Source organism: Prinia subflava, chromosome 28 (genome assembly GCF_021018805.1).
Source record: "Prinia subflava isolate CZ2003 ecotype Zambia chromosome 28, Cam_Psub_1.2, whole genome shotgun sequence".
In the NCBI taxonomy this organism is placed as follows: Eukaryota; Metazoa; Chordata; class Aves; order Passeriformes; family Cisticolidae; genus Prinia; species Prinia subflava.
The window spans coordinates 2,123,065-2,195,153 of NC_086274.1; the positions used below are offsets into that span (position 1 = coordinate 2,123,065).

Sequence of the window (72,089 nt, forward strand, 5' to 3'; positions counted from 1 at the left end):
TCAAAGACTGTCTAGTCCCTTGCATGCCACTACCCCGCTGTAGGGTTGTGCATATGCAGCTACCTCTAATAGGTTGCTACATTATCCTCTCCGGGCTTTGCCATTTCAATGATATTATTATTGTCAAGCTGTGGGTGTGCACAGTCTCCCCCTTGGACAGACTCTGTGGTATCGCTATCAGCAAAATCTAATTGGCTAGCAGCATTCTGTTATCTCTGTGAAGTAGCTGTCACAAAGGTGACACCAGAGTGTCAACACGACTGATTGGATGGCATTGTGAAAAGTAGTTACCTGGCATAGAGTCTGCTTTAGCAGGAGATAAACTAAATTGCAGAAGATCATCTTCTTTGTACACACACATCACAGAGATAGGAAGAAGGGACTCACTCAGTCACTCTAATATCAAAATTGCCACAGAGGAAGAGAGCAAAGCCCAGAGTGTCTCTAGGCAGCCAGGAGCTAGGCTATATACCCGCACTGAAGAGATCCCTTGTCATCCTTTTGCATCAGCCACAGAACTTGTAGAAACTGTGGGATTATTAAGAAGAGGGTAGGTCGTGGTAGGGTTATAATAAGTAGGTGGAAAACCAAGCATTGTCATGACAGAAACTGTGCTAAAAACTACCATCAACCAAATCCTTCATTGATTTGTTGGCCCAGAAAATACCATATTAGACCGGGAGGAAAAAATCGCGATGATATACACGCAAGGGGAGCAAAGTAGCAATGGCACAATTGTATTGGATGGGTTCAGGTTGCCATTATATGGTCTACAACAGAAAATGAAGCTTTTCCTAAAAATACAGAGTTATTGTGAGAGCCTTTTAGATGAGATAGATGTATGACTGTCCAGTCTCATGATATACTCTGTAGAGCAAGGATATTTACTGAAGTATCACTGGGCTTAAGCTAGGCAAAATAGTTTCAAAAGGCACAAAGTCAGGGATCAGTTAAGCAAAGCAGAGCTCACATTGGCTTTCCCTTGTGGACTAATTCTAGCGTATAGTTCTCTCTGGCTGCTCCAATCAAATAGATAATCTGAGAATATTTAGATATTGCTATTCAAGTTGACAGCTTTGAATGAGCAGGCACATAAAGAAAACTTCAGCTGAAGCTGTGGTTGTCGGTGCATTTAGGAGTATGATATGCAGTTCTGTTGTTATTGAGAAAGGGTGCAAGGGTACATCAAACAACTTGAATGGGAACAAAAAATAGCCTCTCTTGGACAAATGCAATCCTCAGTGACTCTTCTCTAAACCAAGAGGAGCTGACAGTGAGGTGCAAAGTGAGAAATGCATAAGAGGTACACAAGAACACTTCCCAGGGACTGTAGTTACAGTTCATCATGTTGCTTTCGCCATAGTCAGTCAACATCACTTGTTAGGATTGAGAAAACACTCTCCAACCTCTTAATCCTTAAATTCTAATTATCAGCACCTATTGAAAACAGTTTCATTGCCAGTGCTGCCCTGCCTACAAAAGAATGACAATGGTAACATGTTTTCATCATAGTTCATGCTATCTAAAAGTGCATTTATGATTTGTGAATCAAAGGACTAGGAAAAAAAGTAGTCACTTAAATAAAGCCTGCTCTCTCTTGTCAATCCAGGCACCAGCCACTTCAAAGTGGCTGAATATGGATCTGAATCCTGCTGTGGAGTAATATGAAGATATGAAGCAGGTGAAGGAGAAGAGCAACTTCTGATCTACCACTGTAAGAGATAGCAGACCCCAGGCAAGGCAATTCTTTGGCTGCATCTCCCATTTGGAAAGTAAATTCTGGGGGAGAAGCAAAGTTTAAGTTTTTTTTTTTTTTAATAGTATCCAGAGATCTTGCAGTTTCCCATTCTGAATCCTCCCTTATCACCCCTGCAAAAAAAACAATGAAGGTCTTCTGTAATAGAGAGATCCTACACCTCTGGGTGAGTCACGACATTCAAGGCAGAACAGTGAATTTCCTTTCACATCTCAGTTTTTAATTGTGCCTACATTTCTCAATAAGCATCTTTGTTTTTCTGAAATTCAGCATGACTAGATCATTTGTCATCAGAAAATGCTTCTGAGGGAAAATTATATGGCACTTGGAAAACATTGTCTAGCAATGGAGATCTTATGAAAGTAAAAAATATTTTAAAAGATTTTCTAGTTTCTTCAACACCAGGTTAAAGGTTTCTCCATTAAGAAGAAAACATTTTGAGTCTATATTTGTAAAGTCTATATTTGCTTTATTCATTGTTTTTCCTTCAGAAAGATCTATATGCAGGATTCATTCCTGAAAGGACAGCAAGGCCCTTTTCTACATTAGGAAAGGTGCTCTCTATTGATGTAATTGCATTGATGCCAACTTCTTTAACATAGGCAGTGCTTCAGCTGGCCTTGAAAAACACTTGAAAAAACACTGAATCTCTACAACGGGGTAAATTTTCTGGAGGTCATGTGGAGTATGAAACCTCAAAAAACGTGAACTTTTATGCTAGTTTTACAATATAGCAGGAATGTTAACTCACCTTATATTTTCTTGTGCATGTCAGATGATATTCCAGGACTACAGACAGAGGTGGAGAATCTGCTGTGTCATGCCTGGGTGACAGCTTCCTCCACATGGAGGGCAGTGGGAAAGGAAGAAGTGGGGAATTGATGGTGGTTTCTCCAAGTTCCCCATCAATGTCAGATTCAAACCATTTGATGTCATTAGAAGTGAAGCAGTCTATTGTTATTTTTCTCCTGTTTATATTGCCCCTGCAAGCAGACAGAATAAAGGAAGCGAAATTAAAGCTCTGGAGGGCTTCTCTTCCCTCCTGTTTTTTTGTGCTTCTGTCATTCTATTTGACTGTTTTTCTTCTTCTTGACTGCTCAGGAACTGTCACCTTGTATAGCATCCAGGGGGTCTCTAGCAATTCAGTGACAAAAAATAATATAGTGGGGGGAAAAGTCACACAAAAGGCAGATGAAAGAAGTGGTGAAGCCAACATTAAAAAAAATCAACAAAAAAACCAGCAACAAGAGGGAAGCAACAGGTCTGGGATGGTTGCAGTTCTTACTGTGCTCTGGAAATATCAGTAATGAAGAAGTAGAGGCAATAAATTGCTTTGAAACCCTCTATGACCCTTTCCATAGTCTCTGCCACTCTGGAGATGAACTGTGTGCATTGGAAGTTTCTTTCTCTATCCTCCCTACCCCATCCTCTTCCTTTTTCCTGTGATTTAACAGATACAGTAACCTTTGTGCTTTTTTACTGTACACTCAGGAAATAAAATTCCAGTCAGTTAAGCCACACTGTGAGTGGCAAGGCAGCCATCAACTCAGGTGGACTGAAGAGTGCTGCAGCTTAGAAAATCCAAATCAGGCAGGTTCTACACTCCATCATGAGTTGAAGAACTGCTCCACTGTCCTTTTCCTGTCCTGGCTCCTATCCTCTCACCTAGCAGTAACCTGCAGCTACCTAAACTGATCCAAACCCAAAAACTCGGATCCCATACTTCCCCTTTTAAGGTTTAGGCAGAATGACTTAACTCCTCGGCTTGGAGAAATGCTCACAGGTCCCCCTGTGTTGGAGCCCTGGCATTACACATTAAAGGAGTTTTTGCCTTAAACAGAATATTGGCATTCACAGAGGAAAGTTCTCTGTATTTTGAAAAGGCTGATGTGTACAAGAACTTTTGGAGTGGTCAGTAAAAGTGCCCGTAATTCTGTGGCTCTATCACTAACAAAAACATTGTAAAATACAGAAATATCAGTTATAGGGCATCTCTGAATTAAAGTCCTGAGCCTTTGTAGAGGTGAGCTGGGGTGAAGACTAAAAAAATGAGGCATGGTGTTCACTGGACAAGAACTTTCAATTCACTGTGTGGCCAGTGGAAGAGCAGCTCTCATGTCTCCCCCATAAATCCTTTCAGGTCACCAGCCCATGAGCACATCAGAAGCCAGACAGGCAGGTCCCCTCATTCCTGAGGTCTGCCAGCCAGCCCCTTCTGTGTGAGAAGAAGGTGTGAACGCCCTTGCAATGATTTGTTCTGCCTTTGAGAAGCTGGTATTCCTCTCAGTCTAGATTCCCTTCAGAGAGCCATTCACTGGGTTCCTTGTGTGGGCAGAGGGCCTCCCTTTGAACCTTATACCTGCAGCATGGAGAGAGCTGAGCTCCCTGGCCTGAGAGGTGCCCGCCATATGAGAATTCCTGACTTAGTGGGCATTTTTGTGTTGGGTAGATGGAGTGCTGGTAAAGAGGGAGAGAAGTGCTGTTTCTGGGCACTTTCACCCTGGCCATAAATCTTGTTGCACAGATCAAGTCAAAGAGGTAATAAATCTCTTCAGGCTTGTAAGACACAATGCCAGATCCAGCCCTTGGAAAAAGGAAGTACAATTCCATTGACTGCCAACATTTGTTTGCATGAGACTTTATCTCATTTCTTTTCACTATCCCCAGTACCAATGGCTTGTCTGCTTTAACTCTCTCTGAAGTAAATGTTGCTCTGAAAAAAAGTGAGCAGCAGGCTAGTGATGGCCAGAAAATGCTATTTCCATACTATTTTCTCATGTTGCCAACAGTTTTCATTACACAGCACACATAACACAGCTGGAGGCAGAGCAGGCTCAGGACAAAGCCACCGTGTCTACATAGATATCCTTCTTAGTCCTTTCTGCCAACACCTCTAGGCTGCCCAGCTTGGCTTAGAGTATCCTTCAGGCATCATGAGAGTGGCCCCACCAACACACCAAATGGAATTAATGCAGCACTCCCAGACCTTGAAGCCCCTCTGGAGTTCCCCTGAAAGAACATGGATGGCCTCTTGTCACAGATGATTTGGAGAACATACACCAGAAAGCTACAGGTGGTCTATACCATCACACATCTCCCACTGTTGTTCTCTCACGTGCAAATGCTCTCCACCAAAACCCCTTTGGACAGCCCAAAGTATCCATATGTGCTCAGTAGGATGCTAATAGAGTGAAGCACATCAGATTACCTCAGTGAGGTTTATGGCTTTTACATATTCTAGGGAACCCTTCGCTCCCAGAACAGCAAGAGCCAACCAGGGAAGATACCTCAGCATAAACTCCCCGGCAGGCATGTGTGAGACTGACAAGCTTCTGAGTCAGTCAGACAATGAGTCATTGCCCTCTGGAGGGGAAAAAAACAAGACCTGTCAAAGTTGTTTTTCAAAAACAAGAGGAAATTATTCAAGTTTAACAAATAGGTAGGCATTTGGCTGGATTGGGAAAGTCCTTGTTCTTGTTCCTGTATTTGCCACCTCCCACATCCCAGGTGAGAGCTCTATCAGGCCTACACAGCCTCCTCACTTGACAACTATGGAGACAGCTAATACAAAATGTAACAGCCCCCCTCTCCCACAACTCCCCTTAGGAAAGGCTAAGAAAGGGCTTCAACTGGTGAAAACACCCCAACAAAACACCACCAAAAAAACCCTGAGAATAGTCTTGGCTTCTAGGTACAGAGCCAGAGTAAGGGCTTCTATGAGACTTCCAGCTCCCTTGGTTAAACCCTTGGCCACCATGCTGTTTGATTTTCAGGTCCAGCTGGTCTCTTTCATCAAAAATTCCCAGCTGAGACCAAAAACTCCCTCCAAAAATGTTACATCAAGAAAAAAATCCAAACCCAGAACATTCTTGTAATTTCACAAACTGAAAGCCTTGAATACAAAAGTGTCAGATCATTCCCCATTGAGCTTCTGTAAGAGATGCTCCAAGAAACAGCAGTGGTACAAATACTATAAATACCAAGTATCCAGGCTACAGGTAAGCAAGAGTTAGACATAAGAGAGTCTGACCTTGTTTCTCAATCTGCATATGCCATACTCATTCACTGTGGAAGCATTCAAACAAGCCAACAGTTGGTCCTTTTCTTTTTGCCAAATAATAAATCTTTCAGACAGCCTCGCTGGAATTATTCATACATGCAAACGGTCAGCTATTGGAATGTGTTTCCTTGCAGGTTGTTGTTGCTCTTCTTCATATTCCCTGGGTTTCAGGCACCCCCTCACAGCATCCTCTGATGAAATGGGAAAACGAAAATCATCTTTCTAACTTCACAGGGGAGCATAAAGTTTTTGTTGCACAAAAGGGAGAAGAGAACAGTTAACTGTCCTCTGGAATTATGTAGAAGTAACAGCTTTTTTCTTTTAAAGACTAGTCGTTTGGAAATCAATTATGATACAGACATCTGAGTGCCAAAAAGAAATTGCTGGGTTAATTGGAGAGTTGATAAGACCAAAAGAGTGCTGTGGACTTGGATGCGATTGGGCAATCGTGATCCAGGTAACAGGCAAGAATCAAATATTTTCATCTGCTAACACATTTGAATTGAATTTTCATGAAAAACTTCATAACAACCATCACCATTAAAACAAGACAAAGATTAAGGAGATGAGAAATCACAAGCCCAAAAAAGTTTTGAAGAGAAAAAATCTTTCTTGATCTTGAAAATCATTTGACTAAGAAACTGCTTGCTTCTGCCTGCTGTCTTTCATTGCAGGCCCCAGAATATCAAAGGGTGGCAGTCAAATTATGATGACTGGCAAGGGCCATTATTAAAGCATGACCATTAAAACAGAGGATAGGGATTAAGGCCAGCTGAGTTTACAGCTAAATTTGTAGTAAATGATGTTAGTGTAAGCATAGTCAGTGCTGACATCCAGCCAAGTTCAGTTGAAGAAGCAGAGACTCATCTATGTTTCTAAAGGCACCAGAAAACAAAAGTGAAAAGCATTGCAAAACACATACCCTCCCTTTTTTTCTTCCTTTAACTGGTTCTAACATATATTTGTCAAACTCAGGGTTTTTTTTCAAAGGAGAAATTCAATAACTTTCTCAGGCAATCTATTTTACTGCATAACTATTCTTACTGCTAGAAAGTTATTCCTAATATGGAGCAAGAGGATCTAGGTTACGATTTAAGCCCATCATTTCTCATTCTTTCCTTGGTGGATGTGGACAGCAGTCTTATCTCCGCAGAAACCGAAGGACTAACAGCAAATTCAGCTTTCTTTACTGTCTGGCATAGACCTTAATTACAAGATGATTTCAACTCTTACAGCTCATATTTGTATATACACTATGCATATTTATGGCACATGCCAAAAACGACTCCTTTGAATGGATGGTTGTGAGGATTTTGTTGAGGTAAAGAAAACAAATTGTCATTGCTGGCATTACAGCACAAGAAACATTTTTCACACATACCCTCATAAGTATTCCATTCACACACATGGATATATACAGTTTTCCCATTAAAAGCAGCATTGTTTACATACCCTGACAGTTCTGAGGGCAACCTAATGCTACCACCAGTGTGCTCAGTCCATACCTGCATGCAACCCCGCAGTGCAGACACAGGCACAGAGGATATGAATGCCCGTGGATCTGTGGTACAGACTTGCAGATGGTATAAATCAGTGTCGCTCCTGCTCGGCCTAATTCCTGTCCAAGCTGGCCATAAGGCATGGACAGACAAACACGTAGATCTCCATGTCTACCCAGCCATATGGGCTGCACACCCAGGTGGGTGTGCCGTGCATACCGTCCTGGCCTGATGGATGCTGCAGTTCAGCTGCCAGCCCGGCCACCCAAAGCACAAACTTGAGCATCATCAAGTTCCCATCCATAGGAAACACTCTCAGGCCCTGGAAGAAAGTCTGTGAGCAGCACAGAGTGGTACAGCAGGGCCCTGTTGAACCAATTAGGGTTAACACATTTCTGGTTAATGAGAGGTGCCGGTCATGATTGTAAATTAATATTTTCCAGTGGCTACCCATGCACTCAAGTGTCAGTATTGATCAAACTTACCTCTGCCCAGTTAATGCTGATGGATTCAACAGCAACATACGCCTGCTCATCTGTTACCCAATTAAGATAAGCTCTCGACTCATCCTAATAGCTGTATTTATTGTCATCAGGAATATTGATGCATCTCTGTGCTAACTGCAAGCCAACATAGACACGAGTGCATGCAAAGGACACAGCGCCGCTCGGGGAACTGTCCCAGGCTCAAACAACAGGGAGAAAGCACTTTGTAAACCTTCGTGTTCTGTTTTCAAGGGAGGCTGTGTTTTCTATGGAGAAGGGGGAAAAAAATGGTTCCTTCTCTTTTCTAGACTTACTAGACTGGATTCATGCACATCCTGCCCCACACCAGAGAATAAGCAGCACAGCAAGCTCCACAAATAAACTGCTTGGGCTTTTAAAGACTAAAGCAAATGGAAGCCTCCTGTTGCACTGGGAGTCCAGCATGTGAGAAATGCTGGGCATGTAAGGAAAATGCCTATGGGAGGAACAAAATAAGGATTAATGAGCATCTTTTTACATGGTTTTCTACATTTCTAGCCTGGCTGTCTGAATCAGAAGCTGCTGGGTAGCTAATGGGCCTTGGGTAAGGGACACAACAGCAGCTGTCTACACAAAGCAAACAAAAAAAAGATGGCATGAAAATTTAACATTTTCCTTGCGGTGCAAGGAGTTCACTCCTTAAAGGCCAATATACAGGCAACCTGAGATGCACTAGCCCATTTCTGGAAACAGACTCCTGCCTATAGCAAATGGGCTATTACCCAGAGCAAGAGATCAGGACCCATTTACTCATAAAAAGGTCATTCTAAACTAAAACAGAAGTGAGAGCTCAGAGGAGGCCAGTTCATCTCTGCAGCCAAAGTGCAGCCCTGACAATCCCAGACAAAGTAACCACCCCCTGTAGCCAGGATTGCATGCTGTGTTACACATAAGCTGAATTTTAAAAAAAGGGGGCCATGGAGTGGCTCAAAAAGTTAGAAAACTGTTTTAAAGGGTCTTTTAAAGTGCAACATATTACTGACACCTTTTCTTTGCCACGTGAGCCAAAGAAGAAAGCACCATCTCACTTATGCAGAGGCTGAGTTTGGTCCCAGGAAACTGGTTAGAATCTCAAGTCATCAGTAAAAATCTATGCGGTGATTTTCCTAAGTGGTAGCCTCAATTTGCCTTCCAATTTGACAGATGCCCCCAAGGCAACTTATGGTCCTGGAAGCACCTTATTAAGCCACAGTTAACGGCAGCTCATGCCGAGTGACAAAAGTTTGAATGGGATCTTGCAAATGGACACTTTTTACCCACCAGAGGTGGAACTTGCAAGCCTGCTGCCACAGAGTGATGGCAGAGCTCACGCTGCTGCTGCTTCTGTCCAATCTGTCCTTTAGATAAGTGAAGGACACCTCTCTCCAGGGCTCTCCACTTAGTACTTTTCATCGTTCACTAAATTAGAAAGTGAGCAATTGACAGCACAACTTATTAAATGACTCTTCTCCCTTCCTCCTACCGCCATGGCCATGTTTTAACAGCCACAGACACTTTGCTGGTGTCTTTTTAATTTGATTTAACTAAAAAAATAACACACAAAGCCATTTGGCCTTGTGCCACTCAATGTATTGCTATAGAGTAGGCATGAGTTATGGGGCAATATTTCACACCCTGTTGTGTCTTATTACTTAACTAATAACAATATTTACCCAGGGTTTTCCCCAAGCAATTCAGACAGGTTTAAAAGAAATCTTGATTAAAGAATGACAGCCAAAGTATTGGATGTTAAGTATAAATAAGAGTAATGTGAAGAGAGTGGAAGAGTTTACTGTTGCATCCTGGTACTTTGCAGTAAATCAGTATAATATGAAAGTTCCTCTTTACTGGGCTTCTCCAGTTGTCAATTCTCTTGCTGCAGCCCATGTGGAGATATGCCAGACCTCTGACTTGCACAAGTGCAGCTCCTGTAGACTGCAGCAGCAACATGCAGTAGGACCCTTTGCTTGCCAGAGGCTGAACCACTTATGCTAATCCCTTGGACTAGAGGAATAATCAGCCACCTCTCACCTCTTCTGGGGCTAGCCACCAAGAAATAAAATTATTGCAAACTCGAGTATGGCAGACTTCATCTTAGAGTTCTCTGAAACTCTCGGTAGTTTGCAACTATAAAAAGACTTTCAGCTGATGTAAAAAAGCCATCTGCAAGAGTGTTACCTGTGGAACTCACTGCTGGGGCAGACAAAGACAAGGACCAAGTAAATTACAAGGGTATTAGATGTTACCAGTAAAAGCACTCCCTTTCAGGTGAGAGAAGATATGACATTTTTACTGGTTCGCATAACTCTTTCACCAGTCAAGCAGCAACTGTCTTTTTGGTAGATTATTCCTTGTTCTCTGTGCCTTGCAATTTCTGCTGAAATAGTCGGCATTGCCCTCTGATCGAGGCAGGATACAGAGCTGTCAAAGTCCTTGTCTCACTTCCTTTGGTAATTCTCCAGCTGACTAAGAGACTTAAGCAACACATCCATTCACCTAAGGAAGGCACTGCAGATTCCTCCCAACCTAACTGCATTGAGAAAACTCATCTAATACTGTAAATACAAGGACTCCTGTCAAAAGCAGAGAAGAAAAAATACATTCAAATTTATGTCCAAGCTGCTGTTTTCCTGACTGCCTCATAGATTACCTGCCCACTGAAAAGAGGGGGGGGAGGGGGTATCCATTGCTATTTTCTACAGATTCTTATTTTTCCATGGAGATTTTCCCTTCACAAGTTTACCAAGCTCCGAAGTGATTCCTTTCTAAGAGTTGCTAAAATCACTGTGCTGGTAAAGATATATGCAAGTCAGGGCTAAGCACTCTAAATAATGTCATTTCTGTTGAATTACTTAAGCTGATGAATGGACAAAATCCTGCAGTTGTTACTCAAGCAAAACATCATTTCAAGATGCAGAAAATTTTGAATGAATAAACGCTTCGGGATTTGGTCCAAGAGTAGTAATTTTGGAGCAGGCACCTTCAGGAACATGAATCTCTTCTGGCATGACCTTGTGACAGAGGATGTTCCTATGGTCCAGTCCCACATCATACCAGCAGCAGTCTGTCAGAGGCTGCATTTCTGAGAGGACTGCACCTGAGGAGAAGTGAAAGGACAAAATATTTGCCTCTTCCATCGGGTTCTGCAGAGGCTGTCTTTTTATCCTTCGGTATTTAAGCATTCACCAGCCTTGATTTCACATTAGAAAGACGGGATATGAAACATTTGTTCCTTTCCAAGAGCTTTATACTGCAGAAGAGCTTATGGACAAGCAGCTGAGTGGTATTTGCATTTGCTGGGTCTGTATCTGAGCTCAAAAGAGATCCAGCTACGAAGGTCACAGTGGTATACAAGGACAGGGAGAGCCTGAGGTCCTGCTTGGTCACCACCAAGAGGGGAAGGAGCCCTATGAGCCGAGCAGAATCGTGTGGAGGTGGTACCTCTGAGTAACTAAGGAAGCAGGGAATGAAACACCCTACCTTACAGAGAATATCCAGTCCCAGCTAAGGGAACACTTTCTGTTTAACCTTTACACTGGCATCACTTGCACTTGCAGTCAAGTTTACCCTGTCTCTTCCTCTTCTCCTCCACTCATCTCCCTGTAAGTACACCCAGCTGCTTTCAGGTCTGTACCCCATCAGGTCCCAGCCAGTCTCTCCCAAGGCCTCTTTGCCCCTACACAAGCACATTACCTCTACTTCTCTCACAGACCAGTCTCTTCTTACAGCCCTGACAGCTCACACCAGGGAATGGTGTGAACTCATTATTAGCTCTGCCAGCTGTTTTATCACCCTGACTCTCAGTACACCAAACCAGAAAGGCCTTTGTTCTCCAGGACACCCCCCCCAACTGAATGACTGGGTGGCTTATCACCCAGAAGCAGCAGCTTTTGCCCTGGCAGCTTATTTCTATATGCCAATCCTTCTGTGCTAGCAAAAAAGAGTCTTCCCTCTCCTCCTCTGGACCCCTTCTGTTCATCTTTCATTTCTTTCCTAAGGGGGGGTAGAGAATCATACCATCCCTCTTGGCTCACTGCTTCTGCTGTGCATATTCTTCCCCCCTGCAACAGATAGAGCTTTAATGGAAAGTAGAAATGGCCTTGGGATAAGAGATCATATCCTTATGGGTTAAATTCCAGGCCAGGGGCTAAAACCACTGCCAAAAAGGATAAATGTGGCAGGCAGTACTAGATTCTGTTAGGAAAATAGGGATTATACTTTAAAAAAAACAAAAATGCAATATGATTGAAGCCCCTCAAACCACTGTACTTATGCTTAATGGGTCCAAAGCTTTAGTGGGCGTAATTTAAATGGGTCCAGGACTTATCCAGTTGAGTCAAGACAGACACACTAGTCTCAGCTCAAGCAAATGATGCTCTTTAGAATTATGGGACAGGCCTCAACAAACAGAATGGCAGGGAAAGAAATGATGCCTTAAACTACAGGTCCCATAAACCCTTGTAGTGCCTCAAGCTGTTACTATGAAAATTGTATTTTCACCTTTTATTCCAACACAGAATAGGCAGAGATATATCTAAGACAGGGAAAGGCAATTCCCATTTTCTCTTAGCCTGAGGATTCAGACCTTGAATGAAGACTGCAAGGGCCATGTGTCGCATTTGTGTGTCATGTTTTTTAAAAAGAGTACAGGACTAAATATTGGAAGCTCTAACTCATGAGTGAACTTCCACGTCTGTTGACAGACACGTGTCCAGGCTTCTCCATTTCTCTCTGCAGCTGGATGTCTTTTTCCAAACTTACTCTTTCCCAGTTCATACCAACTTCATCATCTGCTATGAGTAGGGAAGAAAACTTATCACCCTCTGGAGAAGGTGGAGAAAAAAAGGGGACACGGGGGAGAAAAAAAAAGGAGGAAGAACTTCTAGGTAAGAACCCTAGAAGAAAGACAGATTCTTAATAACAGGGGATCATTTTACAAAACACTGCTCTCCTCTGAAGGCCCAGTGCATAAGCTGCACTGGGAAAAAGGTTCCTGCTGAGGTAGTGGAGGCTCCTGAAACACCCAGGACCCAGGGGAAGAGAAATGGGAGGCTAGCAACTAGTTCTGTGTAGAGTAACATGACTCCCTTAATAACACTCTTTTACATCCTCCTACTTCCCTCCACCCATTCACATAGCCTTCTGCTTCTTCATGGAAAATCTATTTCAGCATAATTTCACAAACCCTTAAATTCTGTAGCATTTGTGCTACCCTAACTCAGTTCTAACTCCACTTTCCTGACTTTGGTCACCTGGGCAGCAAGACCATTATACCCATGAGTCCTTTGACACAACAAACCCCACTTTCTTACCATGTTTCCTCCCTGCCCTCTGTAGCAGCCATTCTGTAGATCTGCAGCAGCCTAGGACTGCATCTCCCAGACATCAGGACACCCTTGTGTTATGCTGCTGCCCAGTCCCCTGTGGAAGAAGAGTCTTCAACACCCAGCCCCTATCTGTATCACCTTTTTTAAGACATGACTTTGAGTGTCCTGCAAGTATGGGCTTCCAGGGCCAGTGAGGATGATGTCCACCCTGGCACAAAGATTTGTCTAGTGAGAAAAAAAAACCATGTCAGGTCCTGGAAGTGGTGGTGTGCTAGAAACACTCTAGGAAGGAGCATTGGTGGGCACAGTCCCCCTGTAACCCTGAGACCAAAACAGGTGCCAGATTCTGCAAGTAAATATGAAACTTCCCATTTTTAGAGCTACACACATTATTCCTGATATACCAGAGGCAGTATCAAAAAAATTATATATCAAAAGCTAAAGGAAAGATTATGATTTTGCCTGATTTCCTAGCCCTGACTGTTGAAATTCTCCTAAAAATTTCAGTATCAAAACGCCTGTGTTTGAGCTAGAATCTCTCTTTTAAAAAGCAGGCCAGTCTTGATTTGAAAAACTGATCTATCATTTCTCCAGTTATCATTTCTCTGGGTATTTCATCTCAATGGAGAGTTATCCTCATCATGAAAAATGCCTCACTCCCTCTCCCCGTCTTTTCTTGTGTAATTCAGGATGCAACTACTGGGTCTTGACAGAATTTTCTTTGCCAAAATTGCTGCAATCGTCTTCCTAAGTAGGTAAACAGGGCCTATGGTGATGCTTCTCAGTCTCCTCTAAATAGATTGAGTTTCCTAGGTAATCTGAGGCATATTTCCAAATTTTGCATCATTCCAGTGGGCTCTTCTCTGAATCCTTTCCCATTTATCAACAGGCCCTTGATACATTTTGCAACACACTTAAGTTAATGTTGGAAGAAAAATCACTTTTTTTTTTTTTTTTTTTACTTTCGAGGCCTTTGTGTGCTTGATTTCTCACCCGTAACATTATGCATAACTACATACCATATGCAGTACAAAAAAAAAAAAAAAACCAAACCACAAAAAAACCCCACCAACTCACAGAGGAGGCTCTTAAAGGTCAAAAACTAAACTAGCAAATTTATACCAGATAAACCAATCAAAGCCTATTAATTTATTTTTTCCCCTGTTTCCACTTCTGCATGCAGATGCTACAGAAGCTTAAAGAACCTTACCCAGTGACTTTTTAAGTTCAGACAGAAATAGCATGGTCCTATTATCATTTCTTCCTTTGGAAAACCATGCTGCAATAAGGGAAATTTTTCCTAACACCTAAATTTTTCATGTGGCTAATTTAATCTTATTTCTCTTACAGCCTTAAACCATGCCATGTAAATCTTCTTTCTTCTACATCCTCAAGTAAAATAAATTACATTCTATTATTCCTACATCCCTAAGCAAATCAAACAAACATCCCTTTGGTACTCCTACACCCTAAAGCAAGCCTGCATGTCTCTCTAATATGTCCAATCCTTTAAAAGCTTGTACAGAATCCTAACCCCCTAGGTGGGCTAGTCTTACATGTGTTTACTTCCAGTTTCCATACATCCACCATCAATGAGAAGTTGCAGTTGATTCTCTGCATTTCTTCCATCTTGGGGACTTGTGTCACATCAAGATATTCCATATCTGTCTGAACTGAGGGATCATTGCTGCCAATCACAGTATATTTCCCATCTTGTCACTTCAGGAATATCTACCCATACTTAAGAATCTCACACTCTCAAGTGGTATCTATTTCTATTATGCACATCTATAAATTGATTTTGTCCTGCAAATGGAATCACTGTTGAATTTCACCCAAACTCTAAAGAGTAGTTCATGTCTTGTAACCGTGGCAAACGGGATGGAAAACAGAAATAACCAAAGTTCTCAGTGAGGAGTGGTGAGTGTTGGCTGCGGGAGAAGCAAACACACAGCAGAACAAATGGTTTCTTCAGCAATAGACCACAAGTAGCTCATCAGCTGAGTTTTTGGGTTGAGAGTTCTGGTTTTAATCTAGGTCACAATCAATGAACCTCAGACTGCCAGGTGTACCCCAAGCAGCATCTTACACAAAGACACAACACCAATCTACCTGGTGCTGTAGATGGCATTTTGGACACGTCAAAGCTTTGGACACATGCAAGACCCTTGCCTAGTCTAGACATAGCTGAGATCAGCAAGTCCTTTCTCGGCTAGGAAACAGAAGAGGCTGTAAATAACTGTGTTATTTTGGTGTCATCCATATTACAGACAGAATTGTACCTATTTTCAGACAACAGAAAAAACAGAAAGCATGTCCCAGCTTTGCACCCCGCTCTTTGGGCTCTTTTAACCCACCAAAGACAGGTTTTAACTCACTCTCTCTGGAGGTGATAAGGGTCTGTTTGAAAAATGCCAAGCTGGTCACTCAGTTTGAGCTGCCATCCACAGTGTCTTAATTACAGAATCACAGGATATTTGGGATTGAAAGAGATCTCCTGAGATTGCCTAGTACAATAAGATGCTTTCAAGAGCATAAGTCATCTTTGGGGCATCAACTGTGACTGATCTCCTGCCAAGTGAAGGAATAGCAGAGCCTGTATTTGATTTAAAAACCACCCTGCTGCACACAGATCCTCTTTGGGAAAACGCAGCACATGTTTAGGTCCCACTTCCCTTAAATAAGGATCTTTGTGTTCTGAGGCTATAAAAATGCCTGATGGCCTACATAACAAAAACACTCTAATAGCAGTTATCCTGAAAATGCAGCTGACTTTGAGGGGGATTAAAGAAAGCATTTTCGATTTGATCAAGATGATACCAAAGGGGAAGACATAGATGCCTTGCTTTGGCAACACTATTACAAAAAATTAGGTTCTGGATAAAATCCAAGTGTTTCCCCTAACTTTTTGGCCCAGTTACAATACTAAATAATTAATTACTCTACCAGGCCTGTTTGGAGCCCAAAGTGAATTACTTCTTTTTTGGCTCAAACTTGCATCAGAAGATCTTTAGCTCAAGATAACTGGCATTTCACAATATAGCAAGGACTACCCTTTGAGACACAAACATTTTGTTTCATTGACTGATCTTTTTCTAGATGTAGAAGACATAGCTTTTTGCCTGGAACTCGGGTCACTTTTGCATAGTTGAATATGAGTGTCATAAATCTCCTCCTTTTCCGTGGTAGCAAGCAATGGAGAATTAATTCCTCTTGGAGCCTTCTAAAGCAACTACTTAATCTCATTGCTGGAACTTGCACTCCTCCTTTTGGGGTTTGTACAGTCCTCTGACTTGCCAGGGTTGTTCACCAGCCCATACTGAAGACTCTTTACCCTCGAGAACAAGTTGCTCCTGCAAGCCAAGCCAAACCAATACTGACTCACAATCACTTGGGCACAGCATTGGACATTGGCGAGGATTTGTGCATCAGATCAGCTCCACAGATCATTTTTTTTTTCTTTGTAGTTCTGTCAGTTCACGAAAGAATCAAGACTGAGGAAAGGTTTTTGTTGTTATTATTATAGAGACATGATCCAGGAAACAGGTCTTAACTCCTGAATTAGGTGAAAAACGGTGACTTAAGAATGGAGATTTAAGATTAGAAATAGCTTCAGATTTTAGTAGGCAATATTAGCATCCCACTATGGTATATTGGAAACCGCTGTGAAAATTTCTACCCGTGGAGTTTAGTTGGTGGATAAGATCAGTTTCCTTGCTATGGCCTTAAAAGAGCAACAAAGTTTCTATTAGTTGAACTCAAACACTTCAAGATGTTGATCTCTTAGCCCATCTGACCACCTGTGAAGTGAGAAAAATGTGAAAAAAGTTTATAGCTCTTGAACAGCCCAAATGCTGATTCTCATCATATTGTACTGTCCTTGTGGGCTTCATCACCAGTGGTTTGATTATACAGAGAGACATTTGGACTACTGTATCAAAAAACAAAACAAAAACCTACACCTTCCTAGTGCTTGTGTGAAACAGTTCTGTACGCTGCCATGCTCAGATAATAATCTGAATGATATTTACTTGCTGCTATTTGAATGCAACGTCTGAGTCCTGTCTGGCTGCTGAGCAGACTTCTCCCAGACAAGTTTGAGACACATTTGGCAGCTCTTTGCCCATATGGGCTCCCTCAGACATGCCTCATGAAAATCACACAACCAGACAGTTGCTCAGAAGTCGACACGTGTTCCCCTCAGACATGAAAGGTGCTGGTAGCCCGTGACATCAGCTACTTCAACGCAGTCAGATGCCACAAACATGAGTCTGGTATAAAATGCGGTTAGTTAGCTCACAACCCTCTCCCAGTAATGAGGTGGCACTTTATCACACTCCACAACAAACTAAGCACAGTATTTCCTAATGGAAAACTGTTGCCTCTGCACTGAGTAAAAGGACAGTAGGGAACCTAACAGGGGCATAGTAGCCCAAGGAACTGAATTTTCACCATGTTAAGGAAATGTCCCTGTCCAGCCATCCAGGAGCCACTCAGGCAGCCACACTCACAGCACCTGAGCTGGGACTGAGGCCCCTCCTCAGGTACAGTCCCACACTCACAGTCACACCAGATACTCACAGCAGAGTCTCATACATCTTGATCCTCAAAATAATTTTGTCATGGTGTAGTACCTAAATAACAAAATACCTGATCGAGCTGGTGCTTCCTAGGAGGTGTCCTGAACAAGGAAACCCTGGGCTGTTGTACCCTCACAGTCTAAGGGTGGGAAAGTCCAAATCCTTAGCTCCTGCCTGAGTGTCCTGTCCCCTGGCTGGCACACAGGTAGGCCATGCAAAGGATCAGCAGTTCACAGCCTCTTGCCTCGGGCCAGCCCAGAGCTCGACCTGCAGCTGCATCCCAAGATACCTGCCCTGAATGTACTCTTCAACAATCATTTTCTCTCCTTCTTCTGCCCCTCCCTTTCACTCGTCTCCCTCCTCCTATTCTCCTTCTGGTGAGGATGCATTTCCACAGCATGCAGCCTCTTCCCTCTAATAAAATTTGTCTTCTGTCAGCAAGATTAAATGCTTGAAGGGGATGGCATCTGTGAAAAACACTCTCCCCTTCACTACATACTCCTCAGGAACTGGTACTCTCCAGGGCCACAGGCCTTCTGAGTGAGGCCACGTGGAAGCTTTCTGAAGAGTTTGCAGTAAAAATCTGGGAGGGCTAGAGCCACATCACCATCTAGTCAACCAAACATGACTATCTCTGACTTCTCTCTCAACATCTGTAATTGTCCTAAGCCAGAGTCCTAGGGAACTGGAAAAAAAAAAAAAACCTCAGAAATGAAAACAGTGGTGGTATGAACTAAGAGAAGGAAAGGGAGCCATGCAAAAATGGGAGTAAAGGATTGAGAGAGAAGGCAAGAGATTTATTCAGCATTTCCTTGTCTGTCTCTTCCACAAACTGAATCACAGAAGCATGAAAGTAGATGTATTGAATCTCAAAGGAAATAAAAGAAGTGGAAAATTAACTACTGATGAAAAAAATAGCTGTGTCCAGGGATTCCTGCATATCAACTCTGAGCTCCTTCTTATCAGCTTAGAATAGAAAAGGCCAGGGGACTGGGGAGGAAAGGTCAAACACTGACAGAAAACACAGGCAAGGGAAAAATCAGAGCTAACATGGAAATCAAAGCAGAAGAGCAGGATGGAAAAGAGTTGATCCTGTTTCGGACTATTTGCATGCACTGCCCAGGGTGCCATTCCCCCATTTCAGCATCATGAATGAATGAAGCTGGTTTAAAGCTGAGGCTTAGAACAGCCACAACACTTTCTGACTTTCTTACCACCACCTCCATTTGGCAACAGGTAAAAACAGCAGGCTGGGATAACCTGGGATACAGGAGCTGCCACAATGAGTACCAGCACCCAGCTGGGCCAGCTGCCAATCCCAGCTGACCCCAACAGCTCTTCCCTCGTGGTTACTAATGGCTTGGACAATGTGCATGAAGCTGGGCTGTGTAATCCTGTCTGGATTCTGGGCCTTGTCTTTTATGCCATTGTTTCCATTAGTTTTGAATTAATTTTGACTTTATTCTCTCCTGGGCCTCCCTATGCATTCTGTTTAGGGTGGCTACCTTGGATTTCCAGATGCTGAAGGATAAAGGGCTCCACACATCTGTCTGATCATAAACAGGTCCACTATCACAGTATCATTGGAAATAACTAAAAAAAAAAAAAAAATGGAATAAGTATATACAGCTATTACTGCACACAGGTAATAATTTACATAGAACCTTGAAGAGTGGCTTCCAGTGGAAGTAAAACTGGCTGCCCAAGCATATTCCAAAGAAATGGCTCCACCAAAAAATGCCACCACTGTACACCCTGACAATCCACATCAGCAACCAACAATGTGCAAAGCTACCTCCTTTTTGGAAATCTCCACTTTGAGATTTGAGAGAACCTCAAAGCTTGGCTCCCAAACAGCAAAAGCAACCCCCCAATTACCTTCATGTGGACAGCAACCCAGCCATTCAGACTGCTCCCTCAAATCAGTATAAGCATAAGGTCAGCAACATTATGCCTTTCAAAGACTGAACCTTTGCTCACAGTCAGGGCCAAAAAGGACATGCAGAAAGGTAGGACACGCCTGGGGACTCACTGCTGACATGATTCAGCAGAGTAAATTACAGCCTTTTGCAGAAATAGCTAATAACTTTAAAGACGAGAACAAGATAAAAATATGTGGGGGGTAAGCAGGACAGATGGGTTAACAAACATAATAGGATATGCATAATTCTGAGCTACTCAGGAACAGTAATCACAAATCACCACCTGCCCAGTTACTATCAGATGGCAGGTTTGCCTCTTCACAACAAATCTGTTTCCTGTGTATGCATCAGAGTCTTGGTGCATTCATTCACTCACCACAGTAACTTTTCCTACACAGACAATTCAGCTTTGTGAGAAGGAACAGGAGTTTACACCTTCCTGTATCAGACATTACTTACTATGTTTGACTTTGCCACATGTGAGTAAAGCAGATGAAATGAGGGAGCTTTCAGCATATCAGTGCACCTCTCTTTTATTTGTAAAAAACTTACTTTATACAAGGCTCAACTTTGAAACTACAGAGCACAGCAGAACATGTTTTGAACTGCCTTTCACTCAGGTGGGGGCCATTTATAGTACCAGGAGAAAATAAATACAGAACCCCACAAACTCATTGGAACTGCCATCAATACCACAAAATTCATCTCATCAAGAGACATTGCACAGAACATTTTTGAGCAGAACAAAAATTCCACTTGTGAAGATCCAGGTGAGTTTGGGTCAATTTTGACACACACACTTCTGGATAAAAGAAAAGTGGGACGTGGGGACAGATGAGTGAAAGAAATCTCAGAATAAGTCAGATTTCTTTTTTTAACTGCTGAAATGATGGTGCCATTTTTTAAAACTGTCCAGGCTTAAAAGAAGAAGAATTTTACAAGAAACGAATTAACATCCTTCCTACAATTAAAAGAAACTTTTCAGTTTCAGATTGAATGAGGCACCACTGGGCAATGGAACCCACCATTCTCTTTTTCCTTGATCTTACTTTATTTTTTTGTCCAGTCATTGAATTGAAAACTCCATTATTCACACAACTCAATCTGAAATAAAGAAAAGAGCAAGCCAGCTGTAGATTCCTTATATTCTGAATTAAAATGTCAGGATACAGCAGACATGGTAGAATATTCTGTTGTCAGAGAATCACACAGTATATAATCCCCTAATTATAACCAAACCTTTAGCAGCAGTTTCATGCACTCATAATATCACTGGATTTCAGGTATCCTCATTCTGAGCTAAACTTCCCACAGAGCATTAAGGGCACATGCAGTGAGCAGTAGGTCTACGAGATGATGGTTATCTAATTCCTCTGATAAAAAAAAAAAAGGGAAAACATCTGTCAACAAGAGGGAAACTCGCAACCTTGGGAGTTCTTGTTGTGGGACAATGACATTGCTGGCTTGTCTCTAAAGAAAACCTTGGGAGGCAATTCTCAGGGAAAAAAAAACCTGTGTAATATTGGGGGACTGTTATTTGTTAAGTAATGATAGATTATGGAGAAAATGGAAGGTGGGCTCAGCAGAGCTGACCTAATTTTCTTCTCCTTTCCCAGGCATCCTGCATCCCCAACAGCTGAGTGAGGAGCAGAATAGTGAGCACCAGCCTAGGGCCTGTGTCCCACGTGAGATGGGCAAAGGATGGCCCATCCAACACGGAGGTGTAGGGTTACCCCAGCTTCTCAATGGCTCACTGCCAGCTGTCTTCCCTCACTCATCAGGGCTTCTTTTGGCACAGATTTAGCCTGTCCAAGCAGCCAGCTGATCAGCACTGATTTTTAAACCTGTGCTGGCCAGACGGATAAGGGAGACATTCCTCAGGCTCGATGCTCACCACTCAGCCTTAGCAATTCCTCGTTATCCGTGCCCGTGAGCTGAGCCCACCAAAATGAAGAAAGTGGAAGTTATTTTCTGCTGTTGTTTTGAATGTGAAGTAGAGCAGAGCTGGGATTTCTCTCTCAGGGCACTACGGGGTCGCAGGCAGTGCATAGACAGCACAATTGCTTATCTCTCCCCAAGGCGTTGCATACAAGAAAGAAAAGAGACGCACAGCACTGGCCAGGGTTCATTGCCCTTGGCAAACTGCAGCAGCACCCCAGGGGTGAGCAGCTTCCCAAGCCAGCCCAGTCAGAAACACCAGCTCAGAGGTGGAGCACCACGCTGCTTTACACGTGACCCAGACAGCCTGGAGCTTGCAGATTCGGATTAACAAGGTTTAACTGCAGGGGTAATAACCTTTTGGGACAGGGTGCCAAGGCCTGTGGGGAGGCTCCTTGGCAGGCACGTTGTCATTTTTTGTAGAACTGAATGCCACCATGCCCTGGAAAGTGTTCCACTACAAAGTTAGATTTCTGGGCATTCTCCTGGATGCTTCAGTAATTTTGTACCACTCGTGTTCTACATCCCCATAGCTGCCTGAGAGAGCAAGAGCACAACAAGACCTGCCAGCCCCTGCAGTACCTTCTAGCCTCGTGCTCCAGTGTTGCCTGATCATCAGCTTAGAGTAGGGTAAAAAGAAAAAATGAGACTTGCAAAAAGCCTCATTGAATTCCATCTGCTCCCCAACAATAGGTAGTAGAGAAAAATCTGCACTATAGAGAAGTCAAAGATAAGATGTGAAGCCTGATAGTTTCAATGGCTCTGTAGCACACTGTATCATCCCTTGATGCAGGAGTAAGCATGCAATTTGGTACTTTCAGGCTCCTTTTCTTGAATGGCTTCCTTGAACTCTGATCATGATTTTTAGGTAATGAAGGCAGGTAAATTCTCACCTTACAAAACCCCCAAGGACTGCAATTCTCACCTCTGATGGCCAAACCAACCTGCCCTTAGAAAAGCTCATCAGAGATGAGTTGTTTTTGATGAGAACAAAAACAACCAGGACATTTATGTCTGCATTCCCATGAACTGCAAAAAAAAAAAAAAAAAAAAAAAAAAAAAAAAAAAAAAAGAAACACTGACCCTCTGAAAGACAATCACAGATCACTGAAAAAGTGACTTTACTCACTGTTTTCCCATGGATTTCACCTTAGCCTTGCCCTTAGGTGAAGCTCCTCTCAAGAAACCCTACAGAGCTGCTCCTATCACCATTGTGCTTCTCGGGCTAGGGCTCAGCTGACTCCTGTGTGCTCTCGGAAAGCAAACCTCCTTCCCTTTACCTTTTCCTGCAGCCAAGCACTACATCTAACCCCCACCCCCACCACTGCCAGTGGGCTTGACGGGAGGGCTACATCTTCCTGCCCTCAGATAGCTGCTCTTGGGAGAGAAGGAAGCTCACCCAGATGGATTTCAGCAGTTCCATGAGTATTTTATGGTCTTTTACTGATTTACAGCCAGTTCAGCATTCTTGTAAATGGCTATAAATTGGATTGAAGTCATAAATCATAACCAGAGAAAGGGAGACACAGTCTCTGAGTCCCAGCTCAGGCTAAACCAGCCTCTATGAATATATGGAAGAAACCTGCTCCCTCAATCAATACACACAGCTCAGGCTACAGCACTGGTCCACAGGGTCCAAGCCCATTCCTCTTCCACAGGGCAGTCACACACCGCACGTGCGTGAGGCACTGAGAATTCTCCCTCCCAACGCCTGCCAAAGCCAGCTGTAACACAGGGGCTGTCACCACCACCTCAGGCCCTGCACACCTCCTGACCTTTGCTGCACTCAAATGTATCTGTAATGCACACATACACGTCCCCTGTGAGCAGGGAGGCAGACCAGCACCGTTCACACCACACTCAAAATTCCCTCACACAGATCAGCAAGGGGAGATTCTCACCTCACACCCTACCTTTCCCAGGTGATTGCCTTCTTTCTCCACTGAGACTGGCAGAATGTTGCAGGTTGTTATTTTTCTGAAACGCCTGATTTAGTCCACATGGAGCACCGAGAGCTGAAATGCCTTACTTCTACTCCACAAGCCTGGTACCTAAAACCTGGGGATTTGTATCTTTCTCTTTTGTTCCCCAAGGTCATTTTTAGAATCTAGGCTGTAAGCATTTCTGAAAGTATCTGACACAGCTGTCTAGCTGCAAGCTAGACCCTTCTTATTTCTGTAGATGACTGCCACCCAGGAGCTGGTTCTTTCCTCCTCCCTAACATTACAGCCACTGTGCTACCCTAAAGGCAGGAGGCACCAGCTCACTCCCCTGCTCACCCTTGCAGTGCACCACAACCTTTCCTGAAGACACCAAAATCCAGGAAACACAAGTGATTGCTGAAGTGATTGCTGTTACCAGGCTTTTTAAAGTCCTGAGGACTGCCAGGTGAATTTGTTTGGCCCTTGTTTTCTAGGCAGAGCACCTGTTTAAGCTAAGCCTAAATGTCTCCCTTTGCAAGCTTAAAGGGCTCCTGCTTCTGCTAGCACAGTAGGAAGAAGTCCTACCACACCACTATCAAAGAATTTTGCTTGCTTAAAGGAACTTTATACCACAAAGGTCTGTCCAGTGCTACCTGCATAGGCACTACAGCCTCAGCATTAGGACCCTGCAAAGAATTGTGTCATTCCCTAGCTGGCAGCCTAGGATACACACCCCATTCATACAGGCAGAGACCCCTTCTCATGCCTGTTTGGTTCAGACTTTCTTATGTTTATTTATTATTTAGACAGAGGGTTTGGTTCAATCTTACACATGCATCTGTTGAAATTAAATTATGTGCCTTACTCTCTGTGTATTCTGGGTTTTTTTAAATACAAGCCACTGCCTAATTTGCAACATGAAGGGAGAATAACCTCACTGTAGAGTTCCCTAAAAAACTGAACCACTGATGATGACGTCATTTTCAAATGGCAATCAAAGGAGGGGCTTGCTTATTCATCTTTTCATAATTAATCATTTTTCTGCTACTTTGTGCTCCCCTTTGTATCTGCTTCTTATCCCTCCTTCCCTCCTTCTTTCCCTCCTTATTTTACTTGCTTGTGCGTCATTGTCTCTGTGATAACACCTCAAAGCCCTAGACTGGGACCAGCTTCATACCCTGCACAGCACAACAGAAAATACAAAAAATGTTCATGTTTGCACATGGGCATGGGTGACTGTTTCTGGAGTCCTCTTGAGTTTTATTCCAGGAGCTTTCAGTGGACAGTCCAGGCACTACTTTTAAGGGGTCTGTCAAAAGTGTCTAAAAGTAAGCCCCAAACTGATAGGTCAGATTCTCTTTAGTGGACTTGCATCTTTTTGGGAGCAAAATCTAAAATAATTTTTTAAAAGAAAGGCTGAGAAACAAAAATCATAAATCCTTGCTTTGGAGAGAAAAAAATCACAATTGTTTTGGTGTAGTAAATAATACCATGATTAATAGCAAAAGTAATCATAATAATTGACCTGTAGTTGCTTGCCAAGACTTTAAAAGAGAATTATAGTAACTTGACCATTTGTATCAGCATTCTAATTCATGGGGAAAACATGTTATTTTAAGCTGCATCTAGTTGGTAATGTTAATAACAAGGTAAAATATTGCTAGCACATAGATGGTTGAGAACATTTCAGGAAATTATGAAAGGAACTAAATTTTATTCTTACCCTTACCGAATATTATGATTTTCCATTAAACATTTATTTCATGTCACGATTTTTTTCTTCTTTTTGGGTTTCATTTTTATTCTTTTCATTCGTTTTCCTTCTACACTGAAGGTCTGGTCACCTAATCACATGCCTGTATGCTGCACTATGATCAGGGCAGAGGGAAAGCAAACAGGCTAACCCAGAACTGATGGCATCAGCTCAGTACAGAGTCAGTGCTCCATTGGCCCTGTCATGTAGCAGGGATCTGTGATTTGGACATGCATCCCATGGACACATAAAAGCAGCTTTGAATGAGTTCAGAGCTTCTGTATCAAGGAGCATGGGGAACAACATATATTCCGTGGTTCAGGACCTGGGTACAATCAAAACAGCTTGCTTGACTGCCTGGAGCAGCAGCGTTCAACTTATCCTAATGCCTCCTGCCACAGCCCAGATTTAGCTTTTCAGATGTCTCCACATGGCTCTCAGCCTTTTCTTAATAGGACAATAACAAAATTGAGTTTGGCTAATGGCTGGAGACTCTTCTGGCACCGACACAGCCTGGCACAGAGCCATCAGCTTGTGCTGCCATCCCCGCTGGTTCTGCTCTCAGGACCGGGGGGCGGGAGGCACATCACCAGCTCACACACCCCCAGGCAGGCACAGCCAGACACTGCCCACACAGTGATGTAATTTGCAGGAATAAGGCAATGGATCTCAGAGGTGCAATCCAGCTTCAGTGGCTCTGAAGGCTAAGACACTTTGCCACGGGTTGTTTGCCCAAACGATGCCAGCAGATAAATCCTAAACATTACAGATCAAGAAACTTGTGTTTTTTGTTAGGTGCTTTTTCCAGTGATGTTCTAGTCCAGGAATTTCTAAGGGGCTGCTATTTTAATACCACTATTACTACTATTAAATATATTAACAATATTAGCAACAGTTAATAGCCACAGGAATAGCAAAAGCAGAGGCAGAGGTGTTTCGGGTTCTTTTGGACTTCATTTGCTGAGCAAGAGAAGATAGGATTAGCAAAATCCACAAGGTGACACCAAATCATTAGGGTCAACCAAAGTAAAGGGACTCAAAAAATTCAGATGTGATAGTAGTTTCTTCATAAATCTCCCAGCTAGGATGTCACCCTCAGGCTGAATAGACTCTTGCAATGAAATAGTTGCCCTTCACTGGGTACTGCTGATTCTTTCCTGTCAAAGAAGATTTATTCATGGGAAATAATTAAAAAACAATTCAGAACTTTCTTCCTGTTTGAATGGATTGTATTACATTAATTAGTGGAGGGTGGGATTTAGGTTTTTTTTTTTCTTTGTCCCCAAGGACAAGAGACATTTGTGCTTACCACAAGGTCTTCCCTTGCCCCAGACCTGTTCTTGCTACTTTAAATGATATACATTGTCCACCATGCTGTAATAGTGCAAAGTGTGGCATAATTTTTGGAAACAAAATGTCTACCTCCCTCTTATTGTCTCACACATATGGCGTCTCAAAACGCAACGACAGACTATAAATTCACACCAAGGTTATGGAGACTTTCATGAGAGAGGAAGGAAAAGTTGGCTATTTTTTGATGGCCATTCTCTGTGAACTGTGAAGAAAACAACCACTGCTGTCATCAGATTCAGTCATAAAAAGAGCGATATTAGAAAAGTGTTTTCTAGTATGAAAGCTTGCTCCCAGCAAAGCAGCCTCATGCTTTTGTGTTTGCAGTGTGGGGCAGCCTTCCTTCGGCCAAGGTTTCTTGAAGTCAGCAGATACTCTGGCTCTGTTTTTTGGAGATCTCCAAGAAGTAATGTCTTGTGTCTTTTGGATCCAGCCACAGCGTTATGTGTCAAATCCAAGGCTGGTCTTGGTTCTCTGTTCTCACTGCTCACTGACACCTGCAGAGCTGGGTGGAAGGAGACACAGCTGCCTGGAAGGGGACACCAGATTCCTCTGACCCCAGTGCCTCCTCTGAGTGCCTCAAAGGCCGAGTTTCTGGCTTCTGGCCTTCAACCCCTCCATTCCTTTCTGTTGTGGTGCCTGTAAAGCACAGAGAAGAGCTGTAGTTATTTCAGGGCATTAAAAATATCAATATAAATGGTGCACAGCAAAATGTTAGGACCAGAAACTGCAAATGTGTAAAAGTGCTATTGCCCTCGCACTTGCATGATCTTTACGAGAGATCTTGCAATCTGGTAAGAGAGAGAGGTCTCAGGGCAGGACCAGTGCCTTTAAACATCCTCCCCACTGCAGAACTCAGTGCAGAGCACAATACAACACCAGTCAGAGTTTCCCTGGGTGGGCAGAGAGTCTGAAGAGCAGCACCCCTTCAGCACTGTGGGACTGCTGGACCTGAGGCAGGGTCTGGTGGGGGTCCTGAGTAAGTATCTGTGCTGCCATGCAGCTCCCTGTTCTGGGGAAGAGGTAGGCAATGAGGTCACTACCCTGCCCAGCACTTCCCAAGGAGTCCGGCTCTGGTTTTCCGATGAAAATCCTCTTTGCGTGGCAAGCGTAGGGAGGGAACGGAGCTGAGGAGATTCATGTCTGCCAGCCCTGTGCTTTGCAGTCCTTTTTTTAATTGGGGTAAATAGAATCAGAATGACAAGTGCAGAGTGATGGCTTCGATGTGCTATTTGTCTAGTGAGGAATTTGTGAAATATGTGTTTTTCTGTAGAGAGTGCATGGCTGTAAAGAAGGGCCAGAGTCAGCACAACCTCAGAGCGATGGAGAATAAAGCATTCTAGTTTTGTGGCCATTGATCTGATGACACTGTGGGTAATGGATGGACAAGGTTAGTCTCAGAATGTCTGATTTTTCTGAAATCGTTGCTGGAGTCAGACTTAAGGTTGCTTCACCGTGCAATTCTGTATTTACTGTTATTAGAGATCCTCATATCTTCACACTCACTTTGAATTTCCTATGCTTTTCGTGACTGATGGGTTTGGAAGTTTCTTTAGAGAAGCATATAATTCTGCAAAGATATTTTTATGTGATCATTTTTTGTTTACCTGAATTCTATTAATCTTCCCCTGCAGTTTGAGATCCGTGTTTTTACATGGAATTTCATTTTGCAGTTAATTTTTTGCAGGATAAATCTTACAGGGTTGTTTTATTTTTTTTAAGTAGGCTTAAATTCAGGTAAGAAGAGAACCCTGATTAATTAATCAAACCAAAGTAGACAGATTGCAGACCTGTTTGGGACTGAACTACAAGTCAAGCTATTCTTGGGGAAAATGCCTCCATAGAAGGGAATTGTATATTTTGTTACGAGGTGCTGCACACTGTCTTCTGTTAAAGGGACTTTTGAAGAAAGAGCTGTGGCAGAAAAAAGCAAGAATATGGCAACTAAATTGATGCTCACAAAAGGAAACGAAACCCTTCAAAGCACTCATGTATTTCCATAAGGGGTGCTGAGGGGCGTCAGCCCTGACTGTTTAGTCCACATGTAGCTTTGAAGTCCTCCTGGACGCTCTACTGCTGTGTAACTCCCAGATAACCATATCCTTAAAACACTCCCAGTTGCAACCTGCCAGAAGATGGTGTCCTATCCTATCAGACACAGGTCTCAGCACAGTGATCCAGGCGTTCATGACTGATTATTACAGCTAATATCTAGTGAAGAACGCAGGCATCCTGGAAAAGCTCCAGCTGAGAAAACACAGTCTCTGGTCTCCCTAGCAACACCGATTACTGAGAGAACATCACCCGACTGCTCCCTCATTTGTACTGGCCACCAGTGAAGACAGAGTCACCTTCAAGGTCTCTGCCCCAGTACTCCATGCCTGCCGTGGGTTTTGTCTGAGTTGCTGCAGAAATTCACCTTTCTGCATAACCCCACGGTTACTTTGCCATACAGGAACAAGCAGAGTCCAAGGATAGAGTCTGTGCTGGAGACAGGATTTCCCAAGTCTTTGGATCATTGTATTACTCCCAGGAACAGTGGTTACCCTTGTGATAGTTCCTGCCCTCTCCACAGAGAACTTCGTTCCCCAACATAATTTTCCATCAATAAGCTCACACACAGAAGTCTAAACAAACAAATCACCCTATAAACTAGTCCATCCCTTTCTTTTACAAGGAAGAGGATGAAAGACATAAAACTCATTTCTTTAGTTTCTATTTTCCAGTGCTTGGGTCGCTCTCAGGTGGTGTGTCTCTGGAACTGCCCAAACTATCAAGAAAGCTGTTGTGGTCAGAAGTGTTATGTGGTATCTGGCCCATTAACTCACCCAGGGAAATTCCTATAAGCCCTGTGAAATATTGCCATGCAAGAAATGATACCTTTGCCCAGCACTGCCTGGGGTTGGGAAACCATACCCCCAAATCAGCTCTTTGCTAAGCTGCCTTAAATCTGTTAGCAGGTGCTGAGGAATGACCCACAAATCTTCTTTCAAATTTTTAATTCATTCCTTTCTGCTGAGTTCACTCCCCTTTTTTTGCTGTGTTTCCATGAACAATCTCACAAATCAGTTTACTGGCAGGGATGTTTGTAGACATGGCAATTTTAAGTCAGTGTTGCCTACTACTTGCAGAAAGTACATTTCGAATATGCTGTTACAGATCTCTTCACTGTCTCCATTAAAAAAGCATTTCCACTAGAGGAATGGAACTCAAAACACAGGCTCGTGTTTGCACCCCAAGGCCCTTAGTAGCTGAAAGGAGAAAGTTGATAGTAAACAAAACTGTTCCATGTCCTTTCTTGAGCATAGTTCTGGTTATAGGAGCAGCTGTACTGGTTCAGACCACAGGTCCATGTACCATAGAATACTGTCCCCTGCAGCAACCATGAGAAGAAACTCAAGGAAATGTGGGAATGGAGCAACTACTCACCCAAAGACAAGTATACCATGGTATAAACCCATTAGGGACTTTGCTGTTGCCACCAATATGACGGTGTTCAAATATTCAGGTAAGGGGGATACTATGAGTGACTGGACAAACAGGTTGATCAATTAGTTGATCTTTTAAGTCAAGCAATATACTCATGCTTTTAACATACAGTGATTTTCACAGAGAATATCAAATACTCTTCTGTGGCTCTCAAAAATAAACTGTTTTGAACCCACCTCAAAATACTTTTGACGGATAACTCTGAACAAACATAAAAATGAACACAAATTATCAGACCTTCTGACTTGAACATGAGCAAACTCAGACCTCAGCAGAAGATAACATCTGATGGAGCCAGGCAGGTTAAAATGGAAGCTCTGCTTTTTATGAAAGAACAAAGGTGATTAGCCAGAGCAAGAAACTCTCACATGAAGGAGAGGATTAGTCACATTTGAATGTCTTGAGATCAACAACTGACCTCATGCAAAGAGTTTCTTCTTCACTAAATACTGGCTATGCTTTAGGTAATGACAACTTATTGGGTTCAATCCAGGGGTAACTGGGTGAAAATTAATGGCTTGTGATACTTGGAAGGTCAAAACAGATGATCTAGTAGTCCCTTTAGTCTTCATTTCTGAGTCCATGACTGCACAATGGACACATGGTTCATTATAAAGAGTGGTGCACAGCCTCAGCTGATATAAATAGACATTTGCACCGATTTACACTTGATAAGCATCTGGTCAGGCTTGCTCAGCTGCACACTCTGGCATGAGAAGTTGTCAAGACTAAAACTGAAAAATGGCTGTAGCACATCAGAGCTCATGGACCAGATGGTGAGAGGGGCTTGCAGGAACCTCACCCGTGCACACAGCCCTGTCAGGGAAAGTCTTGGTCTCATCCACAAGCTGTTCCACTTGCCAGCGGATTCCCGGGGAAGTATGGAGCAAGATCTGCTGTCTAAGGGGAGCTTCCCTGGGTTTTGTGGGGCTATGGAATGAGAGATGCTTTGCCACAGTTTCTCCCAAAGTGGCCTCCTCATGAGGAGGACATCATTCCCCAACCCAGTGCCATTCCTGGGCATCCCACCTTATGTTACATTTGCTGGTATTTTTTGTCCTGGGGTTTATAAAATTGAGAGCAATTGGGTTTCTTTCATGCTGCTGTCAGGTTAGAGTAGTGACAGAGAACATTTCCTTTCCTATTGTCTGAAAGCTAATCTCAAAGGGAAAATTCAGGTTACTCTCAATTCCTGCCTGTTTTCACTTGTCTCCCCATGTATCATGCTACTAGTGTTTTCCTGTTTCTGAAATACTTTTTAAGTATGTGTAGGTTATCATGCTCACAGTAGTTGCTGTTTAACCAATCTCTCCAGACTTTATCCTTTTAATCTTGCTTTCTAAATCAATCCCTCCACTCCCTTGATCATTTCAGTTGCTCTCCTTTGAACAGCTCCTGTTTGTCAATAACTCTTCCTAATGACTCATGTGGAACAGGAAATATGTGAAACTTCAAGGCATAACAAAACACAGGAGCAGCACAGGTTCTGAGTCCTGAATACTGGGGATTTGCATCATAGTGGAAGAGCTGCCTACAGGGAATTTATGAGCACTGCCCACAGTGCCTGCTCCCCAGAAAGCTTCACAGAGAGCCTGTGGGACAGCTGGTACAGGAAAGCCTGGCAGCGTGGTGGTGGTGGATGTGCTCAAGCACCCAAGGCCTGGAGGTCATGCTCCAGCCTCACTAGATGGGCAAGAGCTCTCTGGAGGTTCAACAAACTGCTCTGGTTTGGGAGTGGTCTCAGGGGCCTGCAGGAAGAAACACTGCAGCTGTATTCCTAAAACAAATGTACACATCTATTAGGACAGGGAGCAGCCAGATGATGTGAGGTCTCTCACTACAGCCCGAAGTACTTCCATATGATGCACATACACCCTCCCCAAGGATGGGAAGTAATGCTGAGAGATGACAACATGGACAAAGGGAATTTTCTAAGTGAGGAATTTTCTAAAATAAAGAAATGCAGCCCAAATTGTAGTAATATAAGAGAATGTAAAGCGCAGCAAGGGAGATGTAAAATGGAGATTAAGGAGGGTATAATGAGCTTTGCTGAACAAATCATACCATGGTAAACCCATGCTCATACTCTGTGGCATTTGACTTTCTCGTGGGAGCAAAATGGTGCAGTTTTCTCAAATAAGAAGACAAGAGCTGATTACAAAGGAGAGCTCAGGGCAAGGAGCAGTTCCTCCCACAGCACAGGAGTCAATCTGCAGAGGCAGCCTTCATAACAACTTGCAGGACGTAAGTATGGTGAGTCACCAGCTGCCATTCAGAGTACATACAAAGTTTCCTCAGTCTTTCAGGTAAATCAGGCTCCTCAGACTGACAGTGCTGCAGCTCCATAGGTGTGGGGACATGAAGAAATCTCTCGCAAAGCTCCTTGATGTCCAATCTGACTCCAGCTTTTGCTTAGGGTATTGGTTCCAGCCTACAAAAGAGCAGAAAATAACACTGTAGGGATGGTGGGTCTGTGGCTAGAGAGGTCTGTGGCTCTTGTGTAACCCACGAGGAGCACAAATGTTGCCTACTTTCTACAAGTGTAATTTTATTTTTTAGACTGTATGGAATGTCAGTGTTGTGGAAGAAGTTTTTTAGAGATAAACTTGCATGGAAACAAAATGAGCATGGATCAGAACCATGAGTCAATGCCCCCCATGAGAGGTGCCAGATCAGTAGCAGATTCCAGGAAGGACAGAAGGGTCCTGGTTCAGTGAGACACAGGCAGATTCAACATCCTCAGCTAGACTTTGCAAGTCTTCCTCTTTCCTGAGCCGAGGGGCTGCTGTAACTTGCAGGCTTGGACTCAGCCCCTGAACATTGTGCAGAGCTGTGCATGTCATGCATTGCATGAGGCAACCTTTGGGCCTAACGCTGCAGAGCAGAATGCTAAACTGCTGCTGGGCATGTGTGCAGCAGCTGCGAGGGTCAGCACAGAGACCTTCGTGTCTGTGACACCGCATGGACATTTTGCAGGCCTGATTTTCCTCTCTCATGACAGAGCCAGCTTGATTGTGTGTTGTTCTGCCTAAGAGAAGTGCTTGCACTGTGGAACTGAAAGAACCTCATTGCAGCAGAACTGTCTTTGTGGGAGGAAATGAAGTCCCCCCTCACCATACAAGAAGGTACTTTGGGGATGTCAACCTCTTCTCTCACACTCGTGGAAATCCCTCTCCGGGTGTGTGCTGTATAGCACTAGCAGAGCTCTGCCCATCAGTTCTTCCAAACAAGGTTTGAAAGGTTTAAAGTTGCTGCCTTGCAAAGACAGGCAAGTGCATAAGGTCCATCAGTATTATCTTCAGGACTGCCTGGCTAGCCAGAAGGATGAACCATCCATGGCTAAAGTGGGACGAGTGCCATGGAAAACAATGTATTTTTCTCCTCTGGGGTTTTTCACCTGGGGAAGTGAGGAGAAGGGTGAGTAGAGGCAAAACCTTTTAGATGTTTCTCCTAGGCTGACAAGGATTAGAGAAATGAAAGATTTCACAGTAGATAAAATTGTGAACTTGCAAGTGGATTGTAAGCTTCTTTGAATGCCCAAGGAAGGGGCATTCAAAGTTGCTGAGCTCTTAAGCAAAATAGGCAGTGGCTTATTCAAATAGCATTTTGTACCAGTGCCTGTGGGACTGAGGGGGTGGGATGGAGGGCAATTATTGAAACTGTGTTTTACAAAGAAGCTAAAGATGATCCAATTATAAAACAGAGCGCCTTACCTCAGAACAAGGAGAAAACACTGAAAAAAATCATTAAAGATAGAGTTAGAAAGCTTCTAGATGAGTCTAATGTGATAGAGATAAACCTGTCTGCCAGTTTCTCTAAGTGTCACTCGTACTCCTCCAGCCTATTAGGATTCTGGGAAAGAGTTAATGAAATACTAGACTGAGGATAAGGGGTGGTAGGGGGATATAATTTATTTAAACTTTTCAAAAGCCTTTTGATAAAGTCTTTCACAAGAGGCTATTAAAGAAATTTGTTGCCTGTAGGGTGGGAGGCAAAGTCTTGACATGGATTAAAACCTCGATAAGAGGTAAGAAACAAAGGAGAGGAATAAGCGCCCAATTCTCTCTGTGAAAGGAGGTTAATAGCAAGATGCTCCAGGGATCAGCATCGGGACCAGGGATGTTCAATATGTTTATTAACGATCTAAGAGAAAGCAGAGAACAACAGAAATACGAAATTTTGCTGATGGAACAGTTTACTTCCTGCAGTAAGTAATTGGCTGTGTTTGACTCTCTTCTTGTGTTCGTGGCTTGTCTGTGAATAGATCACTGGTTTTACTAATAGGCCTATAAATATAATTGGAAGTACGGCTCGGTCTTGTGAACAGTACTGAGACTGATTGCAGGAGGAGGCCTACAGGTGCATCAACCTGGGACAGGTGAAGAGTCACAAAGCAAGAGGGTTTGTGCATTCAGTCTTCTCTCAGCTCTGCAAGTGCTGCTCACTGTAACTCTGCTGCTTCTGGTGTCACTGTCGGCTAGTGCTCAAGAAGAACTGTGGTATAAATCATGTCAGGATCCACACCATCATCACTATTTCATACTCACACTCCTGGATGCCGTGAATCTGCTACGGGTTCATGTGAGCTCATGGGCCCTTTGCCAGCACCCCACAGACCCTGCCCATGTGAGCACTCATGCATGCATCTTCATGTTATTACTTCTGCATTCCAAGTCCCCATGTAGCTTCTTCCCCATGTAGCCAAAGCTTTCTGCTGCAAGTTTTAGGAATTAAATGCACACTTCACCACATCCCTGTACTGCTGCCAGAGATGCTCTCTGGTGCTCTCTCAGGGTGCTCTGCCCTGCGACCTGCCCCATCCAGATCCACTTTCTGTGCTGCCTCCATGAGCTGGCCTAGCTCTGGCTCCTATTCCCTATTCATCACTCTGACTGAAACACTCAGCTCCTAGCAAGGTAGTTATTGTAGGCAAGTTAAAAGTCCTCCTTCACAGTCACTGCTGCCACATAAGTTTGTTCAACTCACTGTATTAAAGTCATTAGTGCCAGGAAGCCCTGGAGAAATGCTTTATGTCATCATTTTGCTCTACAGCAACCATTTTTTTACAAAGTTGAAGTTGCTACTTCAGAGTACCTCAGCACTTGCTGGAAGCTGCCTGTATTTACATCTTTTGTGAGACAATAAACAAGAAGCAACTTAGAGACATGATTAGAAAAATTCCATTTTCCAATTACATTTTAAAATTGAGACTTTACTGAACTGGTCTCTGATAAACACACACAACCAGTCCAGAATTACCAACAGATTTTTTTTCCTAGTGGTTTTCAAATTTCAGTTTACGTTGGTCTCTTATAAAGAGAATATCAACTTTCTTAGCTGACCAGACCATGCAGTTCCCATGCTGCTGGTTTGTCCCAGCTCTGTGTCAGTATGACAGATGACAAGCAGCCAGGTCAGCACACTGGCTGTGAGAGTGATGCAGGAGGAAGAGGAGTGCTTGCAGTCTGTACTGCTCCTTGGCACACAAGCTGTTACTGCTGGGGAAGGTGCTCCCAGGTGATACCCGATTCTGCAGGTCCTCCCTTGCCGTCGGTGAGAAACTGCTGAGTGCTCAGAGGTTTATGTGCACCCTTTCTCCCACCCCCTGCCAGGTACTGAGGAATGGACCAAGGAACAGGGGTTCTCTGGGGCATAAGCACCTTCAAAGACCAGTAGAAGCAGGGTTTGTGCAGTTGTCCTCATGCTAACAAAGCCTGGTGCTTGAAGGCAGAGATGCTCCTGCGATCTGCTGGCGTTGTCACTTGACACTTCTCACCAGCTGGTGAGTAGGAAAAAAGAATGTTCTGGTGTCAGTGTAAAATAAGTGGCTGCAGTGTGCAATCGAGTTGCTGGAGTTTTCATAATGCTGTCTTCAGTCTTTTATATATTTATATGCAGCCGTGTACGAGCAGAATGGCCTCCATTTCAAAGCTACTCCGTTCTGTCAGAAGCAAGCTGGAGCGGCCGGGCGGGCGCTTGACTGATGCCACGGAGGGACGGTGCTAAGGAGGAGAGCACAAGCTGAGCTCCAGCTCAGCATGCTGCAAACAAATTGAGCTGCTGCGCTGAAGTTGTGAGGAAAAGAGATCTTCCTATTATTTATACAGCGGTCCTAGACGTCAGGGAAACAGGCAAGCTGGAAATGGAAATTCCCATTGATGAGAACAAATTTCCCGTTATTGTCATTGCTGAAACCTGCAGGGATTAGTCACATTACTTGGAATTTTAAACAGTGTAAGTTACAAACATTTGAGGAAAAACAGAGTGAGTGAAGTCATAGGGGTGATGCTCTGCATTAAAGACACAAGTGCATTTCCTTAGTTACTCAGCTCTCTCAGCACAGACTGATCCTTGTGCTTACTAGTAAAACTTTTCAGAGGGTGACTACTGGGGTCTTTCAGACACCACTAAATTAATGAATTAATAATGATTCAGCTCATCTCTGTAGCATATGAAAATTAAACACACAGTTATTATGGAAGTACTCCAATTTCAAAATTTGCTAGAGGTTTTATGCAGTCAACAGGAAACATCAATGCTTCTGAAGTAGAGAGATGATTTTTTTTTACTGTGAAAACATTACATTCAGGTTGAGGTCTACAGTTGTTCTAATTAGGAAGGGTGAAGAAGAAAGAAATGCTGGTCTAAGCTGTTTGTTGCCTCTGAAAGGTAAGTCTCAAGTCAATGAGGGGTGCAGACTGGATAGACATATGTGGAAATCAGTACAAAAAAAAAAAAATCAGACTTGAATGTATTCAAGAGCACATTACCCTGATAGGCAGTAATAGGATGCAGCCTGGGAACCATAAATAAAGAGAGAGAAACACTGAGGACAATTATAAATAACTTAGAAGAATGATAAGCTCCTGGACTGCAAATTGGCATGAGGAGCTATTCAATGATCCATGTTTAACAGGGTGATTAGTGTATGACTGGTTAATAACTGTGGAGAAATGTCACTGGGAAAAGCTTATGCAGCACCTGCACAAGCCTTTGGATAAATACCAACGGCATGCACAGGTACAAAAATACTATGAAAAAACATTGCTTTTGATTTGTGAGTGTCCCTGCACCTGGACACACAAACACACCCACAAGAGGGCTCACACATGCCTGTCAAACTGATCACCTGGATGAGAGAGTTAATAAAAGGTTTTACTCACTGGATGCTCATTCAGACCTGTTGCAGCAGGAGCTGTCAGTCCCTGGAAGCAGCTACAGGGGCCAGTGATCATGATTTGATTACACTGAATATGAGCACAGGGAGTATCCTGTCAAGAAATAATATATATATTTATATACTTGGCCCTTTGAAAAGGCAAACTCCTCAAGTGTCAAAAGTAAAATGCGTTAGGAGACAGCATGTAATGCATATGTATATATTTGTATAAACACTCATTTGTGCATGCGTGAGGATTGGGAGCTCCTCCAGCAAAGTTTATCAGAGGGCTCAGAGGCCACCATGGATGACACAGTCATTCCAGAAGATGACCAAGGAGAAAAACTCAGTGAGACTGAGCAGTAAGACAGACAGTGTGGGATTCAGAATGGTTATGTACTGTGTTCAGAGGGAAAAAAAAAATTAAAAAAACAACAACCAGCATTAATTAGAAGATTGAAGTTAAATAAATAAATAAATGAAAAGCATATAGACAGGCAGGGCCAAGATGAGGGAATGTGATGGCAAGCATAGTAGTGGGGAGAAAGAAATCAGGCACCAGATCTGAACTTTGTGATAAGAGGTCCAGCCCCAGGAAGCCAGGAGAAAGGGCCTTAGAGCTTGTGCCCACTGCAGTAGCCTTGTGGAAGTCCTCAGGAGGAGAAGAAGCATTTTAATGACAGATCTGAACAAAGCCTTGCCACACAGGTGCCCAGCAACCTGCAGGAGTGGAAGTGGGGTTCCAGTATAAAGCAACCATTTCCCCACCTGTCAGCCAGGGAATACTAGCAGGGTGGAGGGAGTGTGGAGCACTTGGAGGTGGGAAAACCCTTGCTTTCTGTCAGGAGTATGTGGTGAGTGTGGCGAGGAGGGAAAAGGGGTGGCCAGGGGGTCCTCTCTGTTCTGCTGGGTGAATGGGGAAAGTTTCTTCTCTCTCCCATTGCTGGGCCAGCGTGTCTGGGTGCCAGCACCAGCCTGATGCTGGATGTCACACTAACAGGTCCTTCTGGCTGTGACATTTCTGAAGTGTCTCTTCAGATGCTGGCATCACAGCTGACTCATGCCTAGGCAGCAAGTGGGGCCAGAGACGCTGTCAGGATCACTCCCACATTCAATTACTCACGGCAGCCTGTGCACACACCTTGTCACTTGACCTCATTCCCTGTCCCTTCCCAGAGGCACAGGTGCTTCCAGCAGAGGAGGGCTGCTGTCTATTAGAGGTGCAGGTGCCTCTGTCCTGTCTTCTTCCCTCCCTACAGAACACCAGCTGAGGAAGCCAGACTCCACAGGGAGGTTAAGAGGGGATAAAACCACTGGATCCACATCCATCAGCTCCCACAGCCTTCATATAAAGAGCACAAGGGACTGTGGTTGATGCCAGGTCAGGAGACTATGAGAAGCAGCAAAGAAAGAGAGATGGGGGGGAAACGGGTGCTGAACTGGGAGCCACAGTACTAGCCTGGGGCTTTGCACTTGGCAGAGCCTCATCACAGAAGACAACTTTGTGGCACTATTACCAGTCAGCACTTCTCCCTCCCTCACTTTCCCTTTCATCTAGGTTGCTGCAGTTGCATTTAATGACACAACAGATGTATTCATTTGCATCTTTATACAGATCTCTAAGCTCTACAAATGGGTGGGTGGGCATGACCCTATTTCCCCAAATTATTCAGCACCTTTCAGTTATGCATTTCTCTCTTTTCTAATGTCTTTTTGAAGTACACAGAAGCAGCAGTGGAGAATTACTTTGCCGCTTTCTTTCGAGCATCTGGGACCAGATCTCTCCTCTGCCCATGTGAACCTCCTTTACAAGTCAACAGGAGCCACGGGGATGTCTGTGCACAGACACACTGCCTCCTCCTCCATGTACACACACTTCCTGGAGAGGGGAAGAGCTGCAGATTCACCTGGCATATCCCCATGCTGCTCAGAAGATTCCTATGGGGGAGAAATAAGGGAAAAACAAGTGACACCCTGTCTGTTTATCAAGGGTGATGACAGTTCTGCTGCTGCCATCCAGAGATGTGTGGTGGCATTTGCGGTTCTGTGGGTGAGTTGAAGCGCTTCCTCTACACCGTCTGAAGGCGGTGTTTCTGCGGGGCTGCTCCAGGCACACTCCATGCTGGTGACTCAGGGTGACGCTCCCGCCAGCGTGGAGGATGTGTCAGCACAGCGGGGTGCTGCTGTGTGCTCCTCAGACCTTCCTCTGCCCAGTGCCCGGGTCCCTGGCCCTCAACTAGCAGGAACCCAGCTGGAGCAAGAGGGTTCACGCACAAGGCCGGTTCCCATGGGAAAACAGCCCATGTTGCATTTCCTGTGAGTCTGGATCTCTGCCTGATAGCTGCACAGACCGAGACAGGAGGACAGAAGACAAGGAGAGGGGTAGAAAGGAGGGGAAAGTAAGGGAGATTTCTTACTGGGCTGTTGTATATAGGTATAGGCACAGTACGTAGGCAACATAACGGGGCGGGGGGGGGGGGGGGGCATCCCAAATGTTGCATTGTGAGGTCACACGTATAGGAGAGAAAAGCTCCTGTCCTGACTCTCCTTCTACCTTCCCCTCCCTTTTACCTGGTGGCTCTGGGGCTGTGTGTTGGTGAGAAGCTGTTGGTGTGATGCTTTGGAGAGCCAAAAGTGAGGATGCTGGTTGCCATAGGCAGAGATCATCACCAGTTTAATTTATGGGTTGCATTTTGTGTATAAAGCCATGGCTACAGATATAATGTAATCCTGCCACTGTGAGTGTGCTGAGCACTGCTGTCAATCAAAGGTGCTTTGCATTGGTACGTTTTCATATAAATATGTATGTCCTTTTGCTAACAGTATTATTATTTATTATTTGTGTTACTGTCACGCCTCAAGGCTTCAGCAGGGACCAGGTTCCTGTTGTGCTCGGTGTCTCACACACGTGGTGAGAGGCAGACTGTGTTCTGTACAGCTTCCAGACTAAATACACCATAACAGGCACAGTCTGGGGTCCATAAGTAAAAAAAAAAAAAGGCATTTTGAAGTGCTGGATCCAGTTCACCAAGGGCAGAGCTGTGAGCAGACCTGCGTTTGTGCTGACTTCCTATCCAACAATCTTTCCACTTCAGTACCGAAATCATGGCAACTTTGGCTTCTTTTGGAGAAGCAAATGGATGAAACGTTTTACAAGGTGGAAATTCCCTTTGAACCCTCTCTCGGCATACCCCCATATGCAGGAGGGCCAGCCCTGCTGCACCAACTACAGAAGCTACTTTTGGAAAGTTACTCCATTCTGTAGCGCTAAGGGAGGGCAGCACTGCTGGGGCAGATGACTCTGGAGGGAACTCATGGGGACACAAGAGAGAATTGAGGAGTGGAGTAAGAGGAGGAGATGTGAGGATGCACATAAGGAGACATGAAAAGGGATACAGCAGCAGATGCAGGAACAGCACAGGGCTTGGAACAACTTTTGAAGAGAAGGGCTCCTTGCTGGGGTAACCTCAGGAGGGCACTGTGCCTGTGGGAGACCCACACTGGAGCAGGGACACTCCTGAATGGACAGCTGCCCATGGCTGACTCAGGATAGAGAAGGGTGTTACTAAGAGGAAAGAGCAAGGGAAGACAAGAGCAAAAAGCAGGAGCAGCAGCAAGAAAAGGCCTCCCTACATTGCCCATCTCCTCACCAATGCTACTGTCGGGGACTAGGTGTAAAACACAGTGAAAATAGAGGGAAGGGGGCTGGTGGGAGAGAGATGATGGGCTGAAGCTGAGCCTGGGGAACAGGAAAGAAAGAAGCTTCCCTTGGTGTTTAATTATCTAAGTCTTCTTTGTTTTCCATCAGTCAGATCAGTAAGTAAAAGTTTATGTTAATTGGAAATAAATCAAATTCAGTAAAATTCCCTGAACTGAGACTGTTTTGCCTGCAACAGACACATATGAAAAAACTGAAGGTTTTTAGCTGACAAGGCTGTAAGGAAAAGCTTCAGAAGGTAATTCAGGATTAGTGACAAAGCCCTCAAAGCAGAAGTAGAGTTAAAAAATCCCCCAATATTTATCTTGTTATGAATCAGTACATGGCCGCTGCAAGTGCAAGAACAAACACCAGCAGATGACAATGGAATAGCCCAATGTTGGTGGCACAGGAGTCCAAGACTCGATTTCTAGGTCACAACAGCTGAATAGATCTGGTGTGACCACAGGAACACTGAGTATTTTAAGACATCCAGGTTTCCAGTCTTCGTGATTCAGCCAAAAAGAAGCAAAATATTACTACACACTGTCCCGTTCTCATCTGCTCTGCAGAACCACATCACTAACCCACCAGGGCAGCCAGTGACCAGGCATGCTGGCAGTAGAAACAGTGGCAGATGCAAAAGCTGTAGGTCCCATCCAATGCACACTGGTTCTCCTGTGCACATGTGGACCAACCTGCACACATCACCACATCTGCAACAATTCTGTATCACAGCTGAAAGTGCTACAGAAATCCACTAGATTTCTGCTCCAAGTAAGGGCAAGTGTCTGTCCAGATCAATACAGCTGAGCCATCCAATACAATTCAGGAAAGCTAGGGCACCTCTTCTATCTCTCAGATGGCAAAATTCCACTTTATTTTGGCTGAGATTAGGCCCTCTCTTCTGCATATGCTGATAGGATCTATGTTGTTCTATCCTAATTGCCTTTCACTCTAACTCAAGCCTAAAAATGGCTTGCTGAGGTGTATCTCAAAAAACCCCACAGAACTAAATTCCAGCATCAGCACACAGGAAGAGAGAGACTCTCAAGGTTCCCCACTGAAATGGCTAGTGAAATTTAATAACACCAATGGCAGTCAGATTTATGTAACTTTTATGAAATCAATAGTACTGGACTCTGCAAAATGACTTGAAGAGCAAGACCCCATACAAATGTAATTAAGCACAGATGGCAGCGTGCTTTCTGTGCTCGTGAGCAGCACTGCAAAGCTCTGTTCGCTTTAACGTGAACAGCAGTTGCCTTGAACTTGCTGTAGCTGATGTGAAAATGCCTTTGTCACCAATCAAGGCTGCTTTTAATCTAGTGGTCACTGATCCTTATTTAAATAAGGCTGGTGTTCGAGGTTCAGTGCTCTACAGGAGACAGGCAGGAGAGGAGATGGAGCTTGTGAGATGGAGTTTCACGTACAACATCTAAACCTCATTCAGCAGACTTCTGCCTCATGTTTTCCCCAAAGCAATGTCAAAAGATCTTTTTGCAGTGCACGACCACTACCTCCTCCCCACCCCAAGGCAATGGGGCCATCTAAGGGCTGAAGTGGGCTCATGGCACAGGGCAGTGAGTGCTGTGCTGAGCACTCATCCCTTTGAAGAACCCCCAGCCATATCCTGCTGCAGCTTCACGCAATGGCCTTTTCCTTCTTATGTCCTGTGCCAACAGCACTGCCATCCCCTCCACCTGGCATCCTGGCTGACAGGGTCACACATGCAGTGAGGGACGAGAAAACAGGCTGGGATTAAGACCTATGTGAAGTCAGCAGAAGGTGGCAAGATTGCAGGTAGTACACAAAGCATAAATGTAGGTGGTTGAGAAATGGATGGGGGGGAAATGGCGATCACGTGATTTTTTTCAGTTTTTCTTAAGTGAATGTTTTATTTTCCTGTTGGATAAAAGGCACATGGAACTAGAGAGGTGGATGTCACAAAACTGTCATCAGGCTGTTTTTCACACTTATTTTCTGAAATTTGAAATTACACTGAACATTGAAGATTTGAAAAAAAAAATCTTCACAGAGTTATCTGTACACCTCTGTCATAATCCTAAAAGGACAGATATTTTTAACAGCTTTAGGATAAAAAACATGCTTGGGAAGTTCAGAAAAGCTCGCGTGCCGTTACAACACAAAAACACTTTTAATCATTGTAGGCCTGCCTCTTTAACCTTCTCGGCTGCCTCTGACACGTTCCCCAGCCCTGACTAACATCTCGCACCCCCAGCAGGGCAGTCTGCCCGTGCAGGCGGGCCCTGGGATGTCACCTCACGGGCCACAGCTGGAACTTGTCACTCCCGTGCAGAACCAGTCTCGAAAGGCTCCATTCAAGCACAGTTATCTAATGCAGCGGCTTTCAGCTTCCTCAGCTCTGCCAATGGCTTATGGACTGTGTCACAGGGAAACACAAAAGGTAAAGAAAAGTCACTCTAATATCTCTGAAAGGAAGTTAATGATAAAGGGATCTGTACCACTACCGGGCCATTTTTAGATGTACACAAATAGGATTGAAAACCATGGTGAGGTGCTTCAGTGTGCACTGAGACATATGTATTATTCTGCCCTTCTCTGGCTGCTGGCTACTTCAGTATAACCAAAGGGAGGAACACCTTACCAATTTAGTGAGGAGTTGTGGACAATTTAAAGTTGAAGACTATAATTATTTTTTCTTTTCTAGTTTTCGTCTTTATTCCACTTTCTTATATTTGTGCCTTCTCTTTTCTTTGGAGTCCTCTCATCTATTCATTGACTCTGTTTTCACTGCTGAACCTACTGTTTCCTACTAGTAGTAAATCTGCTGGAATGGTTTCTTGGTGTGAAAGTATCTTTTTTTTTTTTTTTTTTACTGTGTTCATGAAAACTAGTAAATCTAAATTGCAGAACATTATTACATCAAACACCAGCAAATCAAACTAATTTTGTATAGGTGAGCTTCTGTCAATCTCTTCACAGTGTAGCTCACAAAACCCCCAAATATTCTTATTTTCAAGGTGTTTAGTTTTTGTTTGGATGGGTTTTATTTTCTGTTTGTTGCCATATTTTCTTTTCCACTCATTAGAGCACTTATAGGTTTTGGGAGGTTTTTATTGTTTGAAAGCCTGGTCTTTTTATCGTGGTAGTTGTAGTAACATTATAAACAAACATATAATTATATTACAATTTCATCAATCATCCTACAAGACTGTACTATTCCATTAGAGGTTAGTTGGATGCTCAGTTTCCTGCAAGTGTGGCTGGATCTCCCACTTCAGTGTAGTGTGTGTGACTGATCCATTTCACACTCTGAAAGCCTTGTCTGTTTGGATGATGAGCTTGTGGGGGAAGGGAACATCTGCCCTCCACATTTGCATGGAGCTCCATACACTGAGGATCTCTTCATAGCTGGCCACTACCAGTGGCTGTAGTCTTCATGATTACTGATAGAAAATAACTTGTTTTAAGTTTCAGACATTTCTTCAACTACTGGGAATTTTTTCTCTCAAATTATTAAAAACATTTTTTCTCTATGAAGAGTATTTTATTTTGTAAACATACACAAAATGTACCAGTCACCAAAGTTAAAATGAAGTGCATAGATTGAGGCAGATGAGAATTAATAATAATAATAATTCTTTAAAAAAAAAGACATTCAGCATAATTTATTCTTTTTTACAGTTCCTCCTCTTACTAGTCAAAGGTTTCTCTGATAGTTTTACTGTAGAGGGGGAATCTGCAAGTTTGAGACTGCTGCCCTAAATTAATGGGGATTAGGAGCCTTCACAATAGTAAAGTTAGGGCCTAATAGGCCTTTTACGTGGAACTGCAATCAAAACAAAAAATGCACTCACCTTCTTTCTTTTCATTCCCCTCTAAGAGCTCAGCAGAGCCAGGAGTACTTCTCTTTAAAGCTTCTTCCCAACAAGGTTGTAACAGAACCAAGGTCCCAGAAGATGAAGGAAATTTTTTCTTAGATCTCCCAAGCAACATTCTAGGTTAATAGTGGTGCCTTCACTCTTTCCTCATCATATACCTGTTTAAAAGGAACAAACATCTTCCAGTATGCCGGCCTGACGGAGTTCAGATGGGGGAAGATCAATATTTTGTGGCCTTGGTAAGTGATTGCCTTTATGGCTTCATTTGCTCTTAGGATTTGCTCCCTCTCATGTATATCAGACAGAGAAGCAATAACAGCATTGCCTTAACTGGCTGCTTTTGTGTTTAAAGCAATGATTTCTTGTGCTCATGCACTGCCATGTTCTCTTGCCAGGATCCTTTGCCAGATTTTACCCCTCCATCCCAGTTATCCCAGTCCACATGGCTGTGAAATAGCCCAGGAAGTACCACGACACACATTTGACTCATGAGCAGGCACTCATTCTCACTGACACTGTGATGATCACAGTACATTCTCTGCAGTACTACTGTCAAAGCTAGAGCATGCCAAGTACCTCCAGAGGGGCTGGCTGCCACCAGAATGCATCTCCCATCTGCAGGGCTCTCTGCAGCACCTCAGCTTGTTCCTCCTGAGGGGTCAGCCTTGCTCTGAGAGCAGGGAGAGGGCAGGGGAAGGCTGGCAGTAACAGCTGGACCTTTATCACTGGAGCAGCTTCAGAGGACCCTGTCACAGCCGGTGGCATTGCTACAGAGGGTTCCTACTGCAGCTTCACTTCTGCTCTGTCGCTGCCTATTAATACATTTTCTGGCCCCGCTGCTCCCACCACTCCAAAGGCAAGCTCCTTTCAGTCATTGCTCTGCATCGTGTTTAAGTATGTGCTTAGCCCTTAACACATGATTTCATCCAGCTGAAGCCAAAGGGCACTGAGCACTGGCTGAAATACCCTCTGGAAGGTGAACAGCGACCTACAGCCCTGGAAAGGCCAAGTAAAAAGCAAATGCAAAGGAAGACTTTCTCTGTCAGTAAACAAAACAAAGCAAGCTGATTTTTAAACCTTTTAGCATGTCTGGGTGTCTTTTCTGCCACTGATGAAGGATAAACAATGCAATTATTAATTATTGATGATCGCTAATAAGAATGATGATTATCATCACCATCATCCAGCCTTGCCGTTCCTGCCACCTCTCTAATCAGTGTGATCTCACTGTTATTATACATAATTGCAATCTTCCAAGTCAGGGTAGGCAAAGAGGCAACCTTGCAGTGTAAATACTAAATACTTGGTATAACAAGAGTGAGAGTTCCCCAGCTTGGAGCACAGCTAAGCGAAGCCACGGGCTTCCATTCTTTTTAATTTACCATCTGTTCTGTATGACACAGCCTGTGTCTCTTTAGGGTTTAGTACCCATTTATTATCCAAAAGCCTCCTCTGCCTCTATTAAAATCACGTTGGAGTGATTTAGAGAGGGAATCCGTCCATTTGCCCAAGTGGAAAGATGTGTCATCAGCATAAACCTGAATGCAGCTGCCTTTCTGGACTCCAGGGCTGGGAAATGCCTCACCAGCACATGCACATTCTGTCTGCTCCATCCCATTCCCTCCCCCTGGCAGAGTCCATTGCCACGGGCTTGGCACCACACGGCCCCTTCTCTCCTCCTCCCTTGTGTGACATGCACATGCACCACATGCACACACACACACTTTTCATGGTGCCTTTTTCCTCTCTGTGTCACAAAAGGGGCACGAGTGAGCACTGTCCCACTGATACACCACCTTCTTTTTCATTTTAACTCCAGCCTCTCCCATCGTTTCACCTCTGTCTGTCACAGGCTAAACCACCACGCTCATTACTTTTCCCTCTCCATTCCCTTTAATCATTCACTCTAATACATACCTGACCATGTAAGCATGCTCCTTACCCCTTGATTTTCTAACATGCACCTTTTTCCCACATCCTCACACTCAGCTTCCTCTCCTCGTTTCCAGCTCTCACGGCTCTCACCATTATTTAATAAAACACAGCACAGATGAAGATAATTGCCATCACTTCCACAGTCCCTTGGGACGTCTCAGAAATCTCCCACAGGTACCCAGGCAAACACGTCACCCTAATGGTGAATGACTGTTAAACTAAGCAGGAGATTTCCAACACTCTGTGCAAATTGAACTCAACAATGCCCCCTCTACCTCTGTAGCTGCCTTCCATGGCTTTAGCCACTTCCAATTAACTGAGCAGCTCAGAGCTGTCCTCAGGGATCCAGGACAAGTGGGATCCAGGCTGAACACGAGTTCAGAATGGCAAAACAATTAAATGCAAGGTGTCTTGGCTTCAGAGTCCTGGGGCAGAGCTTCTGGGGGACAGGGACCCTGTGGGAGTCTGTAGCCAGGAGCACAGACTGGAGCAGAGGTGGAATTCTGTCGGGTGGAATCCTGCACAGCAGAGAGGGGGCAAGGTGGTACTGGTGCTACTGCACACATCCAGCTGTTTGTGCAGATACCAAAGGGAGACTTTTTGTGCACTAAAAGTGTAGGGTCTCAGCTGGTTTGCTGAGACAACAGCCATTTTGTTCTCAGGCTCACTACAGCAGAGGTTTGTGTGCTCCGTGTTCCCACGGAGGGTGGAAGATTAATAGAGCCATTGTCCCAACTTAAAACATTTTAATGAAAACTCTGGCATCACTGATGTGTGTCCTTGCTTGCTGTTATTTTTTCTTACCTAATTTACCTGATAGACTACAGCAGGAGGGGAGAGGAAAGGAGAAAGAAGACAAGGGAATAATGGGTATGTTCTCACCAGAAATTCTGAATTGATTCAAAATTAATTCCTCCTCTCTATTTTGAATCCATACTTCAAAATCAAAATCTCAGTTTTTGTTTTAGCCTCTCTTGCCTTTCTTTTTCCCCACACCAAACACACTAAAATATAAATCTGGACTTTTTAGCTTTTTTCTTTCTTGAAAAACAAACAATAAACTGAAAATAAAATTACATGTTATGTCTTTTTGGTATTTCATTTAGAAATGGTGATTTGAAAAGCTAGTTACAATCTAGTATTTTTCTGGGGGAGTGAGCACCTGATTTCCAGAGGTTTGATGGGCCATTTATTCCCATAATGGGGCAAAAGCAAAGGAGGCATCCCAGGCACAGCATGTAGAACTGAATAAACTGAGAAAGCAGGGAACAGCTTCCTGAGGTGAGTAAGAGCTCAATCTGATTTGGGTATTATAAGTTCTGGAGCTACTGCAAGAAGAGTGCAGTGGGAAAAGCATATCCCCCTTACCTGTCCTACCTTGCCTCGTTGTCCCGTGCCACTTCTGTCAGATTTATCCAGACTTAGTCTGAAAGAAAAGCAGGATGCCAGGGTGTGCTCTTCTATTTGTCCCCACAGAGCCCCAGGGCTGCAGGGAAAAGAGGCTGGAAAAGTCTGAGAGGTTGCTTCAGAGGAGGGCCAGCTGATGCGCTGTCACTCTGGGCAGTGACATGGCCCTGCCCTCACTGTGCTCTGGCAAGTGTGACAGCATCTCTCACCATCACCAGCTGGGGCACAGCGGCCAGTCCAGCCCCAGAGCTCCACCTAAGCAGGAGCTGGCAGATCAGCACTGCACAGGAGAGTAGTGAGGGGCTGGTGTGGGAAGCCTGAGCTGGAGGAGACGGGTGGGCTGCAGGGCAGGAGGGGCCACTGGCAAGGTGATGAGGGAAGCCCCAGTCTGGGAGGGCCAGGAGCTAATGCAAGTGAGTAATGTGGTGCATTAGTAGAGATGTGTGCATAGGGGAAGCCATGAAGAGCTAAGTTTAGCTCTAGTCAACACCATCAGTCTTGCGCTTTCATGAGCACTAAAATTGACTGAAACTCAAAATATGTATTTTAAAAAATGGGAAAGGAAAAGAAAATGTCCGGTTCCTGTAAGATGATCAATAACAGCCAGTCCTAGAGATGACTTTTTCAGCCACAGAGAAACTACTGTTATTGTTGAATTGCTTGGGAACTTTGCCAGTGGACAAAGATAAACCAATAATGTCAAAGAGAGGAGGGGTGAGATTGCTGAAACCTTAGCTACGGTAAGAGGGTTGATGGAAACACTTTCAAGGGCCATGTGGCAGGCCTCACAGAAAGCAATCAGCTCCAACCAGGCACCAGGAAAAGCAAGGGCTGGGAGACCACGCGCCTGTGCCACCTCCACACACGGCTGCTGCAGCTGCCGCAGGAGATGGCACTGGATGCAGCATCAACCTGCTTCAGGGCTGTAACCATGGCATGTGAGTAAACAGGGGATGTGGGCTCCTGCAGGGCTCTCCACACAAGGCTTTCCTGCCCTGCACTCCTACCTGACTTCTCCTGCTGCCTTAGAAGTGTGAAGCCCAGAAGTGCAGGGACTACTGGGCATGAGCAAGGGGCAGCCGTGAAGCCGCCCTGTGACCTCAGGAGCAAGTTCACTTTCTGGTACCAGAATGGCCTCAGACACACATCATTTAACACTGCAAAGAAGCCTTTACTAAGGTTTTGTTCCTGCAGCTGTGTCCCCTGTGGCTCTGCAGCCATCCCTTGCAAGCCTAGGACTCACCCAGAGAACACAGATGTGGTGGACCCTCCTAGCACATGGCACGGCACCAGGAACACCTCTCCCTGACTGCCCTTAAAAAGGCTCTTCCAGGGCAGTGGAAGTAGTTGGTAGGTTGCTGACAGTAATAGTTTTGACTGTGAAGGTCTCCAGGGAAAACCAGAGCAGTCACAGGGTCATAGTTCCCTGAGTTTTTGCCATTTCATCCTGGACAAATAGTAAATCTCATTCCCTAAAATAAAATCCTTTGTATGTTGTAAAGCAGTGCACTGAGGGCTGCGTCTCACAAGACCCTGTTATTCCTATGACACCAGCCACATGACACCAAGGCACAAATTTGGGCCATGGTGTCCACTGACAATAGATGGAAAGGCCCTGGGCAGACCCCAATTTGTGCCTGTGAGAGATAGGCTGCTCTGTCTGACCTTGACCTTTTAAAAGTTTCCAAATATTCGCTTCCATTACTACAGAAAAATCACTGCGCATTCTGGGTTTTGTGTGTTTTGTTCAGAATTTCCCAGAATTCAAACCCAAAACCAGGTAGCTCTCTGGGTGATACTAACAGGGTAGGGGGCAGCTGAGTCAGGGGATGCCAGAGAAATTTGCTGATGGATGCAGAACTGCCAAAGCAAGAGCCAAACCCAAAACACGGAGGTCCTGGTTTTCGGGGCTGTCTTCTGACTACAAAATGATGTTTCCTGGCATTTCCTGCTCCTGACTGCAGTGGGGTAATCACCCCTCCCTCACTGTCATATGCTTTGGTGCATCACAGGGACATAGAATCACAGAAGGGTTTGGGTTGGAGGGGACCTTACAGATCATTTAGTTACATCCTAGTGCCACAGGCAGGGACACCTTCCACTAGACCAGGCAGCTCAAAACTCCAGCCAGCCTAGCCTTGAACACTTCCAGGGATGGGGCATCCACGACTTCTCTGGGCAACTTGTGCCAGTGCCTCACCACCCTAACAGTAAAGAATGGCTTCCTAATATTTAATCAGAATTTACTGTCTTCCAGTGTAAAGCCATTCCCCCTTGTCCCATCACAGGGTCACTGGATGCTTGACAAAGGAAGTTAGTTTTGTCCTATGTTGCAGAATGGGAAACTGAGGCACAGAGGAAAGCCAAGTGACTTACCTGAGGTGATTCTGGAGACCAGTGGGAGATTTGAATCTAAAACCATGAACTCACAAGAGCTCAAGGTCTTTCAGGTCTCAGGTCAGCAAACATTCCATTCTGAATACAGCCGTCTGTTGCTTGGTTTATGAGTGGTGAAGGAGGGATGTCCTCTGCAGTATTTTGGATCCTGTGGCCCACACTGACTTGGACCTTCCCGAGGCTGCAGCTTCATCACTGCCAAGAAGAACTCAGATCCCACAGGGATGGAGAGAGCCTCAAGTTACCACGCCTGCAATGGGCATTAGAGGGCATCGATTCTGCAGGAATTCCACAGCTCTGCACCTCTGACCCACCTGATGGGCTTGTTAGCCAAGAAGTCATTTACATGGCATGCTCCATCCTCAGCCTCTCTGCTAACAGAGATGCTTGTCTGATGCCAACACTTGTGCCTGCAAGGACATCTCTCCCTGTTTTGGAACACAGGGACCACAGAGAAGTCACCACAGTCCCCTGCTGGCTGCTCAGTCCCACCAGCTGCCACACAGGTGAGACCTCACCTCTCCAGGAGAGCCTGAGTCCTGCGCTCCCCTCCCTCCCCGTGTTTGTGTTGCTCTTTAAATGGCTTTGTTTTGCTTAAGCATCCCTTTTCAAGTACTGTTTAGCTTCCAGTTGGAATGAGCTCCAGGAAGCATGGCCGGGCCCCTGCCTGGAACAAGGGCCTGTAATTTACGGTGAGTTATGTTTCAATTACCTTGGTGTTATAGCGTCTTGGAGAGGGCAGGCATTATGTCATGTCAGGGATACGGGAGAGGGAGAAAATACAGACGCTCCCATTACAGCCAGTGATGGAACAGTTTTAATAATACTGCAGGAAAAAAATAAAGAGAAGGGGAGCGCAAATGACTTTCCAGCCATACCATTACTGCACATTAGTAACCCAGCGCAGCCAGGGAGAGAGAGGGGGAGAGTGAAGTGGGGAAAGGAGAGGCACAGCTAAGCAGCAGGAAAGAAGAAAAGGGAGAGGAGATGGAGGGGGCAGAGAAAGGGAAAAACAGGACCAGGCAGGAGAAGATAGGGAAGGAGGGAGGGAAAGATGGAGAGGGGGACAGAGAAGGGCACCAGAGGAGCAAGGAAAGAGGCTGAGAGAGATGCAAGAGGAGGGGTGGCAGGAAAAGGATGTGATCCTCATCGAGTTAGAGAGGCAGGCTCACTGCCTCAGACCCACAGCAATCCCATCCCCAGCCAGCTCCCATGCACCCCACTAGCCCTGATTCACTGGTTCCTGGTGAGGAATGGCAAGGCAGGCGAGAAGCCGCAGGAACGGGGAAGAGAAGCAATCCCCCTTAGGCTTCGGTGAACGATTTTGCTTTGTTGCTAGAACAAAGCACTCAGCTTTCCAGTAATAACAATCTACTTTTTTTTTCTTTTAAGCAAATTTCCTTTGTCGTTGTGGCTTTTCTTAATTTTGCTTCAGCAGGGTAAGCCTCTAACTTCCAGCTTGCTGCCTCAGTCGACGCTCTGCCTCCCTCTCAGTCACTCCTGCCCATGTGTGCTAGCACGCTCTCTCCTTCTTTATTTTCTTGACACAAATGGCAGTCATTGCTCAGAGAATGTGCTGGGTGAGCCTGCTTTGTAATTCAAACCTTTTATTCAGGTTACTATTATGTACTAAAGAGGAAAATATGTATTGGCTAAACGGCCTCCTTACTGATGGTTCCCAGGATGGAAGGGAAGGGCTTGGGCGCAGGGCCTCATGTGAACCTGCTGTCTCCCTGCCTTGCTCATCTCTTGCCGGGGAATTCAGCTCCCTTTCATTGCCACCTGCCTTCCCACTGCAGGGAGTATCCCCTGTGGTTGGAGACGAATTAACGCCTTTCTGTCAGTGTTCATGCTTGACAATGGGCTCAAAGACCAAGAACTTTGGGAATATCAAATAGCCAACAGGAAGATCGGAGTTGAAAATTGGGAATGTAATTGGAAGGAAGCATGAATAGGTGAGATTTTGCCTCTGCCTGGGTAATTTATACCTGTATAACTACTAGAGATCAGTACCCACCTGTGCAGACTTATTCCAGCAATGCAATGCCAGAAAGCCTCAGCAAACCCAAGGCAGGGATTCCCTACCACGACAAATGGCTTCATGCTGCTGTACCAGTGAAAAATAAAAGCTGCCTGTCTGTCACTCAGATCTCAGTTTTCCAGAATGCTGTTAGCAGAGATAGGGGATAATACTGCAGTGTTTCCAGTTGTGCACCTGCATCCTTTCAGTACCATATCTGTACAACGCCAGTGACCACAGCTGTGTAAATGTGAGCTGAACCAGGCAGTGGCACGTGGAGGCACATTGCTCATGGTTGCAACAAGGGATGCATCCTGCCTCATGGCAATTATGAGAAAAAAGGACACCAAATGATCTGGTTTAATTTTAAAAGAACATGCATAGGCAGTCCCTGTTCCAGTGCAAAGCCTGCAGAAACATTTTCCCCACCACCATGTCCTGATTATCAGTGTGAGATTGCACTGTATCAGCAGCTTACCACTGCGAGGCTGGCATATTTGCCATTCAGGTACAAAGATCCCAAGTGCCGGTTCAGCCTGCTGTGTTGCATGTTTCCCAGCCCTCCTGTGCAGTGTGTGATGTGTCTGACTGTTGGCAGCTGGGGCTGCAGCTTCCAGAGTGGTTCTTCTCTGTGGTGCTCACACCTCACTTGCTGCCATCAAAACGAGGGGGGAGGTCTGCCTCCCTCCTGAAGGCACCTGAATAACTCTGTGGCTGGGCACATGTAGTGCAGGCAGGGGGATCTCAGAGGTCAGAAATTTCTGCTGCTGCCAGAAATTTCAAGTGGAGGCCAGCTGAAAACATTCCCCATCCACTGGATCACCACAGTTTTACAGGATGACACAGACAACAGAGGAAATTATTAAGGTGACCTGAGTTCCACATCAAGGAGTTCACCTTTTCTGCTTGCCTGCAGACAGAGTGGATGATTTTCCAGTCAAACTGTTCTTTCTGCCAGGACTTTTCAGGGAAGATTTTTATTTCATTCCTAGACCTCCTTTAAGAGGAGACCATGATCTGCCTTATATTGTCTGAGGTGTAGTCTGGAGTTTTTCTTCAGTTAGAGTCTTTTTGCCTGAGGGATTGTTTCTGAGGAACTTACATGGCAATTGCATTAGGTCTGCATTATAAACAGGACATATTTCTCTTTCCAAGTAGACATTATCTTGTTTACTATTTTTTTTATTATTTTATTTATTTGGTGCCATGGGGATACCTCTGCACATGCAGGTAGCATTCAGTTGCATGTAGAAAGGAAAACTTCAGCCAAGCAGTTCTACCACAGCCCCTCATTTGTCTTGTGGCAGAGTTTAACAGCAAGAATCTCTTTCCTGCCTCCATTTCTGAGCTCACAGATGTTAAACACAGGCGATGCAGATCTGATGGTCTTGTGATTCCAGCTTCTCTTCCTTGTTTCCAGCTGCTAAATCACATTTAAAGATGTTAACAATACACAAATACCCTCAGCATATGACTTCCTTCTGCAAGTGATCGCTGGAGCTGTCACAGGGGTATTATTACATTGCCAATGAGAAGAAACACATCCCCTGTGGCTCTGAATGGAAGGGAGGCATCTGTAAGGCAGCTTCTCAAGTAGGAGGTGGCCCACGCTTTAGAAAACGTGGAGTGCCCCCACACAGGAAAACTGTATTTTAGGGAGCACAGACTAAGCAATTTACCTGTACTGTGTCTATTGTTTTCCCTCCACTGTGGTTAGTCATTAACATCATATCACAGCCCAGTTCTCATCAACAGATCTTTATTAGACACAGTACAGGGACTAGTAACTTCACCTGCACAAATTTCCATCTGATTTTTTTTAACCTAAACCGAGGAACACCTGTGGGATGTGTAGATGTGCCTTGGGGAGGATTGTGAGTAAACTTGTGGGTAGCAGTGTGTTTGCAAACAGCTAACTCTCTGGGAGATCAACCAATGGAAAAGTTGGTCCTAAGGCACCAGGGGAGCTACAACAGAGATTTGTTGGACCACATGAGATGAGCTTCATTCTTTTTCACTCGGGAGAGCTGGCCACAGTTGTTATGGGAGGGCTCTGTCACAGACTTAGCAGAAGAATTTTGAATTCCCCTTTTCTCCTGCTGTTAATCTTGCCTCACAACTACAGTTCATCGTCCACTTCACTGCCTGTAGTATTACCCAGTACTGCAGGATCAAAAGCTTGCACAGTAACTGGGTCAGAGAGTCTCCTAAGAGGAGAGTGTGCTGTGTTTCTCCCCATCATAGCCACCATGTTAAATGAGATGCAGCAAACAAGTGAAAAATGTGGTGTCAGGTGAAGTAACCAGGCTTACATCAGACTTTGGGGAAAATTTGGGAAATGAAGAGTGGCACCAAATTAACTGCTTCAAGAAGTTTTGGACAGTGGATTCTAAAAGTCCTTCTGCAGCACAGCTCTGCCTGATCACTTTGGTTTGTGTAATAGGATGTATTAGGATCTAGTTACAAGCCAAAGACCACTAGGGAGTGGAAGTGTGAAGCTTAATACAGTATCACAGAAATGGAAAGTGTCTTTAATGGTGCAGAAGGGACTTGTGCTTGAAAGCATTTAACAGAGCCCTGGTAAGTAAACTGTAGTAATTGAGCTAGCAAAGGCATTTAGCTTGAACACTTTGTATATGTATAACAAAATCAAATAAGCACCAGGAAGAACCATTCTTCAAAGGGATGATTTGAAATGCTTCTATTCCCTCCCCAGACAAAGAGCACTTACTCGTTTCAGTGTGCACATTTCATTGTGCCATGTAGCTACAGTGACTCCTGGTTTGTGAATACAAAGGATTTAAACCACAATGCACTATAGTCAAGCTTCCACACCTACTGTTATTTCAAATCCACCAGGGAATACAACCCAGTTCTTCAAACTGAGAACTCAGCTGATCACAGCATCCTCTGGGACTAAAGCTCCCTCTGCTCTTCTCAGCTCCAGCTCTCTGCTTTCCCTGAGGATCACTGTTTATCTGGAAAGGAAACTGGGGTGCTCAAAGGCATGGGAGGAAAGATAAATAATGAGCATCAGCAAACTGTCAAAGAAATCTCCACTGTGGTCAGCTGTATGTCAGAGAAAAAGAGAGGAAAAGAAGAATAAATCCTAAGGACAATACAAGCTTTAGGGATCTGACCTCTATACCCAGTAGAATTATAATGTCAAATACAAGAGGTTGTCGAAGGTCTTAATAACAGCTGGGTCAAAAATACCCACTGAGATTGTTTGTTTTCCTTTAACTGAACACTCTGATTTTCACTAACTGAAACTTAAGAAGCAAATTAAGTAAAAAAAAAAGCAGTGTTATGCCTTGGGAGCTGCCGCAGGGCCAGTGGGGGTTGAGCTTTACTCCATTCTCCTTTGAGAGAGAGTTTTATTTAAAAGTGAGTCCCAATATGAAGATCTGAAGGACTGCACTTGCCACTAGAGCACCATATTAAGTTCTAGGTTGGAAAGGTTGAATAAAAATATTTCAAGTGTGTTGTTTAAAGTGGAAAGTAGAAATCCAATTTAAAATTTTAAACAAGATTTCTCTTTTTTCTTTTCCTTTATTGGCACAAAATCTTGCTTGAGGTCAGTTTTGAGTGCAAAACTGTGCTGAACAGGACCTCACTAGACAGGAGTTTAGTTTAACATTTTGGTCTTCCGTGACATTCATGAGATTTCCAGTTCAAGAATTTTCATCTGAACAAGGTGAAATTAGAGATTAAATTACCCTCTGGAAAAAAAGAAAACAAAACACGAAAACAGAAACCAAAACCAACCAAACAAAAAAACAACCAAACAAACCCCACAGAAACAACAACAACAAAAAAACTACAAAAACAAAAACACAAACCACCAAAACTCAAACTTTTAATCAATTTCAGGGCACAGATTTGTATGTACCATGTTTAAAAGGTGCTGAAAATTGAATAGACTTGGCATGGAAAGGATGAAAACAAGAAGGAGAGATGAATAACCAGGAAGGCAAAGGGTCTAACACGGTGGAAAATTGGAGGGTCACTTCACAGAACAGACTTCAGGAAAAGACTCAGTGGCAACCTGTGTTGGAAGCAGAGAAGATGACAGACAAAGGCAAAGGAGTGGCTTTATCAGAGTACAGATGTTATAGGAACACATCTTATGGCTGGGAAAGACACATCTTCAGAGCCATGGAGCAGCCCTGGCTTTTGCAACAAAGAGCATTCCAGAAGACCAAGGACTGCCAAGGAGTGACATCGATGACTGAAGAGCAGTGTCAAAAGCTTAAAGGGCAAATCTGTGGCACCAGCTTTGAGTTCCTTTATTTAAACAAACAAATAAGAAGCTAAAGCTACAATGCACTGGATTATTCCTATAAAGGTACATGCAACAAAACAGCCTAATGGGAGGAGAAGGAACACCAGGTCATTACTGCATGCTGCTCTCCCACTCCCCCAGTCAACAAGCCAAGCAGCTACGAGGAAAAATTGGGGTCCAACTGTTCTTTCTCTCTTCCTTGTAAATGTTCTCACCTCCGCTGTCCCAACCCACCACCTACCTTCCAAGGAAAACAAAGCTCCAGTGATTTGTTTGTAGCGTTTAATTCTTACTTGAACAGCTTATGTTACCAGGTTTAAGGAAAATAAAGGATGCTAAACAACTTGAACGGCCAACAACTGACAAATAGCAAATAATGAAAGCACTCAATTCAAACATAAATGAGGCCAGGGATTGCCTATTATTCTGTCTTTGCACTCTACCCAGAAAGCAGGCAGAGGGGGTGCATTCTTGGTCAATTCCTAGGCACTGTCATAATAAACGTGATTAATAGCCTATAATTTACCTGCACAAATAATTCAAATAACAAATACAAACAACAAACAAATTTGGGCAGCTGCAATCAGATCTTGAGCAGAATAGAGCACATTTACTAAATAAATTGGTATCAACTAGTCCTAGTAATTGCATTCCATCTCCTAGAATGGCTCCTGGATTACTTATGGAGCCCAAAAGCCTGCCAAGCATTTTACAGGCTGTGTCCATTCTGTGCCTGGGAGAGTGGATTCACTGCCTACACCCAAATCACTGAGAGTTTGCATTTGCATTGACATTTTTATGGGGCTTTCTAGCTTTGCAAGTGTTTTCTAAGGAGTGAAGTTTAAAATAGCGCTGGTCCTCTTGTAATATTGCTGATTAAGGAACAGGATCAGACCAGATTTTTCATTCTTTTAGCCACAAAAATTATTTGCCTGGGGCATTAAAATAAGAGCCCCTGGAGAAACATGTGCACACATGACAGATAAGCCCTCAGCACTGCATTAGCTCTCCTTGCTATTTGCTCTCCCCATGTCTCCGTTGTCCTGAGGTTTGAGCTGGAGTCACAGCTCAGTGCAGACCCTGGAAACCTGTGCTGACTTTAGCCTGAGAGAAGCGAGCACTCTCCTCCACAGAGCAGAGCTCTGGTCTGTTTTGTGCCTCGCAAGCAGAGCTCTGGCTCTTTGGAAGAAATGCTGACCTAAGCTTTCCTGGGCCGTGTATCCTCCCTCCTCCCTGCCTCAGCCAGGCAGCAGTGCCAAGCGCGGTGGGTAAGCGCAGGTTCCACGACAAGGTAAGATAAATGGAGAAACATGGGCTGCAAGAGATGTTTATTGAGTGAGATGCTAAATGAATAACCCAATCAATGCTGTAATATTTAATTCAATACAAACTTCAGATTGAGAGTGTTCCCCATTTATTTTGTGCTGTCACCAAAACTGTCGTTCATTAGAGCACTGTGCTGTCATTAAGGGAAGAGGTTTCCAGGAGGAAGGGGCTGGCTCCAGGCTGTGCAGTGGGTGCAGCCCTTGCAAGGGAGTGAGCGACAGAGTTTTACTACTTTCCTTCTGTGCTGGGCACTGTGGGGAGGGCAGGAGACACTGTGCTCTTCTGAAATTCTCCCACCCTCTGCAGTGCCTTGTGCCAGTGTAACATTTTCACCACATGTCCAGAAGCCCTTTGCAGCTGTGTCTCTGCCCTCAACCATTTGGGCATGCCAAGAGTGAGTTTAAACCACCCTATTATTTCTGTCTTTTGGGCTCCCAGTTTTCTGCTGGGACACTGCCATTGCTCACATTGTCAGCAGAGGGCTGCAGTCAGGGAAGGAAGGGGGAGAAAGGTTCTATTACTGCGTTCTGGGAACTCAGGCAGTGCCAGCTATGTGGCAGAAGGAGCAAGGGGAAGCAAAAAAACCTCATCGTGGGTCAAGTTCTGGGCTGTCAACTTGCCCTTGCCATGTGTCAGTGCTTTCATCTCCTCAGCACTATGAGGTCAGCTGCAGTGTGCCAGCACATCCTGCTTGCACTTGGACCAGCTTTTGGGCAGCCCTGCCTGCTGGCGAGCCCTCCTGCCTCACCACCAGGATAAAGTGCTCACCCTCTGACACATGTGCATGGGGATGGCATGGCAGAGGTTGCCAGCTGGCTGGACAGCCCTTGCTTGTGACAGGTGGCACATTGTCTCTGAATCATCCTGCCCATCCTCATTCAGTACACCTGGCACCCTGTCCCCCACATTTACAACTGCCACTGTCATCGATCTCAAACCATCTGGTCCAGCTCTAACTTGTCCTGTGTTTGATTGCATTTCCTGAGCATCATTCTTGACTGAGAGGTGCCCACAAATCCTCCCGTATCCCATGTCGCCTCTGATGGCTGTTGTTCTGTCTGGCCTCTGTCACTGGCCAGGTTGTGCCAGGATCCAGGGTGATGTCTAAAGCATGGCATGGCATCACTGAAACCCCCTCCTCTGAACTAATCTGTCCTCTTTTCCTAAGGGTTTACATGAAAGCAGCCCAAGGTTGTTCAATATTGATTTCCACACGGGTGTTAGAGTAATGCATTCGTTCCAGCAAGTTGAATACCTTCAGTGGGTGTTCTTCAAAGCCAACTTCACTCTTGAAGTGATCCCAATTAGCTTATTTATTCCATTCCTTCTTTCTTCTGCCTCTCTCTTTGCTCTCTCAGGCAAGTCCTTAATTATCCCCCCAAGTGTTGCTCAGGTGAAGCATCTGAAAGCTGTGCTTAACATGTCCTCTGATTATCCACAGAAGAACTAATGAAATACAGACAAGTTTAGTGAGCCTAGGTGCATGTGTGTTTGCACACTCATTTAATTCTTTTTGTTTCCCCCCTCAAAAGGGAAACCCAGTCCTGCTGGCCTTTGTGAACTTCACTGCTTTTGGGGAGCTGACATGGGCACAGCGTAGGTTTCTGTCCAGCCTCACGTGCTCTGAAGTTTTTTTATTTCAAGGTAGTTTACAAGGATGTCATTGGAAAGGAGACCGCAAAACTTCCATGTTATTTAGGCATGATCTAAAAGTCAAAGCATACGTAAATGCAGAGATATGTATGAAAATAAACAAAAACAAACCCCTCTCCCCTTTCTGATTTATATCCATACATTGATCCATTCTAACTCTGCCTTCTCACTTTTCTTATTTCTGTGGCTGCAAGAATTCACATCTCATCTACCTTTCAATGGCTGGTGAGTAACCAGAACTTTGTCGGCATCTTCATTTTAAACAGAAAAAAAACAAACAGCCCTCCCTCAACCCCCCTTCTCCCAGTCTGTTCCTGCCAGAAACATAGCAACCAGCACGCACAGCTTTCTGCAGGCAGCCTAGTTTGCATTTAATTAGTTCTGTGATATCCTAAACTTCTTTCAACCTCCACCCCCAGAACATCTCTGTAGAAATCCTCATTCTGGGAATGGCATGATGGAGCTGTCAAAAGACCAGCATCTGTGCCAGAAAGTGTTTAGAGTACTTGGATCCCTGAATCAGGACATGGTTTGCCTGGAATATAATCTGTGACCAGGAAAATGAAGCAATGCAAGGGTCTGCAGAGGAACAAAGATAGGAAATGCAAACTCCATTTTATAAGCTGGAAAATACCAGTCAAAGATATGAAACTACCAGCTCTCAGAACATCTGTCTGGCCCACCAATAACAATGCCAGGACAGGTGCCTGCCCCCTCCATAATGGGAGAAGACAAGGGTTTTCCAAGGTGAGGAGGAACCTGGTGGAACAAGTGGTTCTAGTTCCCAGCGTCTTCTTTCACAGCCATGCATCCCCACACCAGCTGTGAGTAGGTCCTTGTGAGTCCCATTGCAACAGGGTTTACATTCTCAGGGATTGCCTTAATGTGGATCATCCAAGGGCACTGGGCAGACAAGGCAGAGTCACTGAACGCTGGAGGGAAGGGGTTTGTCTGGACCACGATGGTAATGCCTCCAGGCACCTCACACACATTTGACTGTTCAGGATTAATAAATGCCCCTGCTACGCCTTGCAGAAAACTTCACCTCCATCTCCATGCAATTCCTGTTAGCTCTGCTGACTCCATCCCAGACCTGGGCCCTGCCTCCAAGCCTTCTGCTTGGACACTGCACTAGCAGTCACAGAAAATGGCAACACCATCAGTGTGTGCCCAAATCGAGCTGCCTGCTGGTGATCCTTTTCCTTTCTGCTTCAGTCCTGAGTTTCCACTCACAGACCAATCATTCCCACTCCTCCCTCCTCCAAGGCAGCAGGAGTTTCCCAGTACAGTGCCAACCCCAGTGACATCCCGAGATAGTCACTGCATCTCCCCTGAGCAAAGCCTCCCTTTTCTGTCCCTTTATCCTAGCCCAGAAATGCCAGCCACAGGCAAGCTCCTCACAGTTTCCTGCATTTTTGCTAGCCACAGCAAACCCCAAAACTGGAAGGCAAGCAGAGCTAAAGCAGGCATCGATATTTTTAGTCACTCTGTCAGCCCACTAAGCCCTCTTTGATTCTTCAACCAGGCTTGCAGCTGGCAGGAGTGCTGCTGACAGGGGTACCAGCACATCGAGGCAAGTCCTTTATCTCTCTGTGACCAGCACAGAGCAGCTTCTTGCTCTGGCCATTCCCAGCCTCTCAGCAGAGAAGGCAGCTGCATTCCCTGCCAGGACTCTGTGAATTAAAGCTCAGGGAGCATTCACCTTGTTCAACAGTTCCTCCCTCCCACCCCCTGCCAGTCTGCTGCTGTTGAGCGCACTGCAGCTTCAGCTGCTTTACCATCTCATTTGCTTTCTGATCTGACAACAGCCTGCCATGCAGCTGATCAAAGGTAGAAACCAGAGTGCAGCCGGGCTGAGCAGCCCCCGAATTCACACAAACATGTCACTTCCCATCTCTGTATGTTAGACAACTTCACTTCTTTCTGTTACTGCCTCTTTTAATCTCTTCCTCCACACATACACACACCCCTTTGACTTCTCTTCATCCTCTACATTAATTTCCTGTGCCCAAGTGCTGTCACCATTTTCCCTTTCTTTTTTGATCTTTCCCATCACTTTTTCCCCCTTTCCCATTTGTTTCCTAAGTCCCTATGTCTCCCTGATTGTTCTCATTTCTTTGTCCTCTCTCTTCCTACTCTTCCCAGAATTGTCACACAATTTTTTCACTTGATTGCTTCAGTTTCTCTCTTCCTCTTCCTCACTCTTTTTGGGGGATCTGTATTGTTTCATAGGAGTGAAGTCACTTTTTGCAGTGTGGAAGTAAGGTCCCAGAAGGGATATTCATCCCTTGAAAGCTGCAGATAGACTATTATTAGTATCAACATTATCTTTATATGCCTCTTGAATCAGTAAATGACCTCCTCCCATGAAGTCTTTCATGGATCAGAAGCCTCTCAGCACTGGAAATCCTGTGGGGAAGAAAGAATTTCAATAGTCCATTTCTGCAAGAAATCAAGGAAGAAAGGGAAGAAAGGAAGAAAAAGAGGGAGCATGAAAGAGAGGAGTCAAAGAGAAAAGAGAAAACGAAAGAAAAAGAGAAAAGAAAGATATTTTGGTCTTTGGGGGAAGGTGTGGAGGATAGATAGTGAATACAAGTAGTTCAAATAGAAAAGTTTTTGTACAACCTTGCTGAATTCCATTTTAACATAATCCTCAACTCTTGCATCTCAAGCTAAACTAGCAATCTTTGGAATGTCTCTGGTAATTCTCTCAATCACCTGCACAGGACTACAAATTAGTCTTAATTTTGGATTTTGGGTTACATTTCAATATTTCAGTCTGCAATCAACTAACACTCCAAATGAGGATGAAGACCAGTTCAGACCTGTTTAGGTTAGGATATGAGTGAGGATTCTGGTCCCTTATGGCAAGCCCAGGCTTTCGTCCATGATGGTAAAAAGACCATTTACAACAGAGGAAGGCATAGGAATGGCACATGAGACAGGTGAGATAATTTTGCCTCCACTCCCCTACCCATCAGGCCTCAGCCAAAGCTTCAGGAGTAGGAAATGGTGTTCCAAAGCTCAAACTAATCTGCAAAATTTGTATTGAGATCTGAACATCTCTGAGGTCTTCAAGCAGGTATTTCGGTCTACACCCAGCTTGATTAAAGTATTCTTGGATTCAATTAACTGAAATATAATAGGATTATTTCACATCATGCAATCTGACTTTTTCTTTTTTTTTTTTTTTTTGGTTACAGTAAAGTGAGCAAGTGGTGATTACAGGGCTTTATACAGCAGGCCTTGCTGTTTCTCTGAAATAAAAAAGTGACATGAAATTAGGTCAGTTTTGCCAGAATTTCTTGGGGGAAGTGAGGAGTAGGGGAAAATATCTGCCGTTTTCCTTCATGAGATTATTTTTGATTAGATAATTCTAGAAAATGTATTCTCTGGCACATTATATAACAGAAGAAGAAACAGTTTAAATGAAAGACACTTCATTTTCATCAAAATAAAATACATATTGAATCAAGTGTTAAATACACACACAAAATCATTTCCCCAGAATATTCTTTAATAGAAAACATTTTTCAAGAATTAGGGTTTTAATTTCAGTTCCATGTCAAGCCCATATTTCAAAAGGCTGAATCCTGGGAGCGGGTAGTCACAGGTTTTATTTCACTCAGTGGTGCCTCTGGGAGCAACGGTGGGCACAAGGCACAGGGCTGGCAGCAGCCACCCACCTGTGTCCAGCCTGGGAGGGACTCCCAGCACAGTGATGGGCTGTGGACCATTTTGAAACTCCACCATCCATCTCACCTCCCCACCTGGTGAAATGAAGGGGCCAGCAAGGAAACTTCCACTTCAGTCCGTGACTTCAGACCAGCCTGAAGTTCCCACCCAAGGGCTTTGCTCGCCATGGCAGTCCCAGCACTGAGCAACCAGCTGAGCCCCCAAACACCAAATTTTCCTGCTTCAAATCCATTCAGCAGATTTTATTTACAATATCTTTCTACGTCAGGAGCTCAGACAGTTCATTTTTGTATCCAACCCCCAACCCTTACACATCTGCAGATGTTCCCACATGAATGTGCTCTAAAACTTATCCTTGTCCATCATATTGGAGTACTTTAGCATGTGCTACTCCTTTTGAACCTCATGATGTTTCCAGCTGAAGGTGTCTCTTGTGCCATGGGACACTTAAAAAAACACCTAAAAGAAAAGAATTCACAATCTGTGGTCCCTAAACCCCCAGTTCTCAGCTTAATAATACATTTTCAGCTGTGCAGTTACAACATTCATAACTAGTGCTGAGAAAATAATTTGCAGCCAGTAATTTGCTGAAAGAATTTAGTCCCTTTCTCTGCTCGCAGATGGTCCCTGAGCAAAATCAAAATTTCCTCGAATGTACTCATTATTTGAAAATACTCAACACATTTTTGGCAGGGCTTTTTTTTTTTTTTTCCCTTTAAAAAACCACCCTTGCAGATTGATCACAAAGGCATTGCTTGTGTATTCCATAGTTAGTATTCTAGCCATGAGCTGCTGGTTTGTTGTGATTAATCATAGGTTCATACTATGGTTTCCATTCCCCCACTGGAGGGAAAACAAAACCCCCGTAATTCTTATAGTCAGGTGTAGGCCTTGAAAAAACCCCACAGGCTTTGATTTCCCTTGGGACGAAAGAAGCAGAAACATTGCACTAGGGAATTTTAACCCCTTTAATCTCTGGTTCTCGCAGCGTTTCCTGTATCTTTCATAGTCCCCATGTAATGTGGCTCCATAGAAAGTCTCACAATGGTACAGCAGGACCATATATTTGGAATTGTGCATCCTAATGGCACAACAAAAGGAACACCCCAACTTGCTCCCCAGTCCCCTGAAGTGAAATCAGCTTATCCCAGCAAGAAAACCCATGGTGAGGTTGCAGGATGCTGTGCTGGAAGCACTCAAGCTTGGGATAAACTGGAGGTTTATCCATCCCAAGAGATGGGCATGGACAGAGTCTTTTCCAGACCTGTGAGATCTGACAGGTGTGGTTTTTTTAAAGAATCACTGCAAAGAACAAACAGATAAGGCTTCAAAATTGATTGATAGGCAGGGTCCATCATTTAAATTCCAGTAGTTCATTGCATGCCAAGGAACTACATGCAAGGGAGGAATTTCATATTGCATTTAACTGTTCATACCAACACTTAGGAAAGAGAAATGTTTGCAGACTTGTGAAGGCTCAGTAGGCCAGTCAAATTCTTATGTTCTGCCCGGCTGCTTCTGCCAGTTTGGGGTTGTCCTGCTCTGCTCCTGTATTTGGACACTGTCATCCAGGGCTGGGCGCAGACTGATGTCCTAGAGCTGAAAGGATGGGGCACAACACAGTAAAAATCCCTGAGCCATCCCTCCCATCCATCAATTGCTCTCTTTCTGTGCAAATATGTGCTACTCATGCAAGCACAGACAGAATTGTGCCATTCTTTGCAGCTGCCACAGGGAAGAATCACATTTACATTACTAAATGCATCTCTCCAGCAAAACACAGAGTGAAGTCAGAAGACAGCCTTTGATAAGGAAGAAAGAGACTTTAAAACAAATAACCCACATTCACTAACATGTATTCAAGTACAGACAAGAGGAACAGAGGTAAAAAAACCCCAACCAAAACCCCTGACATTTCTGCTTCAAGCAGCCTTTATCACAGAGCATGCGGGCTCTACTTTGGCTGTTACCTTTCCTTTTGATGATGTCTTCTGAGTCGCTTCTCACGCAGACATTTCTCCATTTCCCCATTTCCCCACATGTGCTCTGCAGTGTGGGGGATCCTGTCTCTTGCAGATGTATTCTGTGTTTGCCTAACCCAAGCAAAGACCAGCCAAACAGGTGTAAAGGCTTTTCTACTCCTGAAAGATATTCTGTGTCCAAAGTGGAGCTCTGGAAAGAGGTCTGGAATTTGACTTGTATCAGGGAAACAGGACTGTTGCTGCATATGTAGAATTATGACAACTACAAACGTTTTGAGGGAAAAAAAAAAAAAAAAAGGTTTTTTTCAAGGGGATGACAATTGAATTCAAACAAATTTAGTATGTGGTGAAAGGTTCTGATTGTTAATCACGTGTATGAAAACACTACACAAAACCTATGAGACATATAAGGTGCACTACAATAACCTGGCTAGATAATAGATACACATAGCCCTTACATTTTCAATGTGGCACTAGATTCATTTCATTTCTTGAATTGTGTGGCAGGATGGTGGAAAGTGAGGGGTTTCCACAGATGGAAATGGTCTGCTGCAACTAGCCTCAAGCAGAAGAGGAAGGATTTAATGACATTTACATCAAAAAAATATCAGAAGTGAAGTAGCTGTTAAAGATGACATCAGCACATCTAAGAACTGGCCATTTATTAGGGTAGGTGATGAGACCTATGTCATTCAGAGCTAATGTTTCTGAAGTTGTAATCTACAAAATACTAGAGCAGAGAATTATTTTCAACTGATATTCCAATACTGTTCCTAGCTTTGTTTGTGGTTTGTTTTTTTGTGGTTTGTTTGGTGTTTTTTTTGGTGTGGTCTTTTTTTTGGTTTTTTGGTTGGTTGGGGATTTTTTTGTTGTTGTTGTTGTTGGTTGTTTTTTTTGTTGTTCTGGGTTTTTTGTTGTTTTTCCTTTTTTTTGATGGCAGAAAACATATTTTTAAAAATCAAACTGAAACAAAGAACAATTCAGAGACAGGAGGTCAATTCTGTGGCAACTTCCATGGCAATGGAGACAGAAAAAATAAAACAGCTCTTATAAAAAGTAGGTTTTTCATGGCTAGAACATTTTCTGTCTATCGTAAAGTTAAACAATACGGAATTTCCTTGACCTGAGAGCAGAGGCTGAGCCACTTAAGGCTTGGGGTGTTTGAAATATAAGGCAAAAACCTCAGTCCAAACTTAGCATTTTACACCATCCAGGACACCATTCAGCACAGACCTCTCTGCCTCAAGCATCAGAGAGCCTCAGGGTCAGATCCAGGTGTGTATTGGGTTTGTGTGGCCAGTTTTTGGTAGGAAGAAGCCCTGCCTCATGTCCCACAGAGCCAATGACAGCCGGCTCCAAGATGGACCCGCCACTGAGCACATCAGAGATGCTGGTAATGCCCCTGCCACAACATATTTAAGAAGGAAAACAAAGGTTTTGCGCAGTTCAAAGTGCACTCAGAGGAGAGCGGAGCAGAGTGAGGACATGGGAGAGAATCAGCCCTGCAGACACCACGGTGGGTGCAGAAGGAGAGGAGGAGGTGCTCCGAGTGCTGGAGCGACATTCCCTGCATCCCGTGGTGCAGACCATGGTGAAGCAGCTGTGCCCCTGCAGCCCGAAAGGTCAGGGGAAGTTCAGAGATGCACCTGCAGCCTGTGGGTCCTGGAGCAGGTGGATACCTGAGGCAGGGCTGTGACCCTGTGGGATGCCCATGCTGGAGCAGGCCCCTAGCAGGGGTCTGCAGACCCGTGGGGAGAGGAGCCCACACTGGAGCAGGTTTGCTGGCAGAACTTGTGACCCCGTGGAGACTCACATTGGAGCAGGCTGTTTCTTGACAGCCTCATCCTGTGGAAAAGTGACCCACGTTGGAGCAGTTCATGAAGAGCTGTTGCCTGTGGGAGGAACTCACGCTCAGAAGCTCATGAGGTGTCTCCTGTGGGAGCCCATGCTGGAGCAGGGCAAGGACCCCGATGCCTGAGCATATGGTGAACTGTCCATAACCCCCATTCCCTGTGTTACTGTGCCACTGAGGGGGGGAGGTGGAGCCTGGGAAGGATGCAGGGATGGAGGGAAAGGTGGTTTTGATGGTTTGTTTTACTTCTCATTAAGCAGCTCTGATTTTGTTAGCAATAAATTCAATTAGTAACCTCAACCTCGGTCTGTTTTGCCCATGATGGTAGTCATGGCAAAACATGATGCTGAGTGATTTCTCCTGGTTCTTATCCCAATTCACAGACCTTTTGCTATATTTTCTTTCCCCAGTTTTTTCCAGTTGTGCAGGAGAGTAATGGAGTAGCATTGGTGAGTTTCTGGCATCCAGCCAGGGTCAATCTACGACAAGATGCAAATTCCTTAACTTGTTAAAGAGTCTCACCAGCTAGGAAGTCAAAAGAGGACAAATGTTACAGAGTGTGTGGTTAGACACCTCTTGAATCAAGATGTTAAAAAAAGAAACAAAATCTTTCCTGTTATTTAAGCTCAAGGTTTATGCTAGACAATACACGATGCTCTCACCAAGGGGAGAAGGATATAGTGAGCCCAGGCTTTATTAAGGTCTGACTGTACATGATTTACTTTTCATTAGGTTTAGTTAGCAGATAAACACTAATTCAGGCAAGAGTTCTAACTGTGCTTAATACTTCAGTCTTAAAACAGAATAATATCTCCAGCATCACTAAAAACAAACATTCAGATGGGAACAAATTAACTCATATCAATTCAGCCAGCTGCAAAGACCTCCTTTCTATTACTGCTATTTCAGAAAATTTATGTTAGCCATTCTCAAACCACCTCTTAAAAATACATGACTTTTGCATCAAGCCTGTAAGACCATAAAAGTCAGGCCTTTCCACCCAAGGAAGAGAGTGACTCCCTGAGGCCCCTGTGATTTCTTGGAGAATGCCATGTAACTGGGGAACCACCTAGTCCAGCTCTGCCACAAGGTGAGCAGTGGTCCAACAAGCAACTGGCATAGTTTTATAAGTCATCTAAAGCTGCACAAAGCCACCTATCCTAAAATACTTATTTAGAAGTTCAGGTCTTTATCCAACAGCTTCTAGAGAAAGGAACATACCCCTGCAAATACCTGAGAGATAAAATAAAAAGGAATGCAGTCTCTGCTTTGACACCTGTTTTGTTCATGGGTGATCAAACCCTTTCTGATCTTTTATCCCCTGTCCTGAGTCTTGAAAGCAAGCACCTCCAGCTCCAGGCAATACAAAGAAAGATGCAGAATGCACCAGCAAAACACTCACTGCTTATGACTTGCTTCTGTGCTAAAAGCTGGAACAACCTCTGCTTTGCTCTTCCGCTTACATTTTCTCTGATTTTTCTAACTAAACAAGAAAAAGCCATATTTATTCTTAGAAAAGTTGCTGGGTCACCATAAGCCCAAATTTAAGTTCTGGTGGAAAAGGCTTTCCTGCAGACTGCATCTGAAAACTGCCCGCTCTCAGACCCCACTTCCTATCCCAAATCACTTTGAGAAAGTTTGGATACACATCTGAACTTTTCAGCTTGATGTACTATCTCCCTGTGACTCATAGAAATGTTTCTATGAATATTTAATTCTTTTAAGTTCCAAAAGGAAAAAAAAGGCTCAAAAGGGAAAGAAAAAGACTCAAACAAATACCATAGCTGCCAACATCTTGTGACAGAAAGTCAATAGCTTTTAAATCTGCATAAAATTACATACATTTCCATGAAATTACCTGCATTTGCATATAGTGATGCTACAAGGGAGTTGCAGCTCCTCCTCAAGGCTCCCAAAATTCTGTCTTCTCTCACCATCCCAACAAAACATAAATTCTGTCATCCTTTACCTCTGAAAGCATTGGGAAAAACACAGGGGGAAATTGTTGGGGTGTCTCCATAGCCCACTGGAATTCATGTCTGACCAGGGACATGGGCCAGGAGCTTCAGGAAGTCTCCTGAGAGACCTCTCTTCCTTTCCCCTTCCCCACCTCTTTCTCTCCTCCTTGGCAGTGCCAGGAGGAGGCTGGGGAGACCAGTTCCTAGCAGGAAGAGCAAATCCTTCTCCCTACTGCCTGTGTTCCTCACCCCGTGCCACTGAGGGGACAGCACGCCCAGCCAGGTGCTCTCTCCAGTCCTTGTGGGGTTCGGGGATCCCTCCCAGCCTCTCATGAGCTGGGGCAAGGCAAGCCTGGCATCCTGTGCAACACCATGGCTTGGGGGAGGAGGGAAATGGGGCCTGGTGATAAAAATTACTAGCCATGGGGTTTCTGGAAGGCATGGAAGGTGAAAAAGCTGGCCCAGAGATGGAGACTGACTGCAAACTGGAGCCGAGATCATGTTTGAAAAGACATGGGCAATACTGGCTTTTATCCACAGGCAGAACTGGTGTCTCTAGAGTACCACAAAGAAAGGGGAACCCAGCTACAAATCATCTGATTGAATGACTGCCATCACAAAATATTCAGGTACAGCATCTCCCAGCTGCTGTGATGGCTGCCATACCTTCCTGCCCTCCCAGCCCTTAGCTGCTCCCTTCAGTTGTGTCAGCACAGCTACACTTGAGGGGCAAACCCAGCAACCCCAGCTCACATTGCAGCCCCCACACTGGGGAAGCCAGCAACATTGGGGGCACAATAAATGGGGGTAAAATGTGTGTGAGCCACCCACTAGACATTTTAGAGACACTGAAATTGCAATCCTGGAGACAGTCTGAGTCTGGGGATAGACAAGGTAGGTGTTTTTCACTACCTAACAAAACCCAAGAATACATTTGGTGAGCGGTTCCTTCCTGCGGAAGTCTCATCGTGATTCCAGCAGACAGATATATTCTAGAGATACTCTTGCTGGCTGGGATGATAGCTGGGGGATCACAGAGGAACCTGTCCTCAGGACCAGAGACCGTCCTGACAGCTTCTTCCATGGTCTTCCCTCAGGTTAGGGAGAGAGCAGGATGTGAACAGTTTCATTTTTTCCCTGCCTCCTTACTGCAGCCCTCAGCCCAGCAGCCAAAGGTACTGTTCAATGTACTTAGGTTTTCTCTGGTGACATTTTCCCAACAAAAACTGATCTTGAATCCACCAGCCCGCTTTCTCAGAGGCCACAAAACAGGTAAGTAATGAGTTAGATCAAAATGGGGAGTGTTTTGTATCCCACCCCCAGGCCTTGGCCTCCCTGTATGTAACTGCTATTGAAATATATTTGGTAACACACCAAACGTATTTAAAGGGATTGCGGAACTGGCCAATTTTCATGCTAATTAAAGTGCAGGAGATGGAAGTGAGCTGTTTGAAATACATTACAGCACCGAGGAAAACATATTGTGTGCTATCTCATATTTTTCAAGAGCCCATATTCAAATCCACTTTCAATCTGTGTGCACTGTGCTGCTGCTGTTGCTGCTGCCTGCTGCCTGTGTTACCAATCCACAGGCAGCATCCATCCTGCCCCTGTGCTGGCCCAGCCTTTGGCATGGGATGGACCTGGATGCATAGCCCATCCCTGGGGACAGGGAGAACTAGGTCAGAGGCTTGGAAGGAGCTGGAACACCAGGCTCTCACATGGGGGGAGGCAGGGAAGGGAGAAGATTACTAATCTCCACAGACAGCATAGCCAAAGGGGACAAAGTTTAAATTTCCCGTGATGCTTATGCAGGAGATGCTTACAGAGGAGAGAGCCCAGACTCACAACCGTGTTTCTCTCGCAAGGGCTGGGGAAAGCAAGAGGTTCAAGTAAATGTCTGGGGAAAGGGAAATCTCGTGCAGAAAGGCATTTGCAGAGCAGGTAAGCATCTTTTCTTTGCTTTCCTGGATAGCTGGTTGGTTGGGTCACACCCCAGTGTCGAAAGTGGACGAGAGTTACACCAGCCTGTCTGAGCCAGGGGCATAGGTGTCGCTTTGACCTGGATTCCAGCTCCTTAGGGTGCATGAGCTGTTTATCAAATACAGGGCAATTTACTTATCTGGCAGTCCTAGTGAGACCAATGGTTTTGTCCTGCTTGCTTAGATACGTTTAGAAATTCATTTGATTTGGAGATATTAGATGTTGCCCATTTGTTTACACAAAGTTCCTTCCTCTACAGCAGAAGACCCCTTCAGAGTGCATGGTGATGTGTATGATCTAGTTTCAGTGCCTGGCTTGGGAAAAATCTGCATGTAAATCGATGGGAAGGTCTTTGAGTACTTCCCAAGGTAATGGTGCATGTGGTAAGGGCCTCTGGGTTCAGCTCTGCATGTAGCTTTGCCTCCCTGCAGAGGGTGGCTGGCAGAGAGGCTGATCTTCCACATGCCCACCCACACCCCCCTGGAAGACTGTGGAGAGAAGGACCTATTTCTACAAAGACCCACCATACCTATAGGACACTGGTCCATCATGATTGCTTGGATGCAGGAATTATTTGGCAATTTTCCTGGTTATCACTTCCTTTCCCTCTCTCACTGACCTCTGGATACAGGGCCGAAAAGTATATTTGTCCCCAGGGTAGGAGCTACCAAGCTGCACTGTCAAGTGCTGAGCAGTGTTTCTTCGCCCTCAGGAGGAAGTCTGCTTCTTTAAATATTTGTCTGACTCCCTGACAGCTCTTTGACAGAACATTTT

General features: G+C 44.5%; 1 long non-coding RNA gene across 4 annotated transcripts; it reads right to left on the reverse strand.

Moving 5' to 3' along the window:
• Positions 1-24,897: 24,897 nt before the first annotated feature.
• LOC134562487 (uncharacterized) lies at positions 24,898-51,096 on the reverse strand. Of its 4 annotated transcripts, none has more exons than XR_010083183.1 (4): positions 50,540-51,096; positions 44,798-44,979; positions 37,263-37,370; positions 24,898-27,249 (listed from the first exon to the last, which is right to left on the reverse strand). It is a non-coding gene; the product is annotated as an uncharacterized LOC134562487 (long non-coding RNA). The 4 variants fall into 4 exon arrangements; XR_010083186.1 differs by lacking the exon at positions 50,540-51,096 and adding an exon at positions 48,125-48,295; XR_010083185.1 differs by lacking the exon at positions 50,540-51,096 and adding an exon at positions 46,739-47,018.
• Positions 51,097-72,089: the final 20,993 nt, after the last annotated feature.